This window comes from Siphateles boraxobius, unplaced genomic scaffold (assembly GCF_051911475.1).
Source record: "Siphateles boraxobius isolate OS27281-9 unplaced genomic scaffold, OSU_SipBor_1 63, whole genome shotgun sequence".
Classification (NCBI taxonomy): Eukaryota; Metazoa; Chordata; class Actinopteri; order Cypriniformes; family Leuciscidae; genus Siphateles; species Siphateles boraxobius.
In genome coordinates this window covers 75,593-147,681 of record NW_027509190.1, presented here as the reverse complement: position 1 = coordinate 147,681, position 72,089 = coordinate 75,593, and the positions used below count along the sequence as shown (strand labels likewise).

The 72,089-nt window shown below is 43.6% G+C and overlaps 1 protein-coding gene and 6 non-coding genes across 7 annotated transcripts; all 7 read left to right on the top strand.

Annotated features, from left to right (window-relative positions):
* Nucleotides 1-15,027: 15,027 nt before the first annotated feature.
* LOC143719406 (FGGY carbohydrate kinase domain-containing protein-like) lies at nt 15,028-42,635 on the top strand. Its single transcript, XM_077209774.1, has 8 exons — nt 15,028-15,124; nt 15,201-15,308; nt 37,110-37,171; nt 37,239-37,389; nt 37,965-38,039; nt 38,169-38,289; nt 42,290-42,351; nt 42,478-42,635. Exons 1-8 carry the CDS (start codon nt 15,119-15,121, stop codon nt 42,517-42,519), a joined length of 627 nt encoding a protein of 208 aa, XP_077065889.1. The 5' UTR covers nt 15,028-15,118; the 3' UTR covers nt 42,520-42,635.
* A 13,041-nt stretch (nt 42,636-55,676) lies between these two features.
* trnav-aac (transfer RNA valine (anticodon AAC)) lies at nt 55,677-55,749 on the top strand. Its single transcript has one exon. It is a non-coding gene; the product is annotated as a tRNA-Val (tRNA).
* A 462-nt stretch (nt 55,750-56,211) lies between these two features.
* On the top strand, nt 56,212-56,284 carry trnav-uac (transfer RNA valine (anticodon UAC)). The gene has a single exon. It is a non-coding gene; the product is annotated as a tRNA-Val (tRNA).
* Nucleotides 56,285-56,496: 212 nt separating this feature from the next.
* On the top strand, nt 56,497-56,569 carry trnav-aac (transfer RNA valine (anticodon AAC)). Its single transcript has one exon. It is a non-coding gene; the product is annotated as a tRNA-Val (tRNA).
* A 123-nt stretch (nt 56,570-56,692) lies between these two features.
* trnav-cac (transfer RNA valine (anticodon CAC)) lies at nt 56,693-56,765 on the top strand. Its single transcript has one exon. It is a non-coding gene; the product is annotated as a tRNA-Val (tRNA).
* A 7,664-nt stretch (nt 56,766-64,429) lies between these two features.
* Nucleotides 64,430-64,502, top strand: trnav-aac (transfer RNA valine (anticodon AAC)). Its single transcript has one exon. It is a non-coding gene; the product is annotated as a tRNA-Val (tRNA).
* Nucleotides 64,503-66,085: 1,583 nt separating this feature from the next.
* On the top strand, nt 66,086-66,158 carry trnav-aac (transfer RNA valine (anticodon AAC)). The gene has a single exon. It is a non-coding gene; the product is annotated as a tRNA-Val (tRNA).
* Nucleotides 66,159-72,089: the final 5,931 nt, after the last annotated feature.

The following is a 72,089-nucleotide window of genomic DNA, read 5'->3' as shown; positions in this document are numbered from 1 at the left end:
GAAGTCGCTGGCATCGCCGCCTTTAGCCGCCGTACCTGCTACGCTTTCCGGCATTATATCCTTTTCTGCAAGTGTGTGTGTTCGCTGCTGTGACACACATTTTTTCACTGTCTCTCTCCCTCTCCTAAAAGAGCTGCGTCTTTTTCAAGATGCATAGATCCTGCGGCTCGTGCCGAGCCACACTCAGTGAAGAGGATCGCCATGTCATCTGCGTTTCCTGCCTGGGTGAGGATCATGCGGCTCTCGCTCTCGTCCACGGCGGATGCCCTCACTGTGAGCTACTGCCGATGGTGACTCTGAGGACTTGCCTGGCATCATTCTCAGAGCCTGCACTTCAGCCAGCTTTAGCGCCGCGCCATAAAAACGCCGTGCCAGCGCGGCCCCGAGCATCAAAACCGCTGCGCGGCTAGCTTTCTTTACGTTACAAGAAAGCTATCCCGCCCCCCGTGGACATGCGTCACCGGCGAAATGAGGAAAGAGTGTGTTTTGGTCACAATCCAGTGGCCATTCTCCATTTCTCAAACATTTCTCAGCTCCTCTTAGTTCGAGCGGCTGAAAAAGTTCAATATCAATACAAACTGTGATGACGCTCTCTTATCTGCTCGAGCTATTTTAAGCTTTTGTCGTTTCCCCCTGCGGCTCAGAGGCAAAACCCAAAGCCTTTGCACGGGAGACCCGTGATCGATCCCAGGTCTCGCAGCAGATAAAATTTAGTCTCGCCGCGGCCAGACTTGCACCGAAAAGGGAGCAGTCACCCAAACCGAACACAGCCCAGTGTTCATTTCTACACACAAACACAGCCGGTAAAACGAAACCAACCCACATACAGTCAGCTAAGACCCACGGTGTTTAAGTCTCGCCGCGGCCAGACTCCACCGAAACTTCTCGCTCGTTCAGTTCCAAACAATGTGACTGTTCCAGTGTATTTCGTGGTAAACAAGCCGGCACCACAGCCCGCTTGCCTGCACACAAATGCCATTTTACCGCGACCCAGATAATTCCCAAAAGAGTGTATTTTCTGGTATTCCGGTCACGGCCGATGGAGTTATGAGTGTTGTAAGAATGCCCACGTCTCAGTGCCCATTCCCACACACAGACACAGCCCGCCACAGTTCAGGGCTAGCACAAATAAAATCGACTCATGTCGATTGTGCAAAAATGTAGTGAATGTGCCCACGACACAGTGCCAACAAACACTACACGATGCGTGTCCCTCGTTTTCTGTAAAAACGAAACACACACGACGCACATTCGGTCAGCACAAGCCGACGGTGTTCTCAGTGCAGTGAATGTGCCCGCCGTCCCGCGCCCACATTCCTTCACAGACACGCTCAACCCCACAGGGTTTGTCCCGCTCGCTCTCTCTCCACAACCTGTCACAGAGAATTCGAGCGCGACCAGGCTGCCCGCCGTGATCGGCGCGCCTCCCGCCTCACACACTATAAACACAGTGTTTATGTCTCAGCACACCGAAGCTCTGCAGCTGCCGCTATGCCGCGGCCAGAGCCCGGATTTCATTCTACCCCTAGCTATTCACGCAGATGCGTGGGCAAAGCTTCCCGGGGTATCAGAATGGGTGTTGAACACTATAAAAAGAGGCTATTCGCTACAGTTTGCTCGACGTCCCTGCCGTTACACGGCGCGAGTCGAAACCACGGTAAACAACGAAGTATCTCATCTACTTCGAGCCGAAATAGCAAAACTGCTGAGCAAAGGGGCCATAGAACCTTTATCTCAGGCTCAGAGCGAAGGGGGGCTTATACAGCAGATATTTTCTGGTACCGAAAAAAGACGGGGGTCTCAGACCCATTCTAGATCTGCGACAGCTGAACAGAGTGCTTATGAAGCGCCAGTTCAGAATGCTGACAACCAGGAAAATCCTCGCGCAAGTGCGCCAGGGAGACTGGTTTATGTCAATAGATCTGAAAAATGCCTATTTCCAAATACAAATAGCGTCACGTCACAGGCGATTCTTGAGATTCGCCTTCGAGGGCCAGGCATATCAATACACAGTCCTACCGTTCGGCATATCCCTAGCACCCCGTACATTTACGAAGTGCATGGATGCGGCACTCGCACCCCTGAGACTTCAGGGCATGCGAGTTTTGAACTACTTGGATGATTGGCTGATTCTAGTTTGATCACATTCAGAGCTCATAGAACACAGAACCACATTACTCGAGCATCTCGAGAATCTGGGTCTCACAGTCAATTTGGTGAAGAGTTCGCTGTTTCCTAGCCAGAAAATCTATTTTCTGGGAACAGTGCGGGACTCGCTGTCTATGACAGCACATCTGTCGCCAGAGTGAGAACTGGACATTCAGCGCACTGCGAAATCCTTTCGCCGTGGCTCTATAGTCCTGCTCAAAAGGTTTCAGAAAATGCTGGGCCTCATGGCCTCGGCATCTTCAGTACTCCAGATGGGCCTGCTACGCATACGCCCACTGCTGTTATGGCTGAAAGTGCGAGTTCCACCCCGGGCATGGACCTCTGGTCTGTTTCACCTCAGGGTGGACATGAAATGCGTTTCGGCTCTGGAACCTTGGAAAATAGCCGACTGGTATCAGTCAGGCGTGTGTCTGGGGACTCCCTCGAGTGTGACGGTGGTGTCCACGGACGCCTCCACCTCGGGATGGGAAGCTCGAGGGCAGACCGTTCTTCGGCCAGTGGTCAGAACGGGAAAAACTCCTACGCATAAACTGTCTAGAAATGCTGGCAGTCGACAACGCGCTATGGCGTTTTTGTCCCCAGATAAAAGGCCGCCATGTCTTAGTCCGGTCGGACAACATGTCAGTGGTGGCATACAAAAATCACCAGGGTGGCGTCAGGTCCCGAAACCTTTACAGGCTGACGGAACGCCTCCTGGTCTGGGCTCAGCACAACCTGCTTTCACTGAAAGCAGCGCATGTGCCTGGTCGCCTGAATCTGGGACCATCTGTCCAGAAACAATGTCCCAGCAGGGGAATGGTCGCTGCACCTGTAGACGATCCAACTGCTGAGGGAGACATTCGGAAGAGCGCAGGTGGACCTGTTCGCGTCTCAAGAAAGCGCTCACTGTCCGAACATTTTCTGCAAGAGCAGGGATGCGCTGGCCCATGTGTGGCCCCGCTGCCCCCTCTATGCTTTTCCCCCGTCTCGCTCCAGCCTCAAGTGCTGGAACGAATCAGGGAAAACGGATGCCCAGTGCTACTCGTGGCTCCGCTCTGGACAAACCAGAATTGGTTCCCAGTCCTAATGCGGCGGACCAGCACTGCCCGATACCGGTGAGGAGAGACCTCCTCTCTCAGGCAAAGGGCTCGATTTGGCATCCTCGTCCGTAATTATGGTCCCTACATGCATGGGCCATCAACGGGTACCCGCTAACCTCCCAGGGGGAGTGTTAAATACAATCACGCAGGCTAGAGCCCCGTCTACTAGACGGCTCTATTCCTCAAAGTGGTCAGAGTTCTCTGCCTGGTGTCAAGCTCAGGGCTTTTCACCCGCAGAATGTGGAGTTACGGAAGTGCTCTCCTTCCTTCAGGAGCTGCTGGATAAGGGCAGAACCCCATCCACGCTCAAAGTATACGTGGCGGCCATAGCGGCGTTTGCAAAACCGACGTCTGGCCAGTCACTGGGGAAAAACGACCTGGTCGTGCGATTCCTCAGGGGAGCTCGGAGGCTGAATCCTCCCAGACCCCCCTTAGTCCCTGTGACGGACCTTTCTACGGTTTTGGAAGCCATGAAAGGTGCCCCATTCGAGCCAATCCATTTGTCAGACATGAAACATCCTTCTCTCAAAACGGTATTCCTTATGGCTCTCGCTTCAGTGAAGCGCGTAGGGGACTTGCAAGCGCTTTCGGTAAGCGCGTCATGCATGGAGTTTGAGCCTAATGGCTCAAAAGTCATACTCAAAACAATGCACGGGTACGTGCCCACATCCCTCAACACACCGTTCAGGGCCCAGGTTATTTCCCTGTGCGCCCTCCCGGTTCGTGATGAGGAGAAGGATGCGAGTCTCCTCTGCCCTGTCAGGGCACTGAGAGCTTATGTGTCCCGCTCGTCGGTCTTCAGACAGACTGAGCAGCTCTTCGTTTTGTTTGGCGGACGCTCCAAGGGACTGGCCGCATCAAAACAGAGCCTATCCAGATGGATAGTCGACGCCATAGCACTGGCTTACACTTCTAAGGGCCTGCAGTGTCCTTTGGGTGTCAGAGCGCACTCCATGATAGGCGTGGCCTCATCGTGGGCGTGGTATAGTGGGGTTACCGATATCTGTACGGCCACGGGCTGGGCCTCGCCGTCTACATTTATAAGGTTTTACAACCTAGAGGTTCCCGCCTTACAAGCCAAGCTTCTGTCGGTATAGAATTCAGTGCTATCTGCCCCGCTGTGCCGGCCCAGATGCTGAGTTTCGCTTGTGCATCGCTCACTGAGCGATAAAACAGCTCCATGGGTGTTGAATAACCCGTACTATTACCCAGTTCAGGCTGAACACGTTCACCCTGTATGCGTGTAACACTGTTAACATAACTAGCTCCTGTAGGATGCTATTTCATGGGGAATGATGCTTGCAGCCTCTCTTCTCAGACTCTCTGTGAGTCTATGGTGATTATGCACTATATGAGCCCCGGGCTACTGCCCTTGGGACTTTGGTGTCGGATCCCAGTACGCACTGCGTTTTGCATTGTGTTCCCCATAGCGTAAGATATTACGCAGTACGTGGGATACTCTCGTAAGAGAACGTACTTGGTTACTAACGTAACCTCGGTTCTCTCTAGAGAGGGAACGAGTACTGCGTATCTTGCTGTGCATACACAGCTCTGGTTCGCTTCGGCGATGAAAACCAGTTGTACCAGCCTAATCGAGCTATGTTTATAGGGCGTGACCACGCCCTTTCTGGCGGGACGTGATGAAATGGGCGTGAAATGCCCCCATTGGATATGTGTCACGCAGAGCCTCTCTCGATAGGCTGCTGCTGTTGCCGCAGGGCAGCCAATAGGCGCGAAAGCCGTCTTGCCTATATCTGCATGCTGCTGCACAGCGTTTTAAATTAATTCAAAATTAAGGATAATTTTTGGCTTCAATATCTCGTGGAAAAGAGGTTTTCCCCATAGCGTAAGATATTACGCAGTACTCGTTCCCTCTCTAGAGAGAACCGAGGTTACGTTAGTAACCGAGTACGTTATAAAAATAGTTTAGTTATGTAAAAATAAACCTTTGTAGATCCTATATTTAGGCACATTGCTGACACCTTTCTTTTTGACATTTTAATGGAGTCAAAGCTGTTATTTAAGGGGTTCCAGAGCCCCACGAACACCTGTATTTTGCACACTGATTCTAACCCAATTTGACAATGATCCTGCTTTATGTTTGTAGTTATAGCTATTACTTCAAAGTGAATTGACTAACTGATTGATTGAGTGATTGAATTACATTTCCCCCAGGGTTAGGGTTAAGAGAATAGTTATGAAGAGAAGCAGAGATATTCAGAGCTTCTTCAAAAAAGAAAAGAGTCAGAGGCAGCCACAGCTTCTACAGCAGCAGTGAAACGGCTCAGTATAGGTACAGCAGTATTGATGAAGAGCAGTCAGCTCCTCCTACACAGGTTGGTAGGCTAAGTCATGCTTGGATAGTTTGAATTTACCATGTAGGCTCACATTCAAGTTGTTTGTCACTCCAGTTATACAATTACAACTGTCTGAAACATCACTACACAAGAACAATAGTTAAAACAGTTGTAAAAGACAGAAGAACAATAATAAAATGTGCATAATACATAAATACACACACACACACACACACACAAACACACGTTTGAAGAGACAAGGACTTTAATCCACAACAAGGAAATAGCTCTTAGAATATGTGTACCCTATCCTGAACATAATTACTGATTAAAAATAGACGTTAAAATAACCAGAGATACTTGAGGACTATGATAGGTGGAAATGGAATAAAAAAATGACTTTTTAATTTGGTTGGTTGTTTTCTTTACACTATAATTATCGCTCTTCCGATGTTGTGAGCTGCAGGCTCCCGTCGGATGCAGCGCGACCCCTCCCGGTCGAGCGAAGTAATAACCAAACACCTAAAGCCTTGTTTATACCCGACGCGTCCGCTAGAGCGCGAAGGTGCGCGCGGCAAAAATGACGTCATTGCGGTGTGGGCGGTCGTGTGCGTTTGGGTGCGCAAGACCCCATTTCGCCTGGCGGTGTGCACGGCACTTTTTGTAAAATCTCGCTCGGCGCCGCATCCGAAGATGAACGACTTTGAGCCGAATCTGGCCGAACTGGTACGTCTGTACCAGCATGTTTATGATCCTTCTATACACAGAGACATTTGCATTTTGTGAATAGGAACACATTTGCATTAAGCACCCAGTTTGCACTTGTCTAAAGTAACTGCTTACATTTACAAAATAAGCCTACAATAGCAGAAGTAAGCCCTGCTGATGAAATTAAGGTTTAAACACTCTTCAATAAGGCTTCAGTTGTTTAACTAGTTTACATGCAGTGAAAGTACAATAAACCTACTGCATTTATTACTCTTTTTATATGAATTTCAGCAATTAATAACCGGCAAGCTACTTCTTCACTGCTGATTCCTGGTGGTTTAGAGGAGAATTACTCCAAGTCGCCCCCTGTCGTTTCACAGAATAGCACAACGGCGAGCGCGTCAAGTATAAACGCCTCGTCTGTTTGGAGAGGTGCGCACGCAGTCAGCCGAGACTCGCGCTCGTGCGGACGCGTCGAGTATAAACAAGGCTTTACCGATCTTGCATACCTGACGCGTCATTTTTGCCGCGCGCATCTTCGCGCTCGTGCGGACGCGTCGAGTATAAACAAGGCTTTACCGATCTTGCATACCTGACGCGTCATTTTTGCCGCGCGCATCTTCGCGCTCGTGCGGACGCGTCGAGTATAAACAAGGCTTTACTCCGTGTCAGCGCGCGCTCTGATCGGTAAAGTGGCACAGACCTCTCTCGAATCATCTCCTGCAGCAGTCTCCGGCCAAGCATCACTTAACTCCGCCTCCGTTTCCCTCGTAAGCTGATATTAGTATTTAAACATTCTGAATTACAAACATTACATTACAAACAAGACATGTTTGTAAAAATAATTTAAATAACACGGTTTTGGCGGTTATAGAGCTCTAATGACGGTGTTTAACTATAACCGTCGGTCTCACGGTTATATAATAACTGTCACACCCCTATATGTAAGTGTGAACTCGTGAAATGATGTTTTATTAACAAAGTTCGGGAGAAGCACTTTCAGATAATTAACCTAGTAATTGTCATGGGAGTCATCCAGGCAACTCAATTAACATAAGGAGGTATACATACAGTAGCTTTTACCGCTGTTATATGACAGTTTTCCAGCGTCCATCCACCACCCCATCTCCTCACTTAGTTGTCCTATCCCAAACCTGGGATTACTCTGGGTTCGGGCCAAAATCTGTTATCCAAATACAATGTGTTATTACAGTATCAACTGAGGGTGCTCTTGCTTGTGTCGAGCGTCGGCCAATAGTGAGCCTATGTGTGACGTAGATCTACGCAATCACACTACGTTGACTGACTAGAGGCCCACAGCGATATAAATATATAGATATGCCTGTTCTGGTAAATTCTTACTGAAGTCCTTAAGTGAGTTTGCTGCCTTTGCTGTGAGGGAGATGCTCACAGAAGCTGCTGCACACCAAGACCTGCAGGTAGAAAAAAATAAGAAAAGCCTTAAATATAAATATGGTAAGCCTTACCAGTAATGTGATAATTATTTTTAAGGTTCTCGACATTTTTTAAATAAATACTGTAATAATAATAATAGTAGTTCAAAGTATGAATAGTTTTTAGTCAAATGACATAAAAAGACCGGGCCCCTCGACACTCTTAAAACTTTTCTCCCTCAAACAGCAAGCTAACGTTACTTATGCAGGCTACACACAGCAATATAAACAACATCTCTTCACGTCGTTCTAGTAAAATAATAACAATAATAAGTAAACAAACCTCAAAATCACTTTGCTGAGAATGATACACCAGCAGCCGAGGAGTTGAAGATATCCTCTGGTAGTGCGCGCGATATTAAAAAATGCGCGTGCGGCGTGTCATCCGGGTGAGTTCGTCAGGTGAAAGGTCATCATGTGGGTCATTTTATTTACGGCTAAATTATTATTCATTAATTTTACTAATAGTTAGATTGGGCAGGCATCCACAAAAGGGCCTTTAATTACAAAAAAAGGATAGGAAATTTTGCCTTGACAAAAGGGCTCTTTGGGCACCAAGGGGCAAAGGGCCAGGTGCTCAAGCAGTGATACACAGCATGTCTTGCTCTCCTGATGCAGGTCTCTCTGTACTCTTGTCTGTAACTGGACGTATTCTCCGTCTGAAGGCTGGGACGACACCTTCTGGAGCGCCATCGGCTTGGAGGACCTGATGGAAAACTGCTATTGTAAAATCGGTGGGAGAGAGTAAAGCTCAGGTGTCTGTGTGTGTTCAGCCGGTCGTGTTGACTGATAGTGTGTGTGTGTGTGTGTGTGTGTGTGTGTGTGTGTGTGTGTGTGTGTGTGTGTGTGTGTGTGTGTGTGTGTGTGTGTGTGTGTGTGTGTGTGTGTGTGTGTGTGTGCAGGTGAGCAGACTTGTATTCCTGGGACTCCTGTAGGACGAGGACTGACCGCAGAGGCGGCTGCAGATCTGGGCCTGAGACCGGGAACGGCTGTGGCCGCTTCACTCATAGACGCACACGCAGGAGGGTTAGGTATGATACGCCACACCAGCTGAGTGCTAATGCAGCGCTCACTCATCCACGTCTCTTTGAAATGAAGAGAAAACTGTGTCATGGCCTCGTTTACACTGCAGGTCTTGATGCCCAATTCTGATTTGTTGCCTATATCCAATTTATTTGACTGTCCGTTTACACGTCTTTTTCAATTGTGACCCATTTCCGATTTGACATACTATCTGAAACATCGCGCATGCTTAAAGTTGGTTCTTGCACAGATGGACGAATGCGAAATATGCTTGATGCTAGCTCTGCGATATATGCAAAGTTCGCCAAACATCAGCATGACTGTGAGGCGGAGGACGACGAAAAGGGCCATCATTGCAGCAGCGCATGTGCTTCAGTTATTGTGTGCGAGAGATCTCGGGACTGCTGGGAACATACAACACGATCTCATGAAAGTGCGTAACTAATTTTATTTCTCGCGCCATTTATACGTCAAAAATAGTTTTGCGTGCATAATACGCACTGTAAACCCCTTGGGTAGGATTAGGGGTGTGGAGTGTGTGCGTATTACACACCATAAAGAACATATTTTTGAAATTACCATTGTTTGGAAGCGCTATATAAATGCCTCATTCATTTATATCATATGCACTCAAAAACTATTTTTGGTGTAAATGGCACGAGAAATAAAATTAGTGGTATAGATATGCACTTTCATGAGATTGTGGCGGGCTTTAACGAGAAGCAGTGGGTCCGAAATGTTAGGATGAGCTAGCCAACTTTTGATATGTTATGTGATATGTCACATTCCTCTCCTATGACGACACCATCCGTCCCTTCGCAGATGCATGTCGGGGTTGTCTCTCGTCATTAAACCGCGGAGACGTAATGCCTCAGAAAATCCTGCCTTTTACATGACAGTCGCATTGGCACATATATGATTTATATCTGATTTATTTCCACATATGAACGAGGCCTGAAACAGATCTCGAAATATCCGAATGCATGCGTTTTTTCCCTGTTTACACAGTCATATAACACATCCGATCTGTGTCACATATGAGCAAAAAATCTGAATTTGGTCTCATTTCACTGACAGTGTAACCAAGGCCATAATGAATGCATTTACACTGCGTTAAATACGGTGTCACTCCACTTCTGTTTGAGTGTGTGACCTTCGACAACCCGCTTCACTCCTAAATAGATCAGGTCTTTATATTTTTATCACTACAACACATATTGTTATTTTGATTAAACAATCATCATGTGTTCTAAAATAGAAGCAAAGAGACTATACATGTAATATAGGTCTACATTTATGTAATTTTAATGCTCTGGCCTTTGCAGATATTTAAAATATGGCCATCTTTAAGCATGACTCTTTGGATTTATATGAAATGGTAACACTTTACAATAAGATTACATTTTTTAGCATTAACTTAGGTTAATAAATGTTGTATAAGTATTATTCATTGTTAGTTTGTTAATTTCAACATTTACTAATACATTTTAAATTGAGTTTTAATTTTTATTTTATCTGTTATTACCTTAGTTAATGTACTATGAACTAATATGAATGATCAAGGTACAATTGTATTGCTCAAATATTAATACATGCAGTAAAACATATATTGCATAATGCATATAGTTCATGAAAGCTAGCTAATACATCCTTGTTAACAAATGGGACTTCAAAAGTGTTACCTATGAAATTTATATAGGCTATGTTTCTAGGTAATAGCTAAAGAAACACATATCTGCAATATTTTAATGTCTAAATTTATTTCTGTATAGTTAGTTATGTAGAACTTCTCATTTTAATATATTCATATTTATATATTTATTTAATTTAGCACATTTCAGTTCAGCACTGTTTTACTGGAGTGTTATGTTTGTTTTTAATCCAGTATCCATTTAAAAAAATATTGGTTGAATAATCGGTTATCGGCATGTACGGTCAAACCTAAATATCTGTATCTGTAAAATCCACTATCGGTCGACCTCTACTGTAAACAACAAGAACAAGCAGGAACACTTTAATTTCCTCATAATATCCACTGCAGCATCAGCTTTTTTCTCTCTGTGTCTGAAATGCTTCGATCAAGGATTCAGTCTCTCGAAACCCCGCCTCTCTGAGAGCTGCTCTGCTCTGATTGGTCAGATGGCCCAGTCTGCTGTGATTGGTCTGAAACCAAACCCTCATTATCATATCTGAATCTCAGCTCTTGATATACACTGGGATGCGAACATTAACAATACAGTGGGTTTTACCATATCAGGAAGTGAGACTGGAATTACAGGTTGACTCATTTCAGTTCAGAATCGCTTTCTTTTTGGAGACAAAAAATCTATTTATCGGAACTTTGATCATTGAAACGATACTCGGTTACTAACGTTACCTCGGTTCTCTCTAGAAGAGGGAACGAGTATTGCGTAAGCTAAGCTAAAGTCATCTTTGCTCGAGATATTGAAGCCAAAAATCATCCTTAATATTGTATTTATTGTCAACGCAGTACAGTAGCCAGCAGACTTAGAGCAGGCCATCTTGTGTGCTCATTGGCTGCCCTGCGGCAACTGCTGCAGCCTACCACTGAACCTCGCGTGTGACGTCACGTCCAATGAGGGCGCTTCGCGCCCTAACGTGTCATAGCCCGCCAAAATGGGGGTGGCTTAGCGTATAAAAGCCAGGCTCGTTGGCTGTGTCCTGGTTTCAGCAGCTGAAGCGAAAAACGCTCGTGGCGCCTGCACAGTCAGGTTACGCAATACTCGTTCCCTCTTCTAGAGAGAACCGAGGTTACGTTAGTAACCAAGTATCGTTCTCTTACGAGAGGTTCTCTCGTATTGCGTAAGCTAGCTTACACTACGGGAACCCATTGTCAAGGCCGTGCGCCCAGCCTCCACTTCATGAGTCCCAGGGATTCCCGGGGAACATAGATAAGTGGGAAACAGGTGGCCAGCAATGCGGGCCAGCACATGTTATAAGCACATACAGGGTATACAGAGCGGCGTCGCCGGTCCATATAACTATTCACTATATAGTGCAGCTCAACCAGGAAGGCGAACGTCGCGTGAGAGAAGTCTGCGCATGATCATCTGGGCAGGACAAACACACTGCTCACACTGACAGAAGTTTAGCCTGCAAGGCGGGAACTTCCAGGTTATAAAACCTAACAAATGTGGAGGGAGAGGCCCAGCCTGCCGCCTCACAAATGTCATGAATGGAAATTCCGCTGGACCAAGCCCACGACGAGGCCACGCCTCTGGTGGAATGCGCCCTGATGCCCAAGGGGCATTGCAGACCTTTAGACTTATAAGCAGATGTGATAGCTTCCACTATCCATCTGGACAGGCTCTGTTTAGCGGCGGCGAGACCCCTGGTGCGCCCACCGAACGAGACAAAGAGCTGTTCCGAACGCCTGAAAGAGGCGGAGCGCGTAATGTAAACCCTCAGTGCCCTGACGGGGCAGAGGAGATCCACATCACCCTCACTATCGGATGCTGGCAGAGCCGAAAGAGAAATGACCTGCGCTCTGAAGGCGGTGCCCAACACTTTAAGGACATAACCATGTCTTGGCTTGAGGATGACTTTAGAGTCATTTGGCCTGAACTCAAGACACGCTGCGCTAACAGATAGCGCGTGTAAATCCCCCACACGTTTAACTGATGACAGAGCTGTCAGAAAAACGGGTTTGAGCGAGAGGTACTTTAGGTCCACGGAGTTTAATGGTTCTAAGGGGAAAGCTTTCAGGGCCTCTAGGACCAGTGAAAGATCCCACATGGGAACCGACGAGGGTCGCGGGGGATTCATCCGTCTAGCTCCTATAAGGAAGCGAATGACGAGCTCGTTCCTTCCTATTGACTGGCCACGCGTCGACTCAGTGAACGCTGCGACGGCCGCCACATAGACTTTAAGCGTGGGTGGGGACCTGCCCTTATCCAACTTCTCTTGAAGGAAGCTAAGCAACCCCGTGACCCCACACATTCGTGGGTCTAGATCTCTATCAGCACACCATTTGGAGAACACGACCATTTAGACGCGTAAAGTCGCCTCGTAGAGGGAGCTCTGGCTTGCGTAATCGTGTTCATCACTCCTTCTGGCAGTACAACGGGTATCCGTTGATTAACCATACGTGCAGAGACCAGCGCTCTGGATGGGGATGCCAGATTGAGCCGCGGGCTTGAGAGAGGAGATCTCTCCTCACCGGAATCGGCCAAGGGGCTGTTTGGGGCAGCCGCATAAGCTCCGGGAACCAGGTTTGATTCTGGGCTATAAGGAGCACCGAGTGGCGCGTTTCCCTGATTCTCTTGATTACCTGTGGTAACAGAGAGACCGGAGGGAAAGCATAAAGTGGGAGGCTGGGCCAGATTTAGGCCAACGCATCCTCGTTCTTTGAAAAGAACAGCGGGCAATGAGTGTTGTCTTTTGACCCAAACAGGTCGACTTTCGCTTTGTCGAAGAGGCGCCACAGTAACTGGACTGTTTGGGGATGCAGGGACCATTCCGCTTGGGGAACGTAGTTCCTGGACAGTTTGTCTGGATCGTCGTTCAAGTGGCTTGGCACATGCGTGGCTCTCAGCGAGCGCAGGCGGCCCTGAGACCATATAAGAAGGCGTTCCGTCAGATGGCAGTGGTTTCTGGATCTGACGCCGCCCTGACGGTTTATGTAGGACACCACAGACATGTTGTCCGAGCGGACCAGTACATGGTGGTCCTGTATGAACTATCACTTGGGTGTTCAGCCAGCGTTTTAGCGGGCGGATGCGCAGGAGGCCCAGCTGAAGCACAGCCGCAGCTGATGCCATACAGCCTAGCATCTTCTGGAATGTCTTCAGAGGTGTAATGCTGCCCTCCTGGAAAGACGCGGCTAGCTGTCGAACACGGCGGGTGTGCTGTGTCGATAAGCGGGCCGTCATAGCCACAGAGTCCAGTTCTATTCCTAGGAAGGAAACCTGACTGACTAGTGGGCAGTAATGACCTCTTGGTCCAGTTGACCATGAGACCCAAGCTTTCCAGATGGCTGAGAAGCACAGCTCTGTGAGATAACAGTTCTATCTCTGACTGACTCCGCGATGCGGAGAGCTTCGCTGAAGATGATGAAATCAGTGACGCAGCAAACGAGCCTGGCTTTTATACGCTAAGCCACCCCCATTTTGGCGGGCTATGACGCATAAGGGCGCAAAGCGCCCTCATTGGACGTGACGTCACGCGCGAGGCTCAGTGGTAGGCTGCAGCAGTTGCCGCAGGGCAGCCAATGAGCACGCAAGATGGCCTGCTCTAAGTCTGCTGGCTGCTGCACTACGTTGACAATAAATACAAAATTAAGGATAATTTTTGGCTTCAATATCTCGAGCAAAGATGACTTTCCCCGTAGCGTAAGCTAGCTTACGCAATACGAGAGAACCTCTTGTAAGAGAACTGCAGATCTTTCACATTCGCAAACATATTTATTACACACTACATTAAAGGAAATACACTAAAAAGCATAATTGGGGCTTTTTAAATCCTGTTGACACAGGAGGAGCATTGCAGTGTTTGTGTGCTCCTAATATGGCCCTGATGTTTAGTCAGCCTCTTCTTGGTTTCATCACAGTGTTCCTGTAATAACTGTCCTGACCTGCTTAATCTAAACCTTCAGATGATATATAGCAATAAATAAACAGGCAAAACATGTAAACTAGTGCAAGATTTTACAGGCAAAACCAGGGTTTTTTCATCCACTTGTCAGTTTTGAGCTCTAACTGCTTCCATAGCTTGTCTTCTTTCAAACTAGTGGAAAGAAAACAAGAGCTTATTTTATTTCACTTTATCTATTAGTGTCTGTAAATTTTAATCCTTAAAGACGGTGAACTTGAGTCCGAAATCTCCAATTCAGCAGCTTCACACACGCCAAAATTTTTGTTTATATGAAATCTATATCTATATGAAAGTTTGTTCATATATCATTCACCACATTTATGCAACATTTTTATACAACTGCTAAAAACATGATGAAAATGTATTTGTTTCTGTCTGTTGACAGTATTTTCTGATTTATAGAGTGATAAAAAGAAAAATCCAAAATCCCTGCTGGAAAAAAACAGTAATATGTCAACAAAATCAAATAAAAATGATGAATCTGGTTTCTGGACAGGAAATATATGCAAATGAGTGCATATTTAATTAGATAGTGACTCATTTGCATATTGCAATGCAAAAACAATTGTGTTACTGTACTGTGATTAATTAGCTGGGTAATTATCGTAAGATCTGTGAGTTTAAATTTATGTAGCAGTGTCAGTTATATTTTCTGTAATTTTATTGTCTTGTTGTAGAGGTCATCGGGGCCGATGTGAGGGGACACCAGCTGCCCTGTGAAGAGCAACCAGTCACGTCCCGTTTGGCTGTCATATGTGGGACGTCCTCATGTCACATGGCTGTGAGCTTCAGTTCCTGTACTTGTTTGTGTTCAAAGCATGTGACTGTTGATGTCAGCGTGTGTCTGTATCTCTCAGGTGAGCACACAGCCGCTGTTCGTCCCTGGGGTCTGGGGCCCATATCTGTCCGCCATGCTGCCGGGACTGTGGCTTAATGGGGGAGGTCAGAGCGCCACGGGACGACTGGTGAGTCAATCACATCTATCTTTAATATGGAAGGAAATCCCAGAATGCACTGGACAAAATACATTTAGATTTTATTCAATACTGAAAGCATAATTGCAAAACAAACCAGTCTAAGAGACCATTCACACAGAACACATTTTTGTGGTTAAAAATGCAAGATGTAGCGCAGTGGAATGGAAAAACACACTCAAAACACTTCAAGCCCCTTAACATACTAAAACAGTGACATTAAAAGTGTAATTTAGTGTACAGCTTATTGATGATGCAGATGAGCACAGAATGTTAACACAATACTAAATGTTTAAGAATTTCCTCTATATTGGTTTCCTTCCTAAACGTTTACTCGTATTGCGTCTTTGCTAGACGCTATGGGGGAAAACTTAGTTTTGAAAACTTAAATGATTTATTGAAGCCTTTTTTCAATAACGCAGTGCTACTGCACAGCCATAATAGTGCGGAGATGCACGCATGCTTTTGGCTAGGCAAGTGGGAACTGCACAAACCTATGGCCAACTGGCATGTCTGCGCGAGCCCATCCGGGGCTGGGGGGGGGGGGTGTCCCGCCGAACCGTGCGCAGAGCCCGCAAAAGAGGCGGGGCTTCTACCTATACAGCTGCTCATTTTGCCATGGGATTTCAGAAATTTTTCTACTTCAGTAATGATCAACTGCCCTTCATTTATTCCACATGAGTGAAGCTTCGGCACTCTCCGGCGACCAAGAGCCTGATCGTTCGGCGCACGCCCTCAAAACCTACCTACCAGACCTAAATGGACATCGCGTCTTAATCTGGTCGGACAACATGGCGATAGTATCCTACATAAACCACCAGGGTTGGACTCAGGTAGAAGCCTCTGTACAGGGTAGCCAGACGTCTGCTCTTTTGGGCACAACACAGCCTGCGCTTGCTGAGAGCGATGCACGTGTCTGGCAGATTGTCTCGCGACAGCATGTCTGCTCCCTGATTCAATGTGTCCCCGGGAGAATGGGCCCTCCAGCCCCAGGTTCAAACAATTTGGAGTGTCTTCGGCAGGGCAGAGGTTGACCTCTTCGCCTCCAAAGACAACTCTCACTGCCCAATATTCCATGGCCCACAAATAGCCCAGTCTTCCCCTTTATGCTTTTCCCTCAGTCGTGCTCTTCCCTCAGGTCATCAACAGGATCAGAGAGGAGAGATGCACAGTCTGTCTGGTGGCCCCCCTTTGGTGGACCCAGCCTTGGTTTCCCGAGATGATTCAGCTGCTAGCAGCAGCCCCATGGCCAATGCCATGGGCTATCCATGTGGGCTATCCACGAGAGTGTCCTAAACACTATATCTGAGACCAGAGCCCCATCCACGAGACTCGTCCACGTACTTAAGTGTTCTGTCTTCTCCAAATGGTGCTCAGCATGGAGCCAAGACCCTACTTCATGTGATGTACCGCTCCTATTTTCCTTCCTACAAGTGCTGCTGAACGCGTGTCGTACCCCTCCACGCTCCGTCTATGTGGCGGCCATAGCAAAGTTAGATGCTCCTGTGGCCGGCCAGATGTTGGGTAGAAGCAATTTGATTGTTCGCTTCCAGAAGTGGGCAAGGATGCTCAACCTGCCTCGCCCCCTCACAACACCTTCCTGAGACCTATCAGTCCTGTTACAGTCTTCAGGGCCCTCAAGGGGCCCCCGTTTGAGCCGCTACAGTCGGCCGAATTAAGGGCACTTTCGCTCAAGACCGCACACTTGCTAGCCTTAGCATCGGTCAAGCAAGTGGGCCTGAGATTACGGGAACGAGTATTGCGTAGACAGCTGTGCTATAGGCAGATGCCCCGCCCTCTTTGGCCGGCTTTGCGCTCGGTTCGGCGGGACGCAGCCTGATTGGCTCGCGCAGATGTGCCACTTCGCCATAGACATGTGCCGTTCCCACTGCCCAGCCAATAGCGTGCGTGCATCTCCGCACTATTATGGCCGTGCAGTAATACTGCATTATTGAATAAAAGGCTTCAACAAATCGGACAAAAAGGAATTTTCCCCCATAGCATCTAGCAAAGACACAATACTCGTTCCCGTTATCTCAGGGAACCGAGGTTATGTTAGTAACCGAGATGTTTTATATGGGACAACACTTGAGGAACGTTTCATCTGCTCGCCTGTACACAGTATGCATCATCAATAAGGTGTGTATTGAATGTGATCTTTTAATATCTCTGTTTTGCTACATTAGTACATAGGAAAGCCTTGCCCTCAAGGTGGGTGTGCCTATAAGGGTGTGTTAGAATCGAAATGAAATGGTCCAAACGAGAAGTGCCTCAATTATTGGTCTTTTATTATGAATAAACAATTCACAACCCCAGCGCCGGAGGGAGACAAAACGCTCAGCTCATAATGTCTAAATTAAAGTCTTACGGGGAGGAGTATAAGTCCAGTTAGTATAAATTCATAGAAAAGAATGTGCAAACGTGTCAGTTTTCGGCTGAACAAAGAATCCTTCTTATGTTATAGATTTATGCTGAGGGAGAAAATATATTTCTAACAATGGCCCCATTGATAAGATAATTATCACATAATAGAATTATCATATCACATCATTCTCAGCATATTCATTCTAGTACAATAATACATGCAATATTCTTCAATCAAACATTTCCTTCAAAATCATTAATATTTGACAGTTCTTTTCATCAAAGCATATACAAAAAATTCAAAAGTATTCATAGCACGATGAATCTTAATAGATTCAGTTATAATTATTGCCAATATCAATCAGCAATCTCGTTTTTCGTCTACTTCTCTTCCTCGTTCTCCTTTCGATCAGTGCTTCCACATAGGCTTGTGCGTTCCCCTGGGATGGAGCTGCCTTAACCCGGCTAGCATGGACCCACTGCGGCTGGTGGTCAGTCAGAACACCGGTCCTCGTCACAGCGATAACAGTGGATGGTCCTGAATAGTTCGGCTCACCGAGTTACGTGGGCTTCAGACACCTTATCAGCACCTGTTGTCCTGGAACGAAAGGATGAGTCGGCTTTTCTGAAGGAAGAGGGAGAGAGAGAGAAACATCACCATTTATGCCTTTTAACGTTCTAACTAAGGAATCCACGTAATCCGAGATGATCACCTCCGTGTCACCTGTGGAGAGATTGCCAGCGCGACCTCTGACCCAAGGGGTCGGGAAAGTTCTACCCATCAGAATTTCAAATGGAGAAATTTTTGTGGTTGCTGATGGGGACATTCTCATTTCCGTCAATACGGCAGGCAGCAAATCAACCCAATTTCTGCCTGTATCTAGACACGCATTATTGAGACGTTCTTTTATCGTCTTATTTGTCTGTTCTACGTTAGCTTATAATTGCGGCGAATAGGGAATGTGGAAGTGCCAATTAATATTAAACTCTTTGGCTAACAATTGTGTGACTTTTGAAGCAAACGGAGTTCTATTATCACTCGCTATAACGGTTGGAATACTGAAACGCGGTATAATTTGTTTTGCAAGAACCTTTACAACCGTCTGAGCGTTTTCTTTACCACACGTAAAAGCTTCAGGCCACTTAGAAAATCGATCAACAATCATGAGCAAATATTTGTGATTTCCACATGGAGGCATGTGTGTAAAATTGATCTGTAAATATTAAAAAGGAACCTCAGGATGCGGTAAAGCTTCATGCGGGTTGCCTTGTGTCTGTTTGTTCGTGCACACACCAGGCAAGCATCCAATATCAACAAAGTATTCTTTCGAACATTTGCTATGCAGTATGATTGATTAAAATTTTGTATCACTTTTTCTTTTGACACGTGTGATACACCATGATAATGCCTGCACAGCATTACAACGGTGGATGCTGGTAGAGCGATTCTACCCTGCTTGTCTCTCAGAATACCAGCTTGATCTGGTTTTACTTCGTTCGCAGCCCAATGAATCAAGTCAACTTGCGTAGGGTTAGCTTGCAGTACTTTAATGTCCTCGTTGCTCTTTTCATTTACGTATGGACTAAGTATTACTTCTTTAGCAGCCCATTTCGCGACTTCATCTGCAAACCTGTTTCCCTTAGCCTCATCCGATTAACCTGTTTTATGACCAGCTACTTTAATAACAGCAAGTTTCGATGGTTTCGATGTTCAAAATTGTTTTTCCGTCGGAGGTTTTGAAATTTCTTTCTTCCCACAATTTAGCAAAATCATGGACAACGGCGTACGCGCATTTGGAATCAATGTATATATTGATGCACTGAACTTTTGACAACTGACAAGCTCTTGTTAGAGCAATTAATTCTGCTACTTGAGCTGATTTATATGGCAATGAATATGCCTCAATTACACGATCAGGTAATTTGACAATAGCATATCCACACAAGTATAAATTGTCATTTGGCTTGAAACAGGATCCGTCTATATACCAATTATCTCCCTCCTCCAGGAAAGATGTCGACACATCTGGCCTGCAGGCAGTCGAAGTTTGGATTCTGGTAAGGCAGTCGTGGTCGTCACTCTCAAATTCACCATCTGTCAACAACCTGTGCAGATGTACAGTAGGACCATGAATAACAGAAGTTACTTTCAACGTTAAATTAGCAGTTGCTAATAATATAGCCTCATAGCCTGAACGACGTTGAGCAGTCATGTGTTGAGTAGAAATGTTATGCATAATTGCTCCTACCTGATGTGATGTGTGAACTGTGAGTGGATATGATAAAACAACCCTTTCAGCATCCTGTAAACATGATCGCTGCAGCAGCCACTGCACGTAAACAGGCCGGGAGTCCCCGAGCCACTGAATCAAGAGTTTTAGACAAATAAGCTACTGGACCAAAAGTGCCCCCATGCTCTTGGGCCAGGATTCCTGCGGCTGTGCCCCCACCTTCGTGCACGTACAGGTGGAAATCTCGCTTGTAGCAAGGAAGGCCGAGGGCGGGAGGCCTTAACAGAGAGGATTTCAAATGTCTTAACGCTTGGTCCATCTCACTTGTCCATGTAATGTCCTCTTTATCATCCAGCGTAGCGTCTCGCAGGATTTTGTCATACGTGGAGCAATTTGGCACCCATAATCGACAGTAATTGACCAGTCCCAGAAAGCTTTGCATTTGCTTCCGTGTTGAAGGGTGCTTGAACAAAGCGATGGCTTTGACTCTGTCCGCAGACAGGCGAACTTGGCCTTGTGACAGTTCATTGCCGATGTAATTGACTTTCCTCTGCACCCACTGAAGTTTCTCTTTAGATGCCTTGGAACCAGCCTCTGCTAAAACGTTGCAGACAATTGTAGTGGCAGCAGCACACATGTCCGCAGAGGCACCAGTGACGAGAATGCCATCAGCGTATTGGAGCAGGCAGGTGTCAGGAGGGAGTCTGACATCCTTCAGCCTTGTGTGCACTACAGCGGAGAAAACAGCCGGAGAATCTCTGAACCCTTGAGGGAGTCTTGTCCATATGTACTGGCAATTCTGAAAACAGAAACCAAAAAGTGGCTGAGTTTGTTGGTCAACAGGAATGCTGAAGAAGGCGGAGCATAAATCAATGACAGAATAAAATGCATGTTCTAAAGGAATAGAATTAATAATAGTTTGTCACAATAGGAGCATGTGGTTTTATCAAATCATTAATTTTTCTCAAGTCTTGCATTAAGCGCCAAGAACCATTTGCTTTCTTGATTGGATTAATTGGTGTGTTGTAAGGTGAATGAGTGCGAACCAGAATGCCTTGAGCCAGAAACTGATCAATGAGGGGTCGAATTCCCTCCTCTTTTTCCTTTGAAAGCGAATTTTGTTTTTAAAAAAAAAACAGGCCTATTCATTGTCAAATTGGCCACATAAGGTTGGATATCAAGAAGTCCCACGTCATCCTTATGGGCCGCCCACAATTTCGGGTTTACATCAGCTACTTCCTGTCCGAGCTCAGTTGCAGATACATCCTCGAAGAGAGCACTTCCTGTGTCGGTCGTAAGAGAAAAGGCTGCTGGAAACATGAGTTGCAAAGAGTCAGAGTCAAATCCTAATTTAACACCCAACTTATGCATTAAATCTCTACCTAACAAGCAGAATAAAGAATCAGGTATAATTGCAAAAAATCATGCATTTTGAACAATGATGGTATATCATTAGAAGTAACAAATAAAGGTGGTGTCAAATTACAAACCACTGGAATATTATCTATTCCTATAGAATTTAATGTCCGTCATTCCTTTCCCCATTCAGTCGGATACACAGGTCTCTGTCTTTCAGAGGGAGAAAGAAAGGGAGGCCATCAAAGCGCCTAAACATCGGTTTCTCATTAGTTTGCTGAAATCTCTCAGCTTTTTTTCTGCAAAATCGCTGTGTGTGTCCGCTGTGTGTGACATAAAAAAACACTTTATGTCATTCCTAACATTGGGTGGCGGGCGATTTTGGACAGTGGAATTTACTTGGAACATTTCCTCTGGAGTTTTCAAATGCCCCAGCAGACGACAGTTCACGCAAGCGTCTACCCAATTCATCAACAGAAATGTTACTAATGTTGGTTATAGTTATTCGAATCATTTGTGCAGTCTCGTTGTGCATGTTATTCAAAAATGTGTTCACAAATAGTAAATAATTTTCATCAACAGGGTAGGATTTATTTTTTATAGGTTCCGAGACAGGAGAAGTTTGAATGCTCTCATATCTGGGAGGGAGGGGCGCTCTGACTTCAGCAGGATGTGAAATAACTTTCTCCTTCTCAGGCTGTTCAGCTTGAGGGGGAGAAAGATTTTTGTTGTTATCCACTTTTGGACCACGATTCCAATAAGATTGCATGTCTTTCCAGATCTTATAGGTACGTTTCATATACGAATAATCCCAATCGGGATCGCCCCAATTTCCAAAAATCATGTATTTTGCTTCACGCATATATGTGTCTTTAAATGAGCCGTCACGAGGAAACGCATCTAATTGTGTTTTGCCAGTTGACCAGCCAGCTAAATTTGACACATATGGCTCCGTAAAAAATGCTTGATTATTTCTAATCATAAAATCTTTCGGAGATTCATTTTCTAACGGTGGACTAATTTTATTCCCCATTGTACACACACAAAAATTTCTCCTTCATGCAACTTAAATAAATTGCAATATAGCCAAATGGAACTGTAGGGTATGGACCAATCAGACACTAATTATTCATTATATACAAAGGTTTATGAAACTCCAAAACTAACAGCCCAAATGAACGAACACAAGGGGCAGAAACAGTGTCATGTTACAGGGCATGATGAGGAGATTTTACGACCTCCGAGGAATGTGGCCACATGCACAAGAGAGAGACTATGAAACAGAAACCCTCTTTAAAACAGACTTTGCTGCATTAATCATAGACTAACTGATCTATAAATGAACATGCATAAAACTGTGAAAGAAACAGTGTAAATGGTTGACTGTCTCGTGTACTATTAGGTATATATTATGGTATGTATCCTGGTATACAACCAACTAACGATCAATGTAACCTCACCTGTATCATGCCTCCTACCTAATTAATCCTCATTTAATGACTCACACTTTGATGTACATCACCTTCTTCTAGAATGCAGTGTGGATGTGTTATAGCTATCTGAGCATTAATGAAGGTATAACCACGCTAGGGACAAAGACCCGTAAATCAACTAAGAGCCACTTTCCCTCTCAGACATGTCACCTTTCTGATTGGTCGAGTTCAACCCTTAGGGGAGGATCTTTTCCAGGCTTTATTAGAGACAGCCCACATGTGACCTCCCTCTCTTAGTTCTTTCATCCAGCCGCAACACTGTTCTGGTGATCCTGGGGAACCCCCTCCCCCTCCACAGGGGCCCCAGGGCCCAGCAGGCCTCGATCCAACCAGATATGGGCACAGGCAGGAGAGAGAAGACTCTCACAAAGAACCAAGGACAATCTCAGGAGTTTTGGAACAAAGACTCCAACCAACAACGACTCCAATCACTCACTCTTCCGACTTCCTCACTTCTCCTGGGTGCTCAGCGTGGCCTCAACAGGGCCCCAGGCCCTGACCAAACCAGCCATGCGTTCCTGGAGAAAGAGAACTCTCAACCAACTTCCACTTCACACTGCCGGAACCATCAACGACTTAAATTTTCAACAACTTCAAGAATTGTTCCCACTACAAATGCAAGTATTCAATTCAATGAAATGTGAAAATGAAATTCTGATGGTTCTTCTCATAGACCCTTTCTCCGGTTGCCAATTTAATCCTATCACTTACCTATTTCTGTATATGTTTGTGTTTAGTTTATTCATGTTTATGATTTAGTTAATAAAACTTATGCACTTTATGTATTTGGTTCTGATTTGCTTGCAATACGAAGTCCCTTTATGGTTTCGGTTCTTGCTACATGCTCAAAACGCTGTACATATTAAGAAATAATTATTCTTCTGTGGCCAGGGAAGATACCCTTTTCTTAGAATAAATGAATAATCAAAAGAGTTCGTTGGACGAACTGATTAATTGATTGTAATATTAATTTAGCCATGTCAAGTTAATCCAATTAACTGACCCAAATATTCAAAATTAATCATAACAAGTTATTATTGATTATTAATATTTCAGATAGCTAGGTTCCTTACAGAACTCAAAGAAAAGTATACAATTTCAAATTAATTGTGTTAGTAAATTGGCAAATAGAGAGAGAAATAAGAGAGAAGAAAAGAAAAGAGAAAGTTAAAAGAAAAAAAATAGTGATTTATTTATTCATAGCCCTAGACCAAAGGGAAATTAAAATAGACTTTGCAAAAGAAAACAAATTATCTGTGTAGCAAATCTATTTTTTTCTTGCAAAAAACGGAGGAAAGTGATCAATTTTCCCTACATTCTTCCCGCATTTATCGAAAACACGAGGATAACCGGTCCCGTATCGTTTTAAACAAAGACAAATAACATCGAAAGAGGGAGCTCAAATCTCTTTTGCTTGTTCTTCTCACATTTTTTATTAAAAATACGAGGCTACCGTCCTGTATCGTTTTATACAAGGACAAATAACAAAAAAGAGAGAGAGATCAGTTCCCTTTTTTCTGCTCTTCCCGCATTAATTAAAACACGAGGCTGATTTCACCAAATATGGTAAAAATCACGGCACTACAAATACGTTTTCTCAGCAGACAGTAAGAATCAACTTTCTCTTTTGTAAAAAAAAAAAATTCTTACCTGTCTGGAGAAATCCCTGACGACGCCCCCAAGTGTTAGAATCGAAATGAAATGGTCCAAACGAGAAGTGCCCAAATTCTTGTTTTTTTATTATGAATAAACAATTCACAACCCCAGGCCGGAGGGAGACAAAACGCTCGGCTCATAATGTCTAAATTATACATTATATAGGCAAAGTATTACAGGGAGGAGTATAAGTCTAACCAATAGAACCAAACATTACATCATTGGCATATCATATAGACTTTATATTACAACTTCTTTATATGGGCAGTATGCGCTAGAATCTCCTTGCAAGCCTGGAGCTCAGAGGAAGCTCTTCAATGTGTAACATAGAAACACAAAGAAAGAAAAGGAAGAGAAAGGAGAAGGGGGCTCCCTTCCTCATTAATGAATACCAGATGTTTAACTTTACATACATAGAAAAGAATGTGCAAACGTGTCAGTTTTAGGCTGAACAAAGAATCCTTCTTATGTTATAGATTTATGCTGAGGGAGAAAATATATTTCTAACAGGGTGTGAAGATTTTCATAGTGAAAACAAGGGTTGTGTACCGAAAACCTGGTACCAATATGGAACCGGTACCTAATGGCTCGTTTCCACGGAGCGGTACGTTACGGTACGGTACAGTACAGTACGATTTGGGATGGTAAACCCTGATCTGGCTTGCATTTCCACCGCCAACAGTACCCTTACTTGATAGGCGTTGTAGTGTTACAAATTTATTAAAATGTTTCAATTTAGGTTCAACAGTATTTTATCTGAGAAAGTTACCATTTTGAGGCATAGGACATTAACCGTTTTGTTACTTCTCATCTGATGTCACAGACCTGCCTGTTCCTGTCTGTCCTGCTCTCTCTATTGTAAGTTAAATTGATCAGAGCACTGAGACTATCACCTTTTGTCTTTATCCACTGCCTGGCCATTAAGCTCTATGATAATGTGAAGGTATCGGTGAAGAGTCAGGCTGATTGGATTAGGATATTTACATTACACTGTTATGCTGATTGGATTAGGATGGGTAACACTCTCAGTCTAGGGCAAGTTCCTAAACTTGTATGCCTCATTTACATGCTTTTGTTTCAGAGTGTCTCCACCTTTATGTAATTCCTCCCCCTGAAAGGGTATATGAACTAAAATGTATACTGCCTTAGTTAGACTTGGGTAAGATTTTGGACGAAGCAGACTAAAGCAAATAAAGAATCCTGCTTAAAAGATAAGCCAAGTTTCCTGGTCTTCGCTTCTGAGTTTTTCTACACTTAAGAAGAACAAGGTTTACAACAGTATCCTCTCCCCAAATTTGTCACTAATAAAACTCAATAAAAAATATTTAAAGAAAAGGCTTATATTTACCTTTTAATAGTTTGTTTACATCTACCTTGTAAATATATTTTTTTATTAAAAATGTTACAATTACAACAACAATTCAAGTGCAATCTTTCTTTGTAAAAACTAAAGTATACATTTTATCATACATATTTCAAAGTTAAGGATTCATTACTTTGGATATAGCCTAGGCTACATTGGAACAAACACATAATAACATACTATTTGATTACTTTATTTTTGACAAAACATACTATAGGCCACCTATTCTTAACCATAGGGCCGCGGCCCGAGCGCCACCTGGAGGGCCGCAAAAAACTTTACGTTTTTCACCTGTGGGCCGCGAGGGCCGCGGGACCAAACTAGTTATCAATTGAAGACACCAGAATGACCACTGTAATCCATGAGGCAGTTACGGCCGCTTCACACCGCAAGCGTCAGCGGCACGTGAGCAGCGCATATTTTTTTCTTGCATGTTAATCAATGAGTGCATTCACACTGCGAGCAGGAGCAGCGCGTGAGCGTCAAGCAGGAGCGTCGCGTGAGCAGCAGTGAAGCGGGGGATTCGGCGCCGAGTCTATTTTTGCTGCGATGCTCACGCTCCATTAAAGTGAAAGCACACTTTAGATGGACAAAATAAATTTTATTTCACACAAAAAGTGCCCAAAATGCACAGAATAAGCATGTCTAGTGAGTTTTAACAAGAACTAGAGTAGGCAAAAAAGGCAAGGAATATAGGCAAATTCAGTTTGGGTGAAAGTATGGTGTATTATAAAAAACTAAAAAACCTAAAGTAAAATAGCCAGAAAATATTATATAAAAACTTTCTTTTAGTTTATGAAATACACAGACAGCTACATAGGCTAGCACAACCCAAATCAAACCCGAGTGTGCGGTTTTGTGTGTGTGTGTGTGCTTTATCTGCGGAGTTTGCATTCTTGTAAACCTATTGAAAATATGCTATGACTGAAACGACAAGATTGGAGCTGTTTTCTTGGTTGTTTTGTTGTTTACTGACATTTATATGGTTTACCAACTTCTAAAATCAAATGTATAGTTGTCTTTGTAAATAATTGTTCGCTTATATGTAGCTTTGGAGCCGCTACTGTGACACTGTACAAACGCTTCCAGTGTGAATACTCTCGCGTGTCTGCAGCTGCAGTGACGATGTAGTTACGCTGACGCACTGCTCAAGCCCCGCTCACGCTTGCGGTGTGAAACAGCCGTTACAATGCACCATCCCACCACTATCTGTGAAGCAGGCCCAAGTGTCTCATTAAGAGGGGAACATAAATAGGGAGTTGTAGCTTGTTCAAATTGGACTGTTGTGATTGTTATTGTTCATTTATAACAGATATGAAGAGCAACTTCAGGTTCTACCATGCAAAAATGTAGACTGCTGAAACAATTATCAAATTATTTTGCAGATTATTATATTTTATATTATATATATTATATTAGAAATATAAATGTTAATTTGCAGTTTAATACGTTGCTTATACAAATACATTTTATTTCAACATATTTCAGTCGATTTTTACTCATCGCAGTATAGCAATATAGTTTGCTAAAAGCGGATCATTCATTCACACACAGAAACGCGATTCAAATTTAAACTGTCTTTTTGCGAGTTGTGGTAAACAGCGCATCTCTGTCGTTCATTCATTCACACACAGAAACGCGATTCACTTGAGAATGAAAAAAACTTACTACAGTATTCCTCAGTATTATCCTACAGTATTATTGTCACGATGAGGTGGAAGCAAGGAGGAAGCAGGATCCAATTGCAGCACACTTTATTTAATAAACTCAAACTACATAAAGACACTGGCTAGGGCACAAGACTAAGGAACAGAACCACCAACATCAAGGTACAACAACAACATTATTAAGAACTCACAAAGACTGGACTGAAACACAGGGCTTAAATACAAGGCCAAACAAGCTAAACAAGATAACAAGGGGGCGTGGTATACATGAACACAAACGAGGAGCGGGAAAACTGAACAGGACTGAACCAAAAGCACAAAGACCGGGGGAACACAGACAGACATTACAACATAGCCCCCCCTCTATGGGCGGCTCCCGACGCCCATCAAAACTAGAGACATAGTTCGGGAGGGTGGTGGAGCGGAGGCGGTCCCGGGGGAGGGATGGCGGGCCAGGTCCGTGCAGGGAACGGGACCGGGGTCTTGCGATGGCGGACCTGGGCCATGGAACATGGGCGGAGCTGGACGAACAGACTGCCAGGGCGGAGCAGGCTGTGGGCGTGTCCACGACGGAGCAGGCTGAGGGCGAGGCCACGGCGGAGCAGGCTGAGGGCGTGACCAGGGCGGAGCAGGCTGTGGACCCTCGGGCATCCAGGGCGAAGCTGTCGGACCCTCGGGCGTCCAGGGCGGAGCTGTCGGACCCTCGGGCGTCCAGGGCGGAGCTGTCGGACCCTCGGGCGTCCAGGGCGGAGCTGTCGGACCCTCGGGCGTCCTGGGCGGAGCAGACCCCTCGGGCGTCCAGGGCGGTGAAGACCCTTCGGGCGGCCACGGCGGTGAAGACCCTTCGGGCGGCCACGGCGGTGAAGACCCCTCGGGCGGCCATGGCGGTGAAGACCCTTCGGGCGGCCACGGCGGTGAAGACCTTTCGGGCGGCCACGGCGGTGAAGACCCTTCGGGCGGCCACGGCGGTGAAGACCCTTCGGGCGGCCAAGGCGGTGAAGACCCTTCAGGCGGCCACGGCGGTGAAGACCCTTCGGGCGGCCACGGCGGTGAAGACCCTTCGGGCGGCCACGGCGGTGAAGACCCTTCGGGCGGCCATGCTGGAGAGGACCCTTCGGGTGGCCATGGTGGTGGCCTACTGCCCCCCCCCAAAAAATTCTTGGGGGTAGCTACGAGGTCGTAGCCTGGAGAAGGCACCGGCTCAGGAGAAAGAGGCAGAACCAGCGGTGAAGAGGGCTTTAGGCTGGGCAGGACCAGCGGTGAAGGAAACTCTGGGCTGAACAGGACTGGCGCAGGATCAGCGGGCTCTGGCGCAGGATCAGCGGGCTCTGGCGCAGGATCAGCGGGCTCTGGCGCAGGATCAGCGGGCTCTGGCGCAGGATCAGCGGGCTCTGGCGCAGGATCAGCGGACACCGGCTCAAGTGTGTGCGTAGCCCACACACACCACATGGCTGTGGCCATAATGGCTAGTGTTGCGGTCACTGCGGGCTCAGGCGGCGCATGCGTGGCGTGATCAGTCTCTGACTGGGAAGACGTGACGAGAACGGTCTCTGGCTGGACGGTCTCTGGCTGGACGGTCTCTGGCTGGACGGTCTCTGGCTGGACGGTCTCTGGCTGGACGGTCTCTGGCTGGACGGTCTCTGGCTGGACGGTCTCTGGCTGGACGGTCTCTGGCTGGACGGTCTCTGGCTGGACGGTCTCTGGCTGGACGGTCTCTGGCTGGACGGTCTCTGGCTGGACGGTCTCTGGCTGGACGGTCTCTGGCTGGACGGTCTCTGGCTGGACGGTCTCTGGCTGGACGGTCTCTGGCTGGACGGTCTCTGGCTGGACGGTCTCTGGCTGGACGGTCTCTGGCTGGACGGTCTCTGGCTGGACGGTCTCTGGCTGGACGGTCTCTGGCTGGACGGTCTCTGGCTGGACGGTCTCTGGCTGGACGGTCTCTGGCTGGACGGTCTCTGGCTGGACGGTCTCTGGCTGGACGGTCTCTGGCTGGACGGTCTCTGGCTGGACGGTCTCTGGCTGGACGGTCTCTGGCTGGACGGTCTCTGGCTGGACGGTCTCTGGCTGGACGGTCTCTGGCTGGACGGTCTCTGGCTGGACGGTCTCTGGCTGGACGGTCTCTGGCTGGACGGGCTCTGGCTGGACGGGCTCTGGAACTGGTTTGACGGGACGAGATTCAGGCAGGACGGTGATCCTTGCAGACCGTACGGACCTTAGCGGGGAATCTGCCAAGCTGGACATCAGCCCTGAACGCCCATAGACCGATCCGGTGTCAGACCCGCTGACTGGCGTGACGCGGGGAAACTCAGGCTCTGCAAGTGCCGAACCGCCCAAGGAAAGGGCCAGATCAACAAACCCTTTCAGGGTCCAGCCAGTATGATCCTCCGGCATCACTTGAGCGATGTGCCAATCCAGCCCGCTACAAAACAGGTCCACGAGCTGGGCGTCATTTAGCGCTCCCAGATGACAACACGCCAAAAAGTCCCTCACATACCTCTCCAAGGGCTGGCCATCTTGAGACAGAGATGATAGGAATTTACTTAAGGCCTGGTTGCTAACAACTGCTGGATCCATTGGCGGTGAGTTCTTCTGTCACGATGAGGTGGAAGCAAGGAGGAAGCAGGATCCAATTGCAGCACACTTTATTTAATAAACTCAAACTACATAAAGACACTGGCTAGGGCACAAGACTAAGGAACAGAACCACCAACATCAAGGTACAACAACAACATTATTAAGAACTCACAAAGACTGGACTGAAACACAGGGCTTAAATACAAGGCCAAACAAGCTAAACAAGATAACAAGGGGGCGTGGTATACATGAACACAAACGAGGAGCGGGAAAACTGAACAGGACTGAACCAAAAGCACAAAGACCGGGGGAACACAGACAGACATTACAACAATTATAATACATATTTTAAAGTTAAGGATTCATTAGTTTTTATATAGCTTACATTGGAACAAACACTATAATAACAACTTAGTTGATGAGTTTATTTTTGACAGAACATAGCCTATTATATATTTAAAATATGAGCAGAAACTGGATGACAAAAGCTTATTTGATATTTTAGAATAAAATCTTTATAATCTATCCAAAACTACGAAATGTTATCTATGGGATCAAATTACCGCCAAATGTATTGCGGCCACGGATCAAAATATATTAAGCGTGAATCAAAAAATAACAAGCATGGAAAAAAAAAATTTAAACACATTAAAAAATATTTTTCATGCTTTCTTTAAAATGATGTTTTCCTTGGTTTTATAACTCTGTACTTTGCGCTCTCTTTCATTTTCTGCTCATAATTTATTTTTTGGTACGCTTGTGCTGTTTTCCTCTTCGCTCATCTTTCCATGTTCTGGGCTTGCTCTTCCAAATGTTGCAGTTCGAGTTTCATGTAAATTAGGGCGGGCTTAAGCGTCACCATTGGTCCACTGGTTCTAGATTGACAGCTCCTCCTCTAGCCAATCAAACGAAGAGGGGAGTTGACGTCACTCCAATGCGACTCGCGCTACTGTACTGATGTTCTCTCGTAGCTACAGGTGAAGATAACCATCAGCTCAGCTGGCAAAAATCTTTCCGTGGCAGGACACCGTTAAACTGTATGTGTGCCTGCAACTCGACCTGTTACGTCTACCTGGCGATCCGTTATCGTTAAATTCATCACTTTAACGACGACGACCTGTTGTGTCGTTAGTTGACAGTTGTGCCTGTCTGACGATCCATCATATTAACCTTTAAAGATGAACTGAACTGAAAAAAATCAACGTTGATAACATGTTGTTTATGACAATTAAAAGTAATTTACATTAAAAATTGTAACTAAAAATATCAATATAGCTTTTTTTAAGCAGCACAAAAATTGCGTTTGTTACGCTGGCAATTTCGATGACGTCACTGGCATGGTAGGACCCGCGAAGGTATATAGGCAACAGCTGCAAGTCCTATATACACACACGAAAATGAGTAATTTTAATGGCATGAGTTACGCATTTGAGCATGTGAGGGACATGCCAGTTGTATCTGACTACCACCACATGGAGGACGACCAGTTTCAGGCTCCACATACAGTACAGGATCGTTTGGGGGAAGTGACTGGTGTGGGCGCGGGCGCTGCCGGAGCATGGACACTGCACCGGAGTCGATCTGTTGAAGAGAGGTCAACCTGGAACATTTATTGATCGGCGAAAATGCATCACCATGCACCGTTCATTTCGGATGCTGTGCGGTGAGAGAGACATGTTGGAGGAGGCTATGCTATCTCTAAGGGATGTCCGAGCTGAGACGCTGGAGCGCCCCATAAGTAGCTGGTATGTAACAGTGTATTTTACGAATTGGCGACTGCGCTAGGCTAGGCTAACTTATATCCTTTTCTCAGACTGTTAAGCTTAACAGTGTACCGGCAGTTCACTCTTTGGGCGAGGGGGCATTTGGGAAGGAGGAATAAGATTCCGTTCCCATCCTGTGCAGTGAACTAACGTTAACGTTACATATTTTCCCCTCAGCTGAACATCAAGGATTCTAGTATGCGTTGGACTTGTAGCTAAATAAAACATTTGATGTCAGACGCTTCATGTACTCATTGATGTTTTCAACACATCTGTCTCTCGTACCTAGGATTAAACACTAGAAATCACGACTAGAATAATTTTGTTGACAAGGCAGGGGGTAGAGAGAAGCTAGCTCTGATAGTGTTGGTTAGCATCGGAGTAGCCTACCATTCCAGTGACGTAGTTGAATGTTGAAATCCAACATGGCGCGCCCGTGTAACAACAACAACATTTTCAAAATACCATGTTATCCCTTTCAACAAATTCTGCCATTTAAATAATTGTACCAATGAGAATAAATAAAATACATCTGTTATATCACATTTTTTCAAATTTCAGTTCAGATCATCTTTAAAGCCCTGGCCTTACTTCTGGACCTTGCACTGTGAGCGTCGATCACCTGCGAGCCACACAACAGTGTTTCATTAAAGAATTCCTGATTTGAACGAGAAGTTTGAATGAATGACTCACTTATAAAGACAGTAACTTGCCACCACCTACTGGCCGCTTTACTTTCATATTTAATCTATGACATGGAAGGGCAATGTCGGTCCTCCTGGATGCAGAGTTTAGCTCCTCCAACCCTAATCAAACACGCCTGAACCAGATAATCATCATCAATCAGCCGCAATATATTTGGCGGGAATTTGATCCCATAGTTATCTTTCATATTTCATCTGTAACATAGTAGGCTAAACATAAACAACAGCGCCCATCTGTGCCGTTAATTCATTCACACACAGAAACCTGATTCAAATTTAAAGTCTTTTTGCATTTACAGACATTAGAACAAAGCACAAGAATAAAATATTTAGGGTAGCTACTCACAATTCTCGGCTAGATCGGTCGCTCTTTAAAATGAAAATAAACCAGTACATGTTCTGAGGTAAATCTCCCAGGATTACTCCTCACAGTCACAGCCTCACAAGCCGAAAAGGTACATTAATCTGATGATTAAATTTGTTGTGTTATCGCGTTTATGAGGGACGTTGACACGTTTGCATGTGTCGCTTCAGATCATTTGCGTTTGAATATCGCACGCTCTCCGTGGGCGTGTCACATTAGCAGACTAATGAGCTGAGAGAACGATAATGAGATCGGCTGACACCTCTCTCTTTTTTATAGATTACATAAACAGAGAATATTTATTTTAGTTTTGAATTAGATATTTTAAAAGTACAAACTTAAATGATTATAAAGATATATTACTCATGCTTGGGTGAATAGTATTCGCTGAGTTTTGTTTAAGTTTAGAGACGTGCTCCAGAAAAAAGGTTAACCGAGATGGAGAGACAGAAAGCACACCCTGTTTATTTTCTTTATTTTACAAAAGCACAATGTTTTATTTCGATTGTAAGTGGACACATAAAAAAATAGACATTCAACAGTTTATTTTTTTATATTTCTTAAGTGTGTATGACCAAAAATGACAGAGTATTTTAAGTCTATTTTCCTGCTACTGTATGTGAAAAAAATCGAGCAAAACGTGCCGGCGCGTTTGTCGACCCCAGAGGGTTAAAGAAATCTTAAACATCATAGCCACACAAATGGGGTTCAGGCAATGCGTATTGGTTATATTCACTGCATGCATAACGTTAGCCTATTCATAACAAAACGAAATATAAAACAACCCTGCCTCTTTTCATTTAAATTCTAAAAATATTACAATTATTAATATGGTCCAGGCAATATGTGCATTTGTACTAAACAACAAATGTTGCAGTAAACAACATTACAGTGCTCATCTTCACTGTAATAAAATTAAAAATGACAAAACTCAACTCTGTCTCTTTTTGTTAAACTTCAGTTTTATCAATAATAGCCATTATAAAAATATAAGTAAAAGGTACAAGAAGCTATACAATAAGAAATAAAGCAAACCATTCAGTCAAAAGTCAGCGCTCTAGTCTAACGTTACAACAGTAACGTTAAATAGCCTAAATATATAAAGTTTTGGAACTTCACTTAGCCCTCAACCATTGGCCAGGGAACAAATGATAGATTCACGAGACCAAAGATCGCCCGTTAGGTCTACACAAGACAAATTATATCTCATATTAAACCACTACAGAGACGTCAGCGGCAAACGTCAGAACGACTAGCCGAGGAAAGGCTGTTCCAGGCGGGGTACATGAGCGCCGAACGCCCTGTGATCGCCTGGAATGGATCTCACAACCTAGATCAAATTTTCATAAATCTTTATAAATAAACCACAGATTTCAGCTTTAAACAACTACATTCTCACCTGAAAAACTCTTAAAATGACATTTTGAGACACAATGACAGTAATATATTTCAACTGTATATTAAAAAATGGTGCTTCTTATGTTGTCATTCCCCTTTTAGCACGTGCAAGTGACTATTCTCTGTCAACCAATCAACATTCTGCAGTGAGTCTAGCTCCACCCTTTAGGTACCGTACCACTGTGCTAAGTACCCCAACGGAAGGGTACTGAAAAAGTGGTATGGCTTTTGGCAGTGGAAACGGAAATAGTTGCGTACCATACTGTACTGTACCGTACCGCACCGCTCGGAAACGAGCCATAAGTAACCGACATGTACTCGGACTTATGCCTCAGCTGTCGGTTGAAATACTTCCCTCTGGTTCTCCGAAACGGACGTAAGAAGCATCATCACCGCACGTGATCGCTAGTTAACCCTTTAACACGTACGATCGTTCACGCCGGTGTGATTAGACACATAAATAGACTACCTACTAGCAAACAATACATTTATTGTTTGTAAAATACACAACGATGTCCATGGAAGCAGCAATAACAATCCTTTCAATTATAAATTGAAGACGTGTTTATATGCATATTGTGTAGGTAACTATAAAATTTACTCTATTCTTCTCACACTTCACTGGCCACTTTCATGTATTTTGGGAGAAGTGGATGAATTGACGCGCTATAGGCCTAAATCTGACAGATGCAATTCTCTGAACTGCGGTGCGTACTAACATGGCGAACATTATGCGTTAGATCAACTAACATGAGTCATGACCATTATAAAGGTTTCTTAAAAGACAAAACACATTCACTTACATGTATTTAAGAATAAAAAATATCAGCCAAGGACTGACTCGCCCGTCACGCAACCAATCACAATCACGTTTTGTTCCGCACCATGTTTAGTGTGAAAATGTAAAGTTGATGTCCCTACAATAACAGACCTACATACATCTAATAAATTAGTCAGGAGTCAGGAGAGGTGTCATATTTGGCCAGAGAAGACAAGAAATGTGTTAATATTTCTGCAAAAGAGAAGCTAGTTTGTAGCACACCAAGAATACACACTACTTTGCTGTTATTAGAACTGTAACTGCTATTTAGTGTTAAATTATTGTAGTTGGGTTAGGTGGCTTGGGTTTTATTGTGAATTTATTATGAAAATTTGTTGTGTTTTGTATTTAGTACACTTTAAATATTTCAGTATACTTAAAAAAAATCTATATATTGTTAATTTTTAAGATTATTTTATTTATTTATTTTTCAATAAAAAAGCCGTTCTTTAATGTCATTCACCATCGTTTTGAGGCTCTTTTTTTAAAGTATCGGTTCAGGCACCGTTTAGGCAGCGGTACCGTTTTAAAAGTATTGATTTGGCACCGGAAAAAAAAAAAAACGATAGCCAACTCCAGTGAAAACTATGAATAGTTGTGCGTTCACTGTGTTTTTATCCTTGTTCGACTCCTTTGTGAGTCGAGTCTCCTGTGCGATCTGTGTTTGTTTGATGCTCAGAGCTTCAGTCATTTATGAGGTTGTGCTTTGTGTTAAGACGCTGCTTGAGAATGTTGACAGAAAGACAGTTTATTTGGGTTTGAAACAGAGCCATGATGTCTTGGTTGATTAATTGATTGATTGGTTGGTTGGTTGATCGATTTGATTGGTAACTTGGTTGGGTTTTTTTCTTGATTGATTTATGATTGATTTGATTGGTTGGTTGTTTGTTTTATTGGTTGATTTTTCTTGGATGATTGGTGGTTTGTTTGTTTTTTCTACTTGGTTGGTTGTTTTTTTCTTGGGTTGATTAGTTAATTGATTTGATTGGTTGGGTAGTTGGTTGTTTTTTTATTGGTTGGTTAATTGATTCGATTGGTTGGTTGTTTTGTTATTTTCTTGGTTTATTGGTTGGTTGGTAGATTTTGATTAGTTGGTTTGGTTTTTTCTTGGTTGATTGTTTGTTTGGTTGATTGATTCGTTAGTTTTTTTCTTGGGTTTGTTGGTTGGTTGATTGATTTGATTGGTTGGTTGTTGTTTTTTCTTGGTTTATTGATTCGATTGGTTGTTGGTTTTTTCTTGGGTTGGTTGATTAATTTGATTGGTTGGTTGGGTTTTTTTCTTGGTTTATTGGTTGATTGATTGGTTGTTTTGTTCTTGAAAGGAGTGGTTGTTTGGTTTTTGTTGTTTTTCTTGGGTTGGTTGGTTGGTTGATTTTTTTTCTCGGTTTATTGATCGGTTGATTGATTCGATTGGTTTTTTGGTTGATTGGTTGTATTGCTCTCGGATGATTGGTTAGTTTTCTACTTGGTTTGGTTGATTGATGGATTGTTTTTATTGGTTGGTTTAGTTGATTGGTTGATTAGTTGGGTGGTTATTTTCTTGGTTTGGTTTATTAGTTGGTTGGTTGTTTTCTTGGTTGGTGGGTGGTTGGTTGATTGGTTGTTGTCTTTATTGGTTTGTTGGTTGATTGGTCGTTTTTTTACTTGGATGGTGGTTTTCTTGGTTGTTTGGTTTATTAGTTGGTTTCTTGGTTGGTTGGTTGTTTGTTTGATTATTTTCTTGGTTTTTGGTTGGTTGTTTCCTTGGTAGTTTGATTGATTGGTTGGTTTTGTTGGTCGTTAGGTTGGTTGTTTGGTTGACATTTTAAATTGGTTGTTTGGTTGATTGGTCTGATTGGTTGGTGTAGTTGATTGGTTGGCTGTTGTTTTTTTAGTTTATTGGTTGGTTGGTAGTTTGGCTGCTTGGTTCCAGACAGTCATCACTGTACTACAGGAGATTGTGACAAACGTTACAATAAACACATAATACGCTATATATACAGATGGTTTACATGGAAATATATGAATATCTTAATTAGAGCGATGTCTTGTGCTTTCAGGTGGACCATGTGGTGAACGGACACGCCGCTTCCAGGCAGCTGAAAGAGCAGGCGGAGAAGAGGTGAGCATCAGTCGCTCTGATGCGTTTCTGTTCTCACTCAGTCTGATCGCTGAGCTTTTCTCTGCAGTGGGAAACACGTTTACTCCTGCCTGAACCTCCATCTGGAGCACATGTCTGGAGACGCAGCACAGCTGGAGCAGCTGACGGCCAGCCTGCACATCTGGCCTGATTTCCACGGCAACCGCTCTCCTCTGGCCGACCAGACATCACGGGGATCGGTGAGGAACGCTGTGCTTGTTACAGTGCTGATGAAAAAATATAATAGTTTTCATTGTACTGCCTTTAATTTAATTTAATTTTTTATTATTTATTAATAAAACTGATAACTGGACGTACATTTTCTGCAGAATATGTGAGTGGTGCTTACTGCGGCAAAATTTGGCACCAGGCAGTTGTTCGGATGTTGTGGGTGGTTGCTAGGGTTGTTAGTGTAGTTGGTAGGCAGTTGCTATGTTGCTGCTAGAATGAGAATATTGAGAATGAACTCCAAATTAACATTTATAGTAATGACAATCTTTTTTTATTATTATATTTTTGGACTTTTTTCCTTTATTTCAGAGGACATAAATGTGGATTTAACAGGGACATTTGCTTAATGTCATGAAAATAATGTTAATAGCCCTAGAAAGTACTTTTTTCTTTACGTTCTAGAAAGAAAGATTTTCTTTACGTTTAATATAATTTCTTATTTTTAACCATTAAGAAAAAAGACACATCAGATAGTTTTAGCTTTTATAACTAATGTTTGCAGTGGTGGAGAGTTGATTGATGATGTCACTGCTGGTGTGTGCAGGTTGTGGGACTCACTTTATCACAGACACTGGATGATTTAGCTCTGCTGTATCTAGCAACTCTTCAGGCCATCGCTGTAAGACACACACCACACACACACACACTCTCTCTCACATACACACACACAAACACACTCTCACTCACACACTAACTAAGTGTTCAGTATTACAGTGTTAATGTGATTGTGTGTCTCTGTTGTATGAAGCTTGGCACCAGACACATCCTAGATGCCATGAAAGAGGCAGGATATGACATCACAACCCTCTTCCTGTGCGGGGGGCTGAGCAAGAACGCGTTGTTCGTACAGACACACGCCAACACCACGGGTCAGTGCTCACTCACACACACGCTCATATATCTGACATGACATGACCAACACCACGGGTCAATGCTCACTCACACACACACTCACTCATTTATCTGACATGATAGAGACCTGCGCGGGACGGATTTTATCCCGTTCCTGCAGAAATATATGTTGTTTTCTCCCGCTGCCGCCCGCAACAATCAAGCTTTGTCCCGCTCCCGCCCGCAAAATCCCGCGGGTAAACGTATAAGTACTTTTTTTTTTAAATACATTGCATATTCTGCCTGCTACTCTGTGATTTTTTTCACTTGCTCCCCTGTTGAATATAAAAAAGAAAAAAAAAGAAACGGAAAATAAACAAATGTTTTGTTTTATTTGCGTTTAATTCAATGGATGAACTTGAACAAGGAACTTAGAACAAATAAATACAGTAAAAAAAGTAAGAAATGTACATAAATAAAAATATACAATAATGATTATAGTATAGCCTAATAAATTATATAATAATAATAAACCTGGATTTCTTTCATGTTCAAAAGTAGCCTATATATAGGGCCTAATACTGCTTAAGAATGCCGCCTTTGCTTTTAGCAATTCCTTCAAACATTAAACAAAAACTATCCTTATTCCTCAATAACAAAATATACCAATTTTAAATATTTAGCTAAAAAAAAAAAAAAACTGAATTAACTAAAACAATTAAAAAAAAACTGTATGACTACTTAATGTGCCCATGCAGGAATAGCATGTCGTTCACTGATGAGGAGTTCAGATTAATCCGTCTCTGCTCCAGTATGCGACCGCAAATACTGAAAGCCCTCTCCGATGGTGCGCTGGAAGCTGGAATGCAAAGTACATGGCGTGTGTCATGCGGTGCAGACATTTTGCCTCTGTGTGGTAGGCTTGGCTGTTCTGCGCCTATGAACCACGCGAGAGTTAGCTTCTGACCATGTGCCTGTAAATCGTTTTTATTTTAGTTATCCTTGTTGCTTGTGCATTAGATAAATAACGGTTTATGTGTTTCTAGTTATTTTATTTTGTTCTATATTTCCCACAAAAAAATGTATTTTCCCGCAACCCGCACACAATAATATCTTGCCGCCCGCACCCGCATTCACCCATCAAATATTGTCCCGCGCCGCACTCGGTTGCGCTGGGTCCCGGGGTAGTCTCGCAGAAGTGCAGGTCTCTACACTCACACACACACACACACACTCAGCCGCTGTGATCGGAGCCTGTGCTTCATCTGACTGTGGCTCCATACAGGTACAAAACACACACACACACACTCAGCCGCTGTGATCGGAGCCTGTGCTTCATCTGACTGTGGCTCCATACAGGTTCAACACACACACACACACACACACACACACACACACACACACACACACAGCCGCTGTGATCGGAGCCTGTGCTTCATCTGACTGTGGCTCAATACAGGTAAAAAACACACACACACACACACACACACACACACACACACACACACACACACACACACACACACACACACACACACACTCAGCCGCTGTGATCGGAGCCTGTCCTTCATCTGACTGTGACTCCATACAGGTTCAACACACACACACACACACACTATGGGTGGAACGGTACACAGAAGTCACGGTTCGATACAAGTTTGGTACAATGGAGCGAAAAGCAAAACAAAAATGCAGAAGGCAATTTTTTTTTAATTGTGCATGTCTCAGGCTGTACCACCTAGTGTATTACTACATTTCTCTCTTTCTCTGTGTGAAAGTAAAGGCATATAACCAGTTTATTTGTAGTGCATTGACAATATTTATATATAATTCGTTTATTAATTAAATTAATAAAAAGAAAAAAAAGACATTGATAACATTGACATTGATGGTAATTGTACCTGAATTAATTTAAAATTAATTTGATATTTCAGTTCAATATATTTATTTTCCTTAATTTTAATTAACACTAACTTTATTCTCATCTGAATTATATAAAAAAAAATATTTCTGTATAAAATAATACTATCATTAATAAAACATTTGATTTTCTTTTTTAATCAATGTAGAATGTGTAACTAAAAACTAAACAGATTAGTGCTCTGAGGACAAGAAATGAAAACCAATGCAATATGATGAATGTCCAAAAGATGGCACTGACAGATTGTTTTTAAATGGGTTGGATAAATAGATAAGATAACAGCTGTCATGAGTCATGAATGATTTGCTGGTCAAAACGGAAAAGATATATAGTTCTGATTTTCCCCCTCCCGTTTATCTACAGCTCATATCTAGAATTCTAAAGTGAAATAAAGTAGCGCTGTAATAATGTTTTTATGAATTAACCGGAGAAAGTGAGAGAGAGCCAGAGAGAGAGAGAGAGAGAGAGAGAGAGACCTAATAGTGAGTAATTGAGTAACCTAATATTGAAGCTTGTTGGTTTAATTAATTGTAACTGACTGGGAAACCGAAGTTTTCCTAAACTTGCGATCTTAAAGGGGGGTTAAATGCTTTTTCATGCATAGTGAGTTTTTTACACTGTTAAAGAGTTGGATTCCCATGCTAAACATGGACAAAGTTTCAAAAATTAAGTTGTAGGTTTGATGGAGTATTTCTGTGCCACAAATACTCTTAAGTTTAAGAAAGTTTTTTTCGAGTATGGGCGTGTGTGACGTCAGATGCGCCGGAATTTCCTTATACGGGTCCTAAAGGCACTTCTCCCGGAAGGGCGCGCGCGCACCTGTAGCCTAGAGCGAGAGAGTGAAGGCAGTATGCCCATCAAAGCGCTGTGCTTGGCTTTTGCAGATCGTCTAATGCTTAAGGATGGAGCAGTCTTGATAAAGGTTCACGGTCGTGCCTTGGAACCGCAGGCGGTGAGTAAAACTGCTTCAAATGTCATGTGTTGTTAACTATCGGCGTGTAAGCGCAGCAAGTAAACAACATGATCACGTATAGTTAATGTATCTATGGAGCATGCGATGTATGGTGTGTGTGTGTGTGTGTGTGTGTGTGTGTGTGTGTGTGTGTGTGTGTGTGTGTGTGTGTGTGTGTGTGTGTTTAAATACATTTGTTTAGCTGGCCACTGTAGGTGTCTTGTTGTTTATTGTAAAACCAAATCATGTCCTCATAAACCACGAGTAAACACACACAAATGTTGTAAAACTCGCGCATGACACGGTGTTCTAAAAACACCAAGTTCAAATAATTTCTACTTTTAAAAAACTCTCGAGACCTTGCGTTTTTCCCCCATTTCACTGCCCATCTCACGGGATCTGATTCGGGATCAAAAATGTATGGCTGAATCTGATTGTTAGCCATGGTTTGTTTTGGGATGTCACAGCTTCCAGACGCTCTCAACACAAATGCTTTGCGCGCTCGTGATTATTTAGCTCCGCCCATACCCGCTCAGTTTTTTCCGGAAAGACTCGGTACAGCCTATCTTTCTTTTATAAATATAATAAAACTAAAGACTTTTTGGAGATATGAAGGATGCAATACTACTCTATAGGGACTCAAGATTAACATGAGATTGACTGAAACTGAGTGTTTCACCCCCCCTTTAAAGAGGCCGGCGGGTCCTCTAAAGGCCTCATTATGCTTCTGCGTCAACTCCACGGCGTAACTACGCCCTCACTCCTACGGCGTCATGGCCGTTTTATGGTTCTGCGTCAGGTTGCGTTGCATCGTGGTGCATCTGACCAATCAGAGCGGAGGGGTCGGAGAGGGGTTCGTGGCATCGCAGAGGGGTCTGCGGGGGTACGCCGCCGATTTGACGTAGAAGCATAAAACAGGCCTAACTCTTGTGGGTCGCCACCACTCGCCATACTCGTCCTTAGTGCTGCTGTCTGTGACTCACTCACTGGACAGTCGTCGACCTGACAAAAAACTGCCTAAGGCGCGGGGCTACAGATTATGTGTCCCTAAAGAACCCGCGTATGTAACAGTAGTTCCGCATTACATTAATTAATTTGCATTTATTTTTATACAGTGTATTCTCCGTGTAAATTCATGCACCAAACTTCTTGTCTCTCTTCTCAGGAAGCAATGATGAAGATGAGCAGAATCGGGCATGTCGTCAGACCAAACCCTGCTCTAGAAAGGTGCCATCCAATGATGTTTCTCGTAATAAAGCATTAATCCACATAGCAGAGATTTAATACAGTCATAGATCAGGATTCATGTCTCCTGCATGAGTAATGAATGATTATTGGTCTCTGTGTGTAAAGCTTTTACAGAAGGAAGTACGCTGTGTTTCTACGTCTTTATGATCATCAGAAGGAGTGTGTGGCGCTGATGGAGGATGATGGAGTTTGACACACAGACGGCCAGATTAAACACTAGAAGAGTCTGCTTCAAATGACCAAAAACACTAGATTTGTATTCATCTTAACATTATAAGTGTTCAGCCTTTTACACAAATGAGCAGGAGTGAGGAAAATATCACCAGATGAAACCACTTTATAAACAAGTGTTCGACCATAACTAGAATCAGTGTTGTAATATGCATTTCAGAGCAATAAAAGGCTTTTAAAAAATATATACTTTTGCAATATTTATTCTTTTGTGTGTGTGTGTGTGTGTGTGTGTGTGTGTGTTTGTGTGTGTGTGTGTGTGTGTGTGTGTGTGTGAGAGAGAGTGTGTGTGTGTGTGTGTGTGTGTGTGTGTGTGTGTGTGTGTGTGTGTGTGTGTGTGTGTGTGTGTGTGTGTGTGTGTGTGTGTGTGTGTGTGTGTGTGTGTGAGAGGGGTTGTGTGTTGTCTTTTTAACTTTAGGATAGGGTTCCTCGCAGGAAAATGATCATATATGGGGATCTGAGGCATCTAAACGATTGAACAGCCCTGCTCTAGTAGAAAGGAGTCACTTGCGCTTCAGCCTAGTTAGTGCTCACAGAAAAGGACACAAAAATCTGAGGAAAAGGACCCAAGGTCTAGCTAGGACCAAGGAGCAGGACCGGAGCACAGAACGTTTTAATATTTTTATTAGTATAGAATGACTAACGTTTCGACCAGGGTGCGAACTACGGGGGAGCTAGGGGGAGCTCGGCTCCCCTTAATAAGACATGGGCTCCCCTGAAAACGTGATTCATGAAATTTTGGGGGGGTCTCAAAAAATATTGACAATGTTTCATTTTTACGTGCAATTTCAGTTTTGTGTAATGTGATCATCGTGGAGAATTATGTCTAAAATAGCAAAATATCATTCATTCATGCATGTATGATGGCGATTTAAACCTAATTCACTTCAATAAAGATAACTGTACATGCTATTCATGAGCATCAAGGTGTGGTGGCGCTGCGGTGCAAATTCCAATCATGGTTAGTAGGCTACATGTTAACTCATGTTAAAAAATATAAACTGTGGAGGCCATTGATCTGCGCGCGAAGTCCTTGAAATCCATTTCTTGTTAAGGTAAGGCATGTTATTCCCAATTATGTTGTGGCTGGGTTGTTATAGGTCTGCGTGACTCTCGATTTCTTAGGCCAAATAGAACGGAGGAATTATGGTATTCTGTAGCCTGACGAGTAATTTAACCCTTGTTCAAGTCAAAGACAGACTATGTACCTATAGACTATTTGGGGATGGCAGTTTGCTGTTTGACTTATCAATTTGTGTCGATAAAGTATAATATGGTGAATCATGTATATAGTGCTTGCATAGTGCATATATTTGTAGCTGTTATGTATCTTTGGAAGTCCTTGAAATTAATAGGTTTCAAAACGCAGCGCAGCGTTCCGCGTCCTGTCTAAAAGGTGCTTCAGTCCTCGGCGCACGCAAGTGCAGTGATTTAAAAGCTTACTTCACCAGCAATGCTGCATACTTCTAGACTCAGACGGTAAGTAGGAAGTTAAGAATTCTTCTCAGTACAAGAAACTTTCGTCAGTGCACAGTAGTGGGAGACGGTGGTTTAAAAGCTTACTTCATCAGCCATGCTGCATACTTCTAGACTCAGACAGTAAGTAGGAAGGTAAGGATTCTTCTCAGTATAAGATACTTTCAGCAGTGCACAGTAGTGAAACAGTGACTTAAAAGCTTTCTTCACCAGCGATGCTGCATATTTCTAGACTCAGACCGTAAGTAGGAAGATAAAGATTTTTCTCAGTATAGAACACTTTTGGCCTGCTACTGACACTGCTGGGCCATCTAAGCAAGGTATGCATTGTTTGAAATATAGAATCAGAATCAGAATCAGAAAGAGCTTTATTGCCAAGTGTGCTTGCACACACAAGGAATTTGTTTTGGTACTGAGGCTTCCAGTGGACATATACAAATACAACATGAAACATAATACTACAAATTATAAGAATAAAAAATAAAAATATAAATATATGAGAATAAAACTATCACAGTTGGGTTTAGTCAGAATAGACATTTCCAGATTTACAGATTATGAACCTATTTACAGTGTTTTGAATATTATAAATAAATAAATCTACATATAAGTATCACCTGAGTTGTGGGATATTGCACTAAACAGTGGGAGTATTGCACATACAGGCATATGCCTTGGGAGGAGTGTTAACTGTTCAGGAGGGAAATGGCCTGTGGGAAGAAACTGTTCCTGTGCCGAGATGTTCTTGTGGCCAGTGATCTGAGTCTCCGTCTTGACGGTAACAGTTCAAACAGGTGGTGTCCAGGGTGAGTGGAGTCTGTGATGATTTTACCTGCTCTCTTCCTCACTCTGGAAGAGTACAGGTCCTGGAGGTTTGGCAGGGGGGCACCAATAATCCTCTCCGCAGTCCGGACTGTCCGTTGTAGTCTCCTGATGTCTGATTTGGTAGCTGAACCAAACCAGACAGTGATGGAAGCGCACAAGACAGACTCAATGACGGCTGAGTAGAACTGAATCAGCAGATCCTGTGGCAGGTTGAACTTCCTCAGCTGGCGAAGGAAGTACAGTCTCTGCTGGGCCTTTTTCACAGTGGAGTCAATGTGATTGTCCCACTTCAGGTCCTGAGAGATGATAGTGCCCAGGAACCTGAAGGACTCCACTGCTTCCACAGTGCTGTTCATGATGGTGAGTGGGAGGAGTGCTGAGCTGTTCCTCCTGAAGTCCACGATCATCTCCACTGTTTTGAGCGTGTTCAGCTCAAGGTTGTTATAACTGCACCAGGCAGCCAGCTGTTCAACCTCCAGTCTGTAAGCAGACTCGTCACCGTTTCGGATGAGACCGATGACAGTGGTGTCGTCTGCAAATTTCAGGAGCTTGACAGTGGGGTCTTTAGAAGTGCAGTCATTAGTGTACAGGGAGAAGAGCAGTGGGGAGAGAACGCACCCTTGGGGAGCACCAGTGCTGATTGTGAGTGTCTTGGATGTGTGTTTCCCCAGTCTCACTCGCTGCTGCCGGTCCGTCAGGAAGCTGGTGATCCACTGACAGATCGAGGATGGTATGGAGAGCTGGGTCAGTTTGGCTGTGAGAAGACCAGGCATGATGGTATTGAAGGCCGAACTGAAGTCCACAAAGAGGATCCTTGCATAAGTCCCTGGTCTGTCGAGATGTTGCAGGATATAATGCAGTCCCATGTTGACTGCATCATCCACAGACCTGTTTGCTCTGTAAGCAAACTGAAAGGGATCCAGCAGGGGTTCAGTGATGTCCTTCAGGTGGGCCAGCACCAGTCTTTCAAACGACTTCATGACCACAGACGTGAGAGCGACAGGTCTGTAGTCATTAAGTCCAGTGATTTTGGGTTTTTTGGGGACAGGAATGATAGTGGAGCGTTTGAAGCAGCAGGGAACTTCACACTGCTCCAATGATCTGTTGAAGATCTGCGTGAAGACCGGGGCCAGTTGGTCAGCGCAGGCTTTTAAACAAGCAGATGAGATGCCGTCTGGGCCTGAGGCTTTCCTAGTCTTCTGTTTTTTGAAGACTCGGCTCACGTCCTCCACACAGGCCTTAAGCTCAGGTTGGATGGCAGGAGGGGGGAGTGATAATTGGAGAACAGGAGGTGATGCTGAATGTGTGAAGTGCAGATCAGACCGGGTGTGTGGTGTGAATGAGGGCTTTTCAAACCGGCAGTAAAATGAATTTAAATCGTCAGCCAGGTGTTGATTGTCCACAGATCGAGGGGATGGTGACTTGTAGTTGGTAATGTTCCTCAGGCCATTCCAGACTGATGATGGGTCGTTGGATGAAAACTGGTTTTTCAGTTTATCAGAGTAGTTCCTTTTAGCAACTCTGATCTCCTTTGTCAATCTGTTTCTGGCCTGGTTATACAAGATTTTATCCCCACTTCTGTAAGCATCCTCTTTGGCATGACGAAGGTGTTTGAGTTTCCCAGTAAACCATGGTTTATCATTAGTGAATGATAAGAATGTCCTGGTAGGAATGCATGTATCCTCACAGAAACTTATATATGATGTTACAGTATCTGTGAGGTCATCCAGATCATTGGTAGCAGCTTCAAAAACAGTCCGATCAGTGCAATCAAAGCAGGCCTGTAGATTCTGCTCTGCTTCATTAGTCCATCTTTTCACAGTCCTTATTCCAGGTTTAGCTGATTTCAGTTTCTGCCTGTAGGTCGGTATGAGATGAACCAAACAGTGATCAGAGAGCCCCAAAGCTGCCCGTGGGACGGAGTGATATGCATTTCTTATTGTGGTGTAACAGTGGTCCAGTATATTACTGTCTCTGGTGGGACATGTAACGTGCTGTCTGTATTTTGGTAGTTCACGGGAAAGATTTGCTTTGTTAAAATCCCCAAGAATGATTAAAAGAGAGTCTGGGTACCTTTGTTCCGTTTCAGATATTTGTTCAGCCAGCTGTTGTAGCGCCGCGCTCGCGCACGCGTCTGGAGGGATGTAAACATTCACGAGAATGAAAGAGGAAAATTCCCGAGGCGAGTAGAAGGGTTTACAGTTTATGAAATGTGCCTCTAAATTAGGAGAGCACATCTTCTTCAGTGTTCAATATAATGAAAATATAATAACTAAGTGTTGGGCCATTGTTTAGAAAGGCCATGGACTAAGACATGCCTAACATCCCAATCACAACTGCCAATCACTTTAAAAACAAATGTTGTCAATATAATATTATACTTTGTGAATAAACATTTTATATGTCTACATATGAGTACCCAATCTACAGCCAAGACATCATTTTGTTTTTTTGTAATTGTTGTATTTCTATAATGCACTTTATCTTTCTCTGCACACTGAGCATTAATATTCATAACATAACTTTGTTTAGGAAGGTTTCCAAATGAACCAGTAGACTACTTTCACGGTAGGCTACTATTTTTCCAATATATTTGTCTGAAAGTATGTTTTATCTTCTCTTTTAAAAGGCAGACAGAGGGAATTGGATGAGGCTCTTCTGAACATGGTGGTGAAGGATCTGCAGCCCTTCACCATCGTGGAGGATGAGGGTTTAAGGGCCTTTGTGAACAACCTTGATCCAAGCTATGTCCTCCCATCCCGGAAGGTGCTTAAAACAATGGTCAGCGAAAGGTACAACACAACCAAGGAGAAGACAATGGAGGACCTACAAAAGGGGGAATTTGTTAGCCTTACGGCTGACATGTGGTCTTCCATTAATATGGATGGATATCTTGGTGTAACATGCCATTACATAACACCAGAGGCAACAATGGCAACTGTTTTACTGGGTGTAAGGAGGTTTTACCAAACCCACACAGCCCAGCATCTCATGGAGGCTAAAGCCTTGCTAATGGCTGAGTGGGGAATAACCTCCAAAGTTCACTGCATGGTGACTGACAATGCATCCAACATGATCCTAAGTGCCCAGCTACTCAACCTTCGCCATGTCCCATGTTTTGCTCATAATTTGAATTTGATAGTGAAAAAGGCCCTGGATCAAACCCCAGTCATCAATGAAATTCGCCAGAAAGCCAGAAAGATAGTGGGGTTGTTCAGATCCAGCTGCAAAGCAAAGGACAAGCTTGTGGAGATACAGAGCTTGATGGGCAGACCAAGTCTGAAAATGATACAGGAGGTTGAAACAAGATGGAACAGCACATTCGACATGCTACAACGCTTGTATGAGCAACGTGAGCCAGTGGGTGCTGCACTTGCCAATTTAAACAGTGATACTGCTCCCCTGACAAGTCTTGAGTATGACATTATTCAACAGTCATTGACACTTCTTCAACCATTCAAACTAGCAACAACAGAGATGTCAGAGGAACAGAGAGTGTCTGCTTCAAAGCTCATACCATTGTACAGGATGTTGCAGCACAAGCTTGCACAGAAAAAAGGAAATGCAACGCAGGAATCAACTGTACAATTAGGTAGGACACTATGACCATACGTGTAATTGGCCATAACTCTCATATTGTTGTCATTATTTTAATTAATATGGTTTTCTCTTGTGTTGGCTCATAGGCTCACATCTACAAGAAGGTCTGCACTCCAGATGTGGAGGGTACGAGGCTTTTAGAGCCTTGGCACTGGCTACACTGCTGGACCCAAGGTTTAAAAATGTGGCTTTTGGAAATCCTGCCAAAGCCCTGGATGCTGAAAAGCACATCACACTGGAGTGTGCTTCACTGATGCGTTCAAACACAACTCCTGGTGAGTTTCAGTCTATGTTATCTTATGTAATGTGATTCATGAAATTTATACTTCATATGTGTTGTCAGTTTATGATTTGTTACTAATTGCCGTTTTCTTTTAATTCAGAACCACAAATGTCAACATCAGGCCCATCATCATCAACACCAGTTGAAACACAAGACAGTTTATGGGAACATTTTGACAATCGTATCCGTGAGACCCAGATGATACACAATCCTACAGCTGATGCCACAGTGGAAGTGAAAAAATACCTCAGCGATGCGTTTTTGCCCAGAACTCATGATCCTCTACCTTACTGGAAAGAGAGAGCAGTAATCTTTCCTCATTTGTATGTCCTAGCTAAAAAATATCTTTGTATGCCAGCAACAAGTGTCCCTTGTGAGAGAATTTTTTCAAAGGCTGGAGAAATTATCTGTAAAAAAAGAAGTAGGCTGAGTCCTTCAACAGCAGAGAAATTAATATTTTTGAATAAAAATCTATAAGAAAGGGAGACATTGTGGCTTGATTTATTTTTATTAATATTCATTTTTCATGACCAAAATCACATTATGCAATGTGAAGAGACTACAGGTTACAAGCTTCATATATTACAAAAATACAATAATAAAAAAAAAAAACCAACAAATTTTTTTATTAGCTCTTTGTAAAGGTTGTTTCAGATCAACACCTGCAAGTGACCACTAGGTGTCACCGTGGAGACGGTTTTCGGATTGATTCGAAGCCTCGAAACAAAATGGCACATTTGCTTCGACTGTTTCATTTCTTCACGAAGCCTCGATCTGCCCATCACTAGATGACGGCCACTCATCTGACTTCACAAGGGCCCAGTGCTCAGGTCTTATACCTTTTTCTTATCGTTAAGTGTCCAATTAGCGCTCATACAGTTATCTTTTTCTACTTGCTCCTCCTTGACCTGTCACCATGATTAAAAACACCTGCATCGTTATTTTATTTTTTAATTGAGGCAACCTTCTTTGCGCATGCGTATCTTTTAAAAATGGCTTTATACATGATTTTCAGGTACTTTTCCATGCCCTTTCACCCAGTTTCTTCTCCTGTCCTTACCTATAACCTGCCTTTTGGCCTAGTTTTCTGTTCATCTCCTCCCCTCAGGCCTAGTTTTCTGTTCATCTCATATCCTTAGGCCTGGTTTTCTCCAGCATTACAGCATTTTATATTCAGACCCATGTATGAGACAAATGAAATTCCCCAACACATCCCCCCTTTGGGACTCTCTCTAGTCCCACCTTCAAACCGTTCTTACCCAGGGTGTGTCCTCATGAATAGATCTCTTTCTGTATTACCTATCAAAAATGGCCGATCTAGACCATCCAACTTTATCAATAAACCTTCATCATAAGGGTACACCCTGGAGGAATAGTAAGACCAAACATCTCCACCCCCAATTGGCTAGAGTGGAGTAAAAGATCTCACCTTCCTATCACATCATCAGTTTAAGGGGATGCATTACTTCAGGTTATCAAACATTCAATAACACAATCACAGTGTATGAACTTGAATTCCAGCAGCTGTCCCACGTTGCCAGAGGAACTGAGCAGGCGCTTCCGGTGGCCTGGAGTGCTATCTGGGTTGCTCCATCGTTGCCAGAGGTGCCCCAGTCCAGCCAGGGGCGCTATCTGGTGTTAGAGCAGACAGCGGGTTTTTAAACCACCAGTTGAGTCAGCTCGTGTTTCTTCAACAGACGATGACCGCGCTTGCAAATAATTCCTCTTTTGCACTTATAACTATATACATGTTCCAATGGTCTAATGCATGTAAGTTCTAAATTTCTTGACTTGTTACAGGAATATATTTAAAGTGTAAATAGTAACACTCTAACTAACTTCCTACTCTACCCATGCTCTAATTGTTCTAACTAGTTTTATCCCCGAATCAAAATACACAGTGGGGCTATCTCCCTATCTTGTCAAAAACAGAGTAAAAATATTATCAAAATCAAAAGTAATAAGGTACCCTTATTCCTTGCTTCTTCATCCAACCTCTCAAAGGAAGTCATCCAGTTCGTCCAAGCCTGGGCCAATTGGATATACTCCTGAGTTGGTGCATCCAATGTCAATGCCTGATGGTTTCACTGACACATTGATCATTTGTTTTGCAGCTGCACTAGCCAGCATGGATCTGAGAAAAGGCACAACACAGCAGAACAGCAAAAAGAAAACACCAATAGTCACTGCTATTATTATTCCCACCTTAATAAGGGGCAGTCATGGCCTAATGGTAACAGAGTTGGACTGCCCCAAAGGTTGCTGGTTCGATTCCAGTACCGGCAGGAATATGACTGAGGTGTCCTTGAGCAAGGCACCTAACCCCCAATCGCACCCCGGGTGCCACTCAAGGCTGCCTGCTGCTCCGGGTGTGTGTATTCACGTTTGCAGTGTGTGTGTGTTCACTACTCACTACTCTGCTCCTAATGTGTGTGCACTTACTTGGATGGGTTAAATGCAGGGGTAAAATTCCAAGTATGGTTTACCATACTTGGCCATCACGTGTCACTTTCACTTTCACTTCAATAAGCCATTCTTTCCATGATCCAAATATGGAATCAAACCAGTATCCCAAATTTCTGTCTCTCTCCGTATTCGCAGAAACCTCTTGTCTTAGGGCCTTCAACTTCTTCACAGCCTTAGTAAATGATCCATCTGGGACTGTGTTATTTGGGATGAAGGTACAACAATCAGATCCAAACATTAGACATACTTAGACATCCTTTTTCTGCCAACAACCAGTTCAGGGCTTGTATGTTTTGCCATGTCATTCTGCTAGTGTATTTAAGTTGGTGACCTAAGGCAACAAGTGCTTGATCTGTATTATAATATATGCTGATTGTAATATATGTAATTAATCCATTCCATATTCGTATTTGGCGTTATCCATACAAATATTGATTCAAGTCCTGCTGCTGCCTTGTCTCTAGCTTTAAACTCATGTGGTATCCCTCTTGGCTGTAACCTGTCTATGATAACCAACATGTATCTTTTTACTCTTACAATGGGGTGGGGGCTATCATGTGGCCTTCATGTGATCTCCATATGTTGTTTGCATCTCTTGTCGCCCCCCTTTGCTGCCATAAATATATTTCAGGTGGTGTTGCTCTGGACTGCATTTGGGCAATACTTTCTACTGTGGGGAGAGGCTGGATCAGGACTTAGGGTGCCATTACAGCTAATTGGCATCCAGAGGCTTGTTTTCCATGCATATCAGCTGCAATGTTGCCTTTGATGACAAAGTCATTTTCTTTCTTATGGGCCTGGCATTTAATTATGGCCAATTTTGTAGGAAACATCATAGCTGTAATCAATTTAGTAATTTGGTCTCCATGTTGAATTGGGGTTCCATCACTCTTTTTAAATCCTCTTTGCTTCCACATCGCACCAAATAAGTGACATACGCCGTGGGCATATGCAGAATCAGTATAAATGTTGGCTGCTTTGTTTTTAGCCAATATGCAAGCTTCAGTTAGTGCTTTTAGTTTAGCCAATTGTGCTGAGCAAGGTTGCTCACAATGTTGACTTATCACAGGGGTAAAATATGCAGAATCAGTATAAATGTTGGCTGCTTTGTTTTTAGCCAATATGCAAGCTTCAGTAAGTGCTTTTAGTTTAGCCAATTGTGCTGAGCAAGGTTGCTCACAATGTTGACTTATCACAGGGGTAAAATTGTCTCCATCTTTTTGTACAACAGCAAAGCCAGCATGGTTACCTAAGTGGTCTCTAAAACATGAGCCATCCACAAAATAATCTACGTCTGGATCAACAATTGGTGTTGATTCCAAATCTGGTCTCAGACGAGTAAAAGCTAGAGAGACAGAAACACACTCACTAGGTGTTCCTTCCCCCTCCAGCGGGACAAAATTAGCTGGATTTGTTGTGGTACATCGCTATCTCTGAGATAAGTTCGTCCATTCTAGACTTCAGTTCGCTTTTCTCTACTGTCTCAACTATCAATTTTGGAATCCCTACCATTTTGGTTGTGCAGATGATTTTGAGATATGTCATATATTTTGTTTGAAAAATGAAAGGGTTATCAGTGGCTTACCAAAGCTTTCCTTCTACCTTTAACATCATTGGGCCTAGATCTTGTGCTTGACTCCCCTCATTTATAAATAATGTAACATGTGGTACTGAATCATCTACTCTAAATCAAGTATTAGTGAATTCACAGTGTTCAATTTGTAACGCTGCTCCCTCTGGTCCTACAATTATGTAATTTGAAGTTAGACACACAGTCTGTCCTTTAGTTCCTCCTAACCACTCTTTTTCCATTTTTGGATCTCTAAGGGGATCATATCTCATTGTACAATGGAATTCGGTTTCTGGGGAAACTGGTTTCTGAAGTTGCTCTTTTATATACTGTATCTTCCCCATTTTTCAAGTGTGTCCCCTACTACCCAATCTATATTCCCTATCCAAAATATTTTTGTCTATTGTTCTTGTTGCTCAGCTCCACCCATTACTAACATCTGTTTTATACCTGTATTTTTATATATATATATCCCTTCAGGAGAGCACCATATCTGTAAGTTCACTTTGCATATAGCATCCCTACCCAACAAGTTGACTGGCGTTTGGTCAGACACTAGTATTGGAATCTTTATTTCAGAGTCTTTGACTTTTATGCTGACAGGGGCTGTCATTGGAATTAGCTGTGTCAGTCCCGAAAATCCCACTGTGTTGACGTATTTTCCAGACCTGGGTAGGTGAGAGGCATAATTTTGGCTCAACCATGTGAATGTTGCCCCTGTGTCAAGCATAATGGGTATTATCTTGTCCTCTATTTTAACCCGCAGCATAGGTTCTTGGTCAGCATTGGCAGCTGACTCCTCCCCGTAGGATTCTCTGGGCACCCCTAGTAACCTTGGTCTGGGCCATGCCATGGGTTGACTGGCCCTGATACTTGGTGTTGCTGATTCAAGGATCTCTGCTGCCAAGGTTGTTGCATCTGGCCTTGCATCTCATCTTGTGGCCATGGGTTCACTGGGCAATTTCTCTTGGTGTGTCCAGGTTTATTCATGTTCCTCTGTTGGTTGCTGTATGTCCTTCCTCTTCCTCTTCCCCTTCCTGGTGCTGACATTGCTCTGTTTCTGTTGTCTTGTTGTTCAGGAAGATAGATCACGATAGGTGCATTCGGTTGTTATGGGTTTTCCCACGTTGACTGGCACATTCTGACCCATGTTGACTGGAGCTTGCTGTATGACTTGTGGCGCTTGACTTGGTATGTTCACAGCAGCCATCACTGCAGACTGATCTTCAACTTCCTTTACTGCAGCCTGTACTTTCTTCTTCTTGTTAATCAGTTCATCCAGTTGTAGCTGAGTCAATTTTCTTTGAAAATCTCTTTCTTGATTCTTCAGCTTTAGTTTATTCTTCCTGTACTGTTCCACTGCGTGAGCCACATGGTCACTGAACTCCTTTGATGTCTTTGAGGCCAACCCGACCACATCCTCCAGCTTGGCTTTTACAGAGGGAGGCATGGCGTCAATTATGGAGGATCTGAACAGTGCTGTTATCACTGGATCCCGTTCAGGGTATCTCTCCAGCTCTTGCTTCCACTTTCTTGACTGTCTTTGAACATAGGTGACTGGATTTTCCTCATCTCCTATTGGTTCCCCTTTCAGCATCTTCGGATCCATCTGAGTTTGATAATGTTCTCGAAGAGCCCGCCATAGTGCAGCTCTATGCCTGTCCAATGGTGTGGCATCCATCCTGGTCGAATTGACTGCAGCTCCAAGTCCAGAGGCTTTAAGGATTTCATTAGTCTTTGCACCTCCAACGCTCTTTGCCAGCAGAGCCTTGACATCTCCAATGGCTAGTATCTTTCCCATTGTCTCTTCTTCCAGCAGTCTGATCCATTTGCCAGCCCCTTCATGTAGGTCAGGGAGGCGGGCTATCAGTCCCTCCAGATCTTGTCCTGCCCATGGCACGTACTGTCCTTGATGTCCTTTGATCAGGATGGGGCATTGTAAGGGATCTTCTTCCAGTTGTTCCTCTTCATCTTTATATGGACTCAGTTTGCGTGCTGGTATCTCTCTCAAATTGTCTCCTCTCCTCCAGTGTGGTTCGCTTGGGGGTGCTTCTTCTAAAAGGAGGGTTCCAGACACGTGCTTGTATTCCCTGTGTGGGCTGGCTGAATTAGATCTTCGTCTTTGATGTTCCCGAAGTCTCTGTTGGTCCCTTTCTATGGAGTCTCTTAGGAGTCTTCGCATGGCTTCAACTTCTTGGTCGATCTGTTCTTTAGTTATCCGTATATCTCGTTCTATTTCTTCCCGGTCAAGTCTGGCTCGTTGTCTGTCAACCTCCACCTTCTTCCCCGTCTTTCCTCTGAGTTCCTGCAAAGCTTGACTTGCATGGAAATACGGGTTAGACAATGCAGGGCTTCCATGAGCGTCAATCAGGTGTTTGAGGTCTAAGGCACTTCCCTGACTCCCCTCACGGCTCACAGCATCCCATCTTGATAAAATTAGAGGGTCACTCATGTCTGCTCCTCTACAGTCCTGATTCACCTTTATTTCTTCTTCCTTCTCATTTTCAAAATTCACTTTGCCTTTTATAGCCACTGTTCCAGTCACTAGTGGGAGCTGTTTACCAGAAGAGGTGGGTAGTGTAGTGGTTATCACGTTCGCTTTACACGCGACAGGTCCTCAGTTCAAAACTGGGTGGAAACAAGTGGAGGCATGTTAAATATAAATGCTGCAATTCGCTACAAAACCCTTACTTTTGAGACAGGTGAAGGCCATCGTACCAAGGAGCTGTAGGCAGATTGCCATGCCGAATAACCTCTGTTCTGTTGTTTGTGGAATTTACAAACTGTCACACTGCTTGCAGAGCAGATTATGGGAAGGAGGGATCTTCTAAAAAGCACATTCTCCATCAGTAGGTTTCTGTAGTGTAGTGGTCATCACGTTCGCCTAACACGCGAATGGTCCTCGGTTCGAAACAGAGCAGAAACAGTGGTTGGATTCTGACAGAAAATTTTAACTGTTTGCCACGCTAGGTGGGTGCAGCGATCATTTCCTTTATATGCTTTTTAATAAGCGTGCACCTAAAGATTTATATCTGCAACCTGAAGACGTGTTTCCGTAGTGTAGTGGTTATCACGTTCGCCTCATCCGCGAAGGGTCCCCAGGTCGAAACTGGGCGGAAACTGTGTGTGGTTTTTGCAAAAATTTCGTATGCGATTTTCTGTTGAGCAGGTAAGTACACTTGCAGGGATGTTTGTGGTTTAATCTCTTTAGAAAAGGACAAAAATAAAACAAATGACCATTGAGGTTTCCTGTACAGTAATATAAAATGTTCGGTCTGCCAACAAAATTAGCAGCATTTTGCCATGTTAAAAACACTGGGCAGTCTATAGTTTCAGTCGCTTTTGAACAAGCGTACGCTAGAAGCGGTGGGACTAATGTGCAAATCAAGTTTCCGTAGTGTAGTGGTTATCACGTTTGCTTTACACGCGAAAGGTCCTCAGTTCAAAACTGGGTGGAAACAAGTGGAGGCATGTTAAATATAAATGCTGCAATTCGCTACAAAACCCTTACTTTTGAGACAGGTGAAGGCCATCGTACCAAGGAGCTGTAGGCAGATTGCCATGCCGAATAACCTCTGTTCTGTTGTTTGTGGAATTTACAAACTGTCACACTGCTTGCAGAGCAGATTATGGGAAGGAGGGATCTTCTAAAAAGCACATTCTCCATCAGTAGGTTTCTGTAGTGTAGTGTTCATCACGTTCGCCTAACACGCGAAAGGTCCTCGGTTCGAAACCGAGCAGAAACAGTGGTTGGATTCTGACAGAAAATTTAAACTGTTTGCCACTCTAGGTGGGTGCAGCGATCATTTCCTTTATATGCTTTTTAATAAGCGTGCACCTAAAGATTTATATCTGCAACTTGAAGACGTGTTTCCGTAGTGTAGTGGTTATCACGTTCGCCTCACACGCGAAAGGTCCCCAGTTCAAAACTGGGCGGAAACTGTGGGTGGTTTTTGCAAAAATTTCATATGCGATTTTCTGTTGAGCAGGTCAGTACACTTGCAGGGATGCAGGCACATTTTCTGTCAAAAATAAAACAAATGACCGTTGAGGTTTCCTGTACAGTAATAAAAAATGTTTGGTCTGCCAACAAAATTAGCAGCTTTTTGCCATGTTTAAAACACTGGGCAGTCTATAGTTTCAGTCGCTTTTGAACAAGCGTACCCTAGAAGAGGTGGGACTGGCGTCCAAATCAAGTTTCCGTAGTGTAGTGGTTATCACGTTCGCTTTACACGCGACAGGTCCTCAGTTCAAAACTGGGTGGAAACAAGTGGAGGCATGTTAAATATAAATGATGCAATTCGCTACAAAACCCTTACGCCCTTTAGGCCACCGGGTTAGGGAAGGGGTCCGCGGACAGCTTAAAAGGTAGTCCGTGGTAGGAGGTTAGTGGACCCCTGCGCGACGCCCCCTAGGTGATTTTTCGGGAACCGGCCGACGGCGCCGGGCCGCCGGGGGGGGGCCCGCGGGGCGGCCGGAGGCGTCGCCTCGGGCCCGGGGGCCCCGCGGGAGCCCGACGAAATCCGGCCCCCTCGCTCGCGATACGGGCGTCGGCCACAGGGGGTGACTCGCCGACCGCCCTCAGTCGATTCGACGCGCGCCGAAAAGGTTGCGGGCGGGCGTCCACGGAGCGCACGCGCATCGCCCTGACCGCCCTTTCGCGAAATTCCCTGACCGCACCTACCGACCACGGAGCGCCCGTCCGTCCCACCTGTGACCTGCGAACAGCCCCCTGGCCACGCCCACTGACACGAACAGCCTATTCGTCCCACTGACCGCCTGTGTGACCACGAACGGCCTTTTCACCCACGGCCAACCCGGGTGACGGCCCCTGGCCCCGCCCACTGACACGAACAACCTATTCGTCCCCCTAACCGCCTGTGTGACCACGGACAGCCTATTCATCCCACCGACCACCTATGTGACCACGAACGGCCTATTCATCCCACCGACCGCCCAGTGACAACGGACAGCCTATTCGTCCCACCGACAGCCTATGTATCCACGAACGGCCCGTCCGTCCACGGCCAATCTAAGTGACGGCCCGTGGCCCCGCCCAGTGACCACGGACAGCCTATTCGTCCCACTGACGGCCTGTTTGACCACGAACGGCCCGTCTGTCCACGGCCAATCTAAGTGACGGCCCGTGGCCCCGCCCCGTGACCACGGACAGCCTATTCATCCCCCTAACCGCCTGTGTGACCACGAACAGCCTATTCATCCCACTGTGCACCTATGTGACCACGAACGGCCTATTCATCCCACTGACCGCCTGTGTGGCCACCAATGGCCTATGTGTCCCATCAGAAGAACTATGCATTATTAGACTTAAAATGGCATGTCCATGGACAGCTTACAGGGACTCTGTCAAATAAGTTACAAGTGGGCAAAGTAAGGGCCCACCTGTAACTTTTTTGACGGGGTCCAAATAGGCTGTCCGTGGTCAATGCATTAACAGGTCATATTTCATAATTACAGTGGTTTTATGAGGTGAAACCTACTGTACACCACACAGGGGACACAATACAACACACTGATGTACATTAAAGCTATTAATTATGCATAATTAGCCTAAATATGGACTGTCCATGAACAGCCTATTTGGACCCTATCGAGTAAGCTACAGATGGGATGCTGTTTTTAACTTAGACATTTTCAGCGGGTGAATCCCCGTAATGATTAGGCGATTTCATCACATGTGGTGAAGTCCCACCTGCAACTTATTTGACGGGGTCCAATAAGGCTGTCCGTGGTCAATGCATTAACAGGTCATATTTCATAATTACAGTGGTTTTATGAGGTGAAACCTACTGTACACCACACAGGGGACACAATACAACACACTGATGTACATTAAAGCTATTAATTATGCATAATTAGCCTAAATATGGACTGTCCATGAACAGCCTATTTGGACCCTGTCGAATAAGTTACAGGTGGGCAAAGTAAGGGCCCACCTGTAACTTATTTGACGGGGTCCAAATAGGCTGTCCGTGGTCAATGCATTAATAGGTCATATTTCATAATTACAATGGTTTTATTAGGTAAAAACTAATGTACACTAGACAGGGGCCACAATACAACACACTGATGTACATCAAAGCTATCAATTATGCATAATTAGCCTAAAAATGGACTGTCCACGAACAGCCTATTTGGACCCTGTCAAATAAGTTACAGGTGGGCAAATTAAGGGCCCACTGTAGCCTAAAAATGGACTGTCCACAGACAGCCTATTTGGACCCTGTCAAATAAGTTACAGGTGGGCAAAGTAAGGGCCCACCTGTAACTTATTTGACGGGGTCCAAATAGGCTGTCCGTGGTCAATGCATTAATAGGTCATATCTCATAATTACAATGGTTTTATGTGGTCAAACCTACTGTAAACCACACTGGGGACACACTACAGCACACTGATGTACATTAAAGCTATTAATTATGCATAATTAGCCTAAATATGGACTGTCCATGAACAGCCTATTTGGACCCTGTCGAATAAGCTACAGGTGGGATGCTGTTTTTAACTTAGACATTTTCAGCGGGTGAATCCCCGTAATGATTAGGCGATTTCATCACATGTGGTGAAGTCCCACCTGCAACTTATTTGACGGGGTCCAAATAGGCTGTCCGTGGTCAATGCATTAACAGGTCATATTTCATAATTACAGTGGTTTTATGAGGTGAAGCCTACTGTACACCACACAGGGGACACAATACAACACACTGATGTACATTAAAGCTAATAATTATGCATAATTAGCCTAAAAATGGACTGTCCACGGACAGCATTTAGGGCACCCGTCAAATAGGTTACAGATGGGATGCTGTTTTTGACTGTAACGCACTTAACCCTCTGGGGTCCTATGTGTTTTTGGGGTCCTGGAGGTGTTCTGACATGCTCTAACATTTGTGCTTTTTTCAGTTATTTATAAACATGTTAATGGCAAAGGTGTAAATTCACTCTATATAGCACAAACAGGGCTACCATAATATGTTAGCAAGATGTATGTACATGTTTGTATTTTTGAGAGAATATTGTTTATGCATGGTTATTGAAAAAACTAAAACTTAAAGTCTCTGAAATAAGGCCACAAAACACATACTAAATATGTGTCCACAAGACTTTTGACTAATGGATGTTCTCGCCTAGGATTTTTGCTTCAAAATGATCTGAAAATCATCCTGCCTAATCATTTACACAAAACAATACATTGATTTAAATTTAGTAAAACACTTTTTGTTTGGAAAGGCAATATGCGAAATGGGCGTGACTCATGTATAATGGTCTGATTCACACCTGTGAAGACAAAATACCTGCTTAATGAGCCTGTATAATGAGCTTTTCACAGGTGTGTCACTGAGCCACAAGAAAGAATACAAGGACACAAGAAAATAAATCTGTATATATACTACAAAATTGGTTCACAGTTGGAAACATCTATAAAAAAATAGTATTTTTCCACTTGTATTTTTGCTTGCAAATTGTATAATACCCAAGGTGAACATTTCTAGTAATTGTGTAGTTAATTCTCATACTGTATTTTCAGAAAGTTTTGGATATGTATCCTCTCCCCAAATTTGTCACTAATAAAACACAATACAAATAATTTGAAGAGAAGGCTTATATTGACATTTTAAGATTTTGTTTACATCTACCTTGTAAATATATTATTTGCTATTTTATTAAAAAGGTTACAATTACAGCAACAATTAAAATAACAATATTTCAAGTGTAATATTCAAAGTTAAGGATTCATTAGTTTGAATAAAGCCTACATTGGAACAAACACTATAATAGCATCCTAGTTGATGACTTTATTTTTGACAAAACAAACATAGCCTAATATATTTAACATTTGAGCAGAAATTGGTGAACAAAAGCTTATTCAATGTGGCAGTTGTCTATAGTTTAGGCTACAGTAAACAGTTAATAATATATCCAAAACTAGTCAACGAAATGTTGTCTTTCATATTTCTTCTGTAACATAGGCATATCGTTTGTTGTTTTTATGATAGCCTATATTAGGGCATATAAATATTAATTCAGTTCATTCATTCACACACAGACGCGATTCATATTTAAACAGTCTTTTTGCAGTTTACATACACTATGATATCGCGATTAGAACACTAATAAAAAAACTTACTTCTCAGATGGATATTTCATATTTCTTTGTAAAAACTAAAGTATACATTTGATCATACATATTTCAAAGTTAAGGATTCATTAGTTTGAATAAAGCCTACATTGGAACAAAGACTATAATAGCATCCTAGTTGATGACTTTATTTTTGACAAAACAAACATAGCCTAATATATTTAACATTTGAGCAGAAATTGGTGAACAAAAGCTTATTCAATGTGGCAGTAGTCTATAGTTTACAGTAAACAGTTAATAATCTATCCAAAACTAGTCGACGAAATGTTGTCTTTCATATTTCGTCTGTAACATAGGCATATCGTTTGTTGTTTTTATGAGCCTATATTAGGGCATACATATTAATTTGCAGTTTAATACGTTGCTAATACAAATACATTTTAACGTTATTTCAACATATTTCAGTCGATTTTCACTCATCTCAGTATAGCAATAGGGTTTGGTAAAAACTGTTCAGTTCATTCATTCACACACAGACGCGATTCATATTTAAACAGTCTTTTTGCGGTTTACATACACTATGATATCGCGATTAGAACAATAATAAAAAAAAAACTTACTTATCAGATGGATCCGTTGCTCCTCGAAATGAAAAAAAAACAGTACATGTTCTGAGGTAAATGTCCCAGGATTATTCCTCACACAGCCTCGCAAGAAGAAATAGTACATTAATCTGATGATTACATTTGTTGTGTTATCGCGTTTATGAGGGGCGTTGACACTTTGCATGTGTTGCTTCAGATCATTTGCGTTTGAATACCGCGCGCTCTCCGTGGGCGTGTCAGATTAGCAGAATAATGAGCTAAGAGAACGATAATGAGATCGGCTGACACCGCTCTCTTTTTTTATAGATTACATAAACAGAGAATATTTATTTTAGTTTTGAATTAGATATTTTAAAAGTACAAACTTAAATGATAATAAAGATATATTGCTCGTGCTTGTGTGAATAGTATTCGCTGAGCTTTGTTTAAGTTTAGAGACGTGTACCAGAAAAAATTTTAACGGAGACAGAGAGGCAGAAAGCACACCCTGTTTATTTTCTTCATTTTACAAAAGCACACGGTTTTGATGTTAATGTGAGTGTACACAAAAAAAGAAGACCCTCTATAGTTTATAATCATGTGTTGATTTTATTTATATGACCAAAAATGACGGAGTATTTTAAGTCTATGTTGCTGCTATGTGGAAAAAAAACAGCAAAACGCGCCGGCGCGTTTCTCGACCCCAGAGAGTTAACAGGGTACTACGGACCCCAGTCTTTGCGGACCGTCTGAGGGGACCCTGAGGGGCCACAGATTTCAAATCGGAGCCATTCGGGGCTATTGGGACCGTTGCGTGGGGATGTCCACCAAGCGCCTATGAAAATGAATGGGATAAGTTGCACGTGTCAGTGGCTCCCGCGCGGCCCCCGGGGGTCCGGGGGGCCCCAAACTCTACACTAAGTTGCGTCACGTGGCCCTCTGCGACAGACAGAGCGGGCTAGGTCGAGACATGCCAAGTTTATTTTTAGCCATTTTTTATGCACCTCTCTGTCTCCCATTGATCTCTATGGGAGCATGTGTCTGCAAGGGTTAATTCAGCAGTTAGGATTAGACGGCCTACTAGGCTCAGAAAGCATCTAGAGCCACGATACTCTGGGGCCCGTGGTGGTCGTCCGTGACCAATCTCGAGGTCCTGCGACCTTTTGACCCATTAGGGCGACTGTTTATTTGACGTCCCACGTGCAACTTATTCAATGGGGCTGTTGGTGGCCAATTAGCGCGAAAAAAGGTCAGAGGGACGCGGAACTCTAGAACCCGTCCCCGGGGCCCGTGACGAGACCCGCTTGTCGGTTTCGGGCCGATCGGGCGTTTCCTTCAAAGCGTTTGGCTGAAACACATACTTGGAACCGATCTAGAACCACCAAACCCGTGATCTAGAACCGGGGGCCCCCGGACCACCGCCGTGCCGAATTTGGGGCCGCTGCGACCTTTCGACCCCTTTTGGCCCCTGTTTTTTTGACGTCCCACGTGCAACTTATTCCATGGGGCTGTTGGTGGCCAATTAGCGTGAAAAAAGTTCAGAGGGACGCGGAACTCTAGAACCCGTCCCAGGGGCCCGTGACGAGACGCATACGTCAGTTTCGGGCCGATCGGACCTTTCTGTCCACCCTTCACCGAGCACATGGTCCAATTAATGGCAGCCCTCTTGCACACACAGAAAGACATATGCTCAGTAGGACCAAAAGTGAGGAGATTTTTGCACAAAAAAATGATACACATGGAACCGATCTAGAACCCTGCGATCCGCGATCTAGAACCGGGGGCCCCTCGACTACCAGGGCGGCGAATTTGGAGGCGGTGCGACCTTTCGACCCCTGTATTTCCGCCCTCCCACGTGCAACTTATTCAGTTAAACTTCACAGGCGCTTCCAGGTCAAGGGGGGCTTTTTTCGGCCAAACGAGCAGCTTTGGGCACGGAACTCTAGAACCCGTCCCTGGGGCCCGTGAAGGGACGCATATGTCAGTTTCGGGCCGATCGGGCGTTTCCTTCGAACCGTTTTGCTGAAACACATACTTAGAACCGATCTAGAACCACCAAACCCGTGATCTAGAACCGGGGGCCCCCGGACTACCGCCGTGCCGAATTTGGGGCCACTGCGACCTTTCGACCCCTTTTGGCCCCTGTTTATTTGACGTCCCACGTGCAACTTATTCCATGGGGCTGTTGGTGGCCAATTAGCGCGAAAAAAGGTCAGAGGGACGCGGAACTCTAGAACCCGTCCCAGGGGCCCGTGACAGGACGCATACGTCAGTTTCGGGCCGATCGGACCTTTCTGTCACACGTCCACCAAACACCTGTGAAAATGAATGGGATAAGTCACACGTGTCAGTGGCCCCTGTTCGGCCCCCGGAGGTCCCACGGGCCCAAAACACTGCGTGCCGGGCCCCCTCGGGCCCCCGAACGACATATCAGGAGGACGAGTCTCTAGAACTCAGGGCTAATTTTTTTTCTACATTTGTTCAAGTTTCTCTTCAAAGGCCACTTGCACTCATAGTCAGCTCATAGACTGGAATTCCCTCTTGAAGGGTTAAACTGAAAACACACTCGGAACCGATCTAGAACCACCAAACCCGGGATCTAGAACCGGGGGCCCCCGAACACCCACCGCATCGAGTTTGGGGCCGCTGCGACCTTTCGACCCCTTTTGGCCCCTGTTTTTTGACGTCCCACGTGCAACTTATTCCATGGGGCTGTTGGTGGCCAAATAGCGCGAAAAAAGGTCAGAGGGACGCGGAACTCTAGAACCCGTCCCAGGGGCCCGTGACGGGACGCATACGTCAGTTTCGGGCCGATCGGGCGTTTCCTTCGAACCGTTTTGCTGAAACACATATTTGGAACCGATCTAGAACCACCAAATGGGGAGGAGCCATCTTCTGAAAAGCACATGTGCCTCATCAATAGGTTTCTGTAGTGTAGTGGTCATCACGTTCGCCTAACACGCGAAAGGTCCTTGGTTCGAAACCGAGCAGAAACAGTGGTTGAATTCTGACAGAAAATGAAAAACTGTTTGCCACGCTAGGTGGGTGCAGCGATCATTTCCTTTATATGCTTTTTAATAAGCGTGCACCTAAAGATTTATGTCTGCAACCTGAAGACGTGTTTCAGTAGTGTAGTGGTTATCACGTTCGCCTCACACGCGAAAGGTCCCCAATTCGAAACTGGGCGGAAACTGTGGGTGGTTTTTGCAAAAATTTCGTATGCGATTTTCTGTTGAGCAGGTCAGTACACTTGCAGGGATGTTTGTGGTTTAATCTCTTAGAAAAGGACAAAAATAAAACAAATGACCATTGAGGTTTCCTGTACAGTAATATAAGATGTTCAGTCTGCCAACAAAATTAGCAGCTTTTTGCCATGTTAAAAACACTGGGCAGTCTACAGTTTCAGTCGCTTTTGAACAAGCGTACCCTAAAAGCGGTGGGACTGACGTCCAAATCAAGTTTCCATAATGTAATGGTTATGACGTTTGCTTTACACGCGAAAGGTCCTCAGTTCAAAACTGGGCGGAAAACAAGTGGAGGCATTTTAAATTTACTGCTCCAATTCGCTACAAAACCCATGCTTTTGAGACAGGTGAAGGCCATCGTACCAAGGAGCTGTAGGCAGACTGCCATGCCGAATGACCTCTGTTCTGTTGTTTGTGGAATTCACAGACTGTCACACTGCTTGCAGAGCAGATTATGGGAAGGAGCCATCTTCTAAAAAGCACATGCCATGATATCACGTTCGCTTTACACGCGACAGGTCCTCAGTTCAAAACTGGGTGGAAACAAGTGGAGGCATGTTAAATATAAATGCTGCAATTCACTACAAAACCCTTACTTTTGAGACAGGTGAAGGCCATCGTACCAAGGAGCTGTAGGGAGATTGCCATGCCGAATAACCTCTGTTCTGTTGTTTGTGGAATTTATAAACTGTCACACTGCTTGCAGAGCAGATTATGGGAAGGAGGCATTTTCTAAAAAGCACATAAACCAACAATAGGTTTCTGTAGTGTAGTGGTCATCACGTTCGCCTAACACGCGAAAGGTCCTTGGTTTGAAACAGTGGTTGGATTCTGACAGAAAATTTAAACCGTTTGCCACGCTAGGTGGGTGCACCGCTCATTTCCTTTATATGCTTTTTAATAAGCGTGCACCTAAAGATTTATGTCTGCAACCTGAAGACGTGTTTGTAGTGTAGTGGTTATCACGTTCGCCTCACACGCGAAAAGTCGCTTCGCTAGAAGAGGTGGGAATGAGATCCAAACCAAGTTTCCGTAGTGTAGTGGTTATCACGTTCGCTTTACATGCAAAAGGTCCTCAGTTCAAAATTGGGTGGAAACAAGTGGAGGCATGTTAAATATAAATGCTGCAATTAGCTACAAAACCCTTACTTTTAAGACAGGTGAAGGCCATCGTACCAAGGAGCTGTAGGCAGACTGCCATGCCCAATGACACTAGGTGTGTGCCGAATGACCTCTGTTCTGTTGTTTGTGAAATTTACAGACTGTCACACTGCTTGCAGGGCAGATTATGGGAAGGAGCCATCTTCTAAAAAGCACAACCGTCTCAACAATAGGTTTCTGCAGTGTAGTGGTCATCACATTCGCCTAACACGCGAAAGGTCCTCGGTTCGAAACCGAGCAGAAACAGTATAACAGAATAATATAATTACCTGCATCTAAAAGAAACTCCTCAGATGTTTTTTCCTTCACTGTCACAGCACTCGGAGTAGAAAAACATTGAAAAATGAAAGTCTGGGGGGTGGCCTCTGGTTCAGCAGCAAGAGCGGTCTCAGCAGAAGAGAAATCCTCTAAGCATTTCTGAAATTCAGCAAAATTAGTGTAATATGCGAGCGAGAATTATAAAGTACTTGTTTTTTAATAAAAAGTCTGTTATCAAAGAACTTTAAAGGCTTACCTGAGATGGAAATGAGAACTGAGTGCCAGATGAAGACGCTTCTTGCATCCCTAGGTCTGTCTTCCTGCTTTTGTGTTTGTCAAAGTCAAGAGGCACAGGTCGACAGCCTGGCTCCACATATTGTAGGCCAAACCTCTCTCTTGTGTCCCAGCTGGAGATGTGGAAGGCTGGATATTTGGGTTGCCCAGTCACTCTTATAGATGCCCTGTTTAACTCCAACATCAAAACAGGGTCAAACACTCCAGGTAAGACAAGCCCAGGCTGTTTCAGGTCCACCAGCCGCTGATAATTCCAGCGTGCGACACCAGTCATACCCTGCGCCTGGAACAGCTCAGGAGAGACGCGATTACCCGTTACCCACTGAGCCTGGTGGAAATGAAACCCCTCTTGCTGTGAAGTGCCTCTGACAGGGATCCAGATGGCCATAGCAGCTCCTTCACCCTTGACATGATTCAGTTGTAGCGTTCCACCATGTCTGTAGAGGATTCCTTCCTCCACCTCAGGGTCACTCAGGCAGCCTCTAAGGATGTGGATACGCTGAATCCACCACAATTTTAGCATTGAGGGTTTAAAAAGGAAGATGTTGTTGGGATCCTTTGCAAGATGGAAATGGTGAAGTACTTCTTCCACTCTTTGGACCAGCTCTCTAGGATGTGGCACTTTTGTCCTGCAGTGCGCTCTGATGTGCTGCTTTGTAGGATTAGCAGGCTCAGTTCCACAGAACTTGTATGCGTTCCTCAGTTTCTCCAGGTCACTCTGATCTACTACAGAGAAGGCAGAAGAGAGGAACTGGCAGAACGAGCTATACAGAGGATGGTGCTCCGAAACACATTCCCTGGTGAATCGCCGCATACAGTTAAACAAGTCTAGTTTAACCACCATGTCCTCATTGTACTTCTGGCAAGCGGCATTTACATTCTTGAGGTTTCCTGATGTAACCTCTGCCACAGTAGCTTCAGTGGTCCTCCAAGCTTCCCACTGCTGGTGCTCATACTGTCCTGGGTCCATCACTCTGAAAGCAGCACAGCAGTCCCTAAGTACATAAAAGGGAAATAGATTTTAATGTATTCATTACCTTTGCTTACACATGATGTGTGATGAGATGTGATTATTCTTATATAAATATATATATATATATATATATATATATATATATATTTATATATTTATATATATATATATATATATATATATATATATATATATATATATATACGTGTATAACACATTTAATGCACGTGTGTTTAACTGTCTTTACTGTTTTTGTTCAAGTAGCTGGGAACAGGGGTTTCAGTCAGTGCAGACGGCATTGGTGCAGGTGTAGGTGCTGATTGTGCTGCTTGAGGTGGTATAAAGCCTTCACCCTGTGAAGAAGGTCTACACACAGGAGCTGGTGGATTGGGAGAACTAGAGACTGCATGTGATGGTGGTGAAGGCTGTGGCAGAACTGCACGGAACACAAAGCAAAGGAAATAAATGCATATATATATATATATATATATATATATATATATATATATATATATGCGTGTATAACACATTTAATGCTCGTGTGTTTAACTGTCTTTACTTTTTTTGTTCAAGTAGCTGGGAACAGGGGTTTCAGTCAGTGCAGACGGCATTGGTGCAGGTGTAGGTGCTGATTGTGCTGCTTGAGGTGGTATAAAGCCTTCACCCTGTGAAGAAGGCCTACACACAGGAGCTGATGTTGATGGAGGCTGCGGCAGAGCTGCAAGGAAAAGCACAGGGAGGAAATTAAAAACATATTAAAACACTGAATGTACATGATATGTATTTGATTGTCTTGACTACATTAAATGACTAATCGTTATTTATTATTTTATTCTATGTATTTTGTTATTTATTTTAGTAATGCACATTCTGATAATGTTCAAATGTCTGTAAGTAAACAGTCCACTTTTTCACAACAAATAAAAACAGTTTAAATAGCATGCATACAATTCATGAAGTGCACTCACCCTCACCACTGGTATATTCAAACCTTGACAGTAGTTAGAACAAAAGAACATGTTTTTAGAACAGGCAAGAACAGTGCCAAAACAACAAATAAGATAATTAAAAATCAGAAATGGAGGATAAGTCTGTATGTAACCGAATAAGCCTCCAAAACTGATGTGTAAAGTAACCTGTTGTAGATAAGACTGTGGATCCTGTGGCTGCAGATGATCCTAAAAATTAAGCATTATAATTTGAATGGTTTCTCTCCAGTATGTACAATTTTATACCAATTTTATAAGAATTTGACATGGGTATATATAACACACATGACACAATACTTGATTTACTTACTCAGCTGTGTGAGATATTTTGTTGGAGAAATACTCAGCATCATCCTCTCCAGTTCTTCATCCTCCTCCATTACTATAAAATATGACAAATGCATCAGTAGCTAGGCAGGCTTTAAGAATCAATATAAGCAAACTTGCATGAATTTTATTAACTCACCAGGCTGATCAGAGTCAGTAATGGAAGGAACAGGTGGTCTTGCAGCGGAAGCTGATGGTGAGGGCATCGGAGGAGTGTTTTTGGTCATCTGTTTTTGCTGCTGTTTTAAAAGATACTGCTGCAAATTGTACATTTTGCTGCCTGGCACACACTTCTGCCTCATTATAAAGAAAGCATATCCGTCTGCCCTGGTATCCCAAATCTTCCTCCAAGTGTGCTCTGGATCCAAATCCAACAGTATTGTCATCCTCTGTCAAAACTGGCACTGCGTCTGGCCTTTGAGACAGATACTGTTTAAAATCTTCAATTTCCTTGAAGCTTCTTGAATACTCAAGAAATGAAATGAGGCTATCCTTGCATGGACCCTCTGGGTTGCACTGCCCAGCCTGTTCTTCTTCCTCAACCTTATCGGACAGGTACAAAGCATAGCTGACATCATTCTCTAATAACAACTTGAAAGACTTGCCCTTGTACTTGCCGAACTGAAGAATGCATTCTCCCAACACCTCTTGCTTGTCAGAGACATCCCCTCCTCTATGTAACACAAGAGAACGGGCGTTCAACTTGACCAGATCTTCTCTTTGAGGTGTTGACTTGTCCTGCAGTGAAGGGTTGTCTTTAATTCTTTTTGCCTCTTCTGATGGGTCCCGGCGTAAATGGCCCGACGGGCCTTTCCTGAAAGACACTTTGACTTTCCCTGGGAAGAACACTGTTTTCTTCATGATTCTGTTCTGAAATCAGAATGTATTCATTAGTGTCTCAGCATAAGCATTTAAATACTTACAGTAAAAAAATGAAATAAGACAGTTAATACTAAAGCATCAGTGATATATATAAAAGAGTTATTTTACAATGCTATAATATTCCATAATATTACTGTTTCTTAACTGAATAAATGCAGCCTTAGAGCACGTACTGTTTATTAAATTTGCATTATTTAATATTCATTATTTAAATTGCTTTAAAAATGTTTATATGTATATATAAAAAGTTAACAAGTTAACTAATTAAAAATGTTAAATTATACCATTAAATTGTACACATATATATATTTGTTTGTAATTTAAATGTAATATATGTGTGTGTCTGATATTAATTACATTATAGGAGGACCAAACCCACAGAAATTAAATGAATAAATAAACATGTAAACAAATAAAAAGATAAATTTGATAATAGGAAAATAAATAAAGGAATAAACGACTTGATAAAATAAATATGATTTATTCTTTATCAAACTAATTTTTGTATTATTTCCCTTAATTTATTTTCTGCTTTTATTTATTTGCTAATTAATATTTATATTTGGTAAGCAAAACCAACCAATCTAATTATCATGCACATCAAAAAAATGTAAGAATAGATATAAAACTAAAGAAAGAAAAATAAAAATAAATAAAGATTAAAATAAATAAATCTGAAAATAAATACATATTGGAATAAATAAATATACAAATAAATGAATGCATAAATAAATATAAGAATAAATGGAACAAACAATACAATGCATACAATGCACCATACAATGCACATTACATCTTACTGCACTGTTAACATATATTTTAAGCATAGTAAGAGATTATGATGAAACATTCACCTTTACAAACAAAGATACTCTTATAAAATAAAGGCTGTATTCACAACGAGGAGTTTACTGTTTCTTATCGTCACAATCCATTCAACACGATAACAATACGATTACATGACAATATACATGCAATTTAAATTATAAAATATTTGAATAATAATGTATATGCGGTCACCTGAGGGAAAATCTGTCTGCAGGTAGTTTAGACAGCAACAAAACAAAACAAGTTTGCTGACAAGTCGGTAAACAAATATCTCTCCGTTCGTAAAACGGGTCTCCCCTCCTCCACTGCGAATGACTGACAGATGACACTATGCTTTTTAAACTACCCGCCACGGAAAAGCGAAACAGCGCCAGGAAGTCTACGTGTGGCCAAAGGTATATTGCATCCGTAGTGTTAAGCACTACCATAGAGAATGAATGGGAAAAGTTAAGGGAAGTTAAGCTTAACCATTTTCGACTCCCGCCGCGAAAGGTCCTCAGTTCAAAACTGGCCGGAAACAAGTGGAGGCATTTTAAATATAAATGCTGCAATTTGCTACAAACCCTTACTTTTGAGACAGTTGAAAGCCATCACACGCGAAAGTTCGAAACTGGGCGGAAACTGTGGGTGGTTTTTGTAAAAATTTCATATGCGATTTTCTGTTGAGCAGGTCAGTACACTTGCAGGGATGTTTGTGGTTCAATCTCTTTAGAAAAGGACAAAAATAAAACAAATGACCATTGAGGTTTCCTGTACAGTAATAAAAAATGTTTGTCTGCCAACAAAATTAGCAGCTTTTGCCATGTTAAAAACACTGGGCAGTCTATAGTTTAATTTGCTTTTGAACAAGCGTACGCTAGAAGAGGTGGGACTGACATACAAATCAAGTTTCCGTAGTGTAGTGGTTATCATGTTCGCTTTACACGCGAAAGGTTCTCAGTTCTAAATCCGGCGGAAACAAGTGGAGGCATTTTAAATATAAATGCTGCAATTCGCTACTAAACCCTTACTTTTGAGACTGATGAAGGCCATCGTACCAAGGAGCTGTAGGTAGACTGCCATGCCGAATGACCTCTATACTGTTGTTTGTGGAATTTAAAGACTGTCACACTGCTTGCAGGGCAGATTATGGGAAGGAGCCATCTTCTAAAAATACTATACTATACTACTATACTATACCTCGACTATACTAACGAGGAGTTGTAGAGACCGGTAGATGTACCCGATCAGAGCGACTTCCAGGAACGGCGTCATGTGTCAAATATGAAGTGTCTGTATAAAACGTGTTACATTATTAAATTAGAGACCTTGTTTTTTAATATGGAGCCTGGTAGGTCAAGTCAATAAGTTCATGCAATTTTTTTTAAGTGCCAGGTCCAGACAAAGAGAGTTTCAGTTCATCTGCACCTGCCAGCTGCTAATGTATTGCAAAATTTCTTTGCTGACCGCACAACAGGGCTTCCAGCCTATATCCAACGGTCTTGCATTGGTGGTATAGTGGTGAGCATAGCTGCCTTCCAAGCAGTTGACCTAGGTTCGATTACCTGCCAACGCATTGCATTTTGCTCAAGCTGTCGTTAAAACAGTTGTCCGGGGACCCTGGCCAGCTCCTCCTGTAACTCGTTT

Coding starts and splice junctions, on each gene's coding strand:
- LOC143719406 (XM_077209774.1), top strand. Junction 15,309..37,109: donor AGAGCGCCACGGGACGACTG/GTGAGTCAATCA, acceptor TTGTGCTTTCAG/GTGGACCATGTGGTGAACGG. Junction 38,290..42,289: donor GACACACGCCAACACCACGG/GTCAGTGCTCAC, acceptor CTCTCTTCTCAG/GAAGCAATGATGAAGATGAG.